This window comes from Thermobia domestica, chromosome 13 (genome assembly GCF_964235325.1).
Source record: "Thermobia domestica chromosome 13, izTheDome1.hap1.1, whole genome shotgun sequence".
NCBI classification, from domain to species: domain Eukaryota; kingdom Metazoa; phylum Arthropoda; class Insecta; order Zygentoma; family Lepismatidae; genus Thermobia; species Thermobia domestica.
This window is the reverse complement of record NC_137466.1, coordinates 205,250,977-205,323,065: the sequence shown is the minus strand read 5'-3', so window position 1 is coordinate 205,323,065 and position 72,089 is coordinate 205,250,977. Positions and strand designations below refer to the sequence as shown.

The 72,089-nt window shown below is 36.5% G+C and overlaps 2 protein-coding genes across 4 annotated transcripts in view; both read right to left on the bottom strand.

The window, feature by feature from the left end:
• LOC145668966 (venom serine carboxypeptidase-like) overlaps positions 1–11,263 on the bottom strand; it is a 19,341-nt gene extending 8,078 nt beyond the window's left edge. The window contains exons 1-5 of one of the 3 annotated variants that reach the window (XM_081737260.1): positions 10,924–11,263; positions 6,504–6,690; positions 4,175–4,318; positions 1,189–1,263; positions 153–227 (exon numbers count right to left, since the gene is read on the bottom strand). In XM_081737260.1, the coding sequence (XP_081593386.1) occupies positions 153–227; positions 1,189–1,263; positions 4,175–4,318; positions 6,504–6,690; positions 10,924–11,241 (799 nt within the window). In that variant the 5' untranslated portion in view covers positions 11,242–11,263. The remainder of the gene's footprint in view (positions 1–152; positions 228–1,188; positions 1,264–4,174; positions 4,319–6,503; positions 6,691–10,923) is intronic. The other 2 variants (XM_081737262.1, XM_081737261.1) reach the window with 2 other exon arrangements.
• A 17,097-nt stretch (positions 11,264–28,360) lies between these two features.
• Positions 28,361–45,034, bottom strand: LOC145667464 (venom serine carboxypeptidase-like). The gene is made up of 6 exons (XM_081734941.1): positions 44,665–45,034; positions 42,422–42,605; positions 40,677–40,820; positions 32,354–32,428; positions 31,131–31,297; positions 28,361–29,341 (listed from the first exon to the last, which is right to left on the bottom strand). Exons 1-6 carry the CDS (start codon positions 44,980–44,982, stop codon positions 28,805–28,807), a joined length of 1,425 nt encoding a protein of 474 aa, XP_081591067.1. The 5' UTR covers positions 44,983–45,034; the 3' UTR covers positions 28,361–28,804.
• Positions 45,035–72,089: the final 27,055 nt, after the last annotated feature.

Sequence of the window (72,089 nt, the reverse complement as noted above, 5' to 3'; positions counted from 1 at the left end):
AAGAAGATGGAAAACAAATGAAAGTGACTGAATGTAAAAATAAATTTTCGTGCTCTCCCATCGGGAATCGAACCCGAGATCACATGCAACAAATGTATGCGTGCTTATATTAGGGTTAGTAGCAAACAAAACATTGTATTGTAATTACTTACCTTTAAGGTTTATCTTCAAATCGGCTGTTGGGTTATTCTGGTGAATTGTGTAACTAATTGCTGGAACATATTTTCCTGAAACAAAATAAATAAATAAATAAGACAGAAATATTATATATGATGACCTGAAGAAAATGGCATGCATGAATGTAAATTATCATGCGTAGTTTTTGAGAAAATTAAAAAATAATGGTGTTAAATGATATGTAATTTGTGGTCAAAAATAATAATCTTAATAAAAAGGAACGTATTAAGGTGAACCTCACACTAAAATATACAACCCATCAACTATTTCATTATGATACTGGCAAGACGACACTAGACATTTTAGTTAATGACATATATTAACCTAAAAATGTCGTTAACTGTTAAACTTTTTGAAAATAACTTTCGCTTAATGTTTTCAGAGCTGTAAATATAATATACTTATGTATACTGGTGTACTTGTATCTTCTTTATAAGAGAGGGAATTTACAAAAGTCAATTGGGGGATATTATGGCTTCTCTAACTTCTTTAATGTCCAAGTCTCTGAACCATTAAGTCCAATGCTCCATATAAAGCACTTGACCAATTTCTTCCTTAATCTAATATTAAGGCTGCTAGTTAAAAGTGATTTTTTCTTGTTTTGTCCTTCTTTAGCTATGGCACTGAGTGTTCCGCGTTTTTGGTTTATTGCAACGTGTCAAGCTTCAATATCAATAAAAAAATATATATAGAAAGCAGTCAACTTATTCCAGGGCGTCAAAAAATATATTTGTTTTCAAATGTTTAAATATAGTATAACTTTGTGAGCGTTTTTTGAAATAATAAATTTTGACCAGAAGCATCATTGCTTAATTTAATATGGACTCTTCCCCCTTCCCCGATAATACCCTTTAGGCTTAAGAAGATGGAAAACAAATGAAAGTGACTGAATGTAAAAATAAATTTTCGTGCTCTCCCATCGGGAATCGAACCCGAGATCACATGCAACAAATGTATGCGTGCTTATATTAGGGTTAGTAGCAAACAAAACATTGTATTGTAATTACTTACCTTTAAGGTTTATCTTCAAATCGGCTGTTGGGTTATTCTGGTGAATTGTGTAACTAATTGCTGGAACATATTTTCCTGAAACAAAATAAATAAATAAATAAGACAGAAATATTATATATGATGACCTGAAGAAAATGGCATGCATGAATGTAAATTATCATGCGTAGTTTTTGAGAAAATTAAAAAATAATGGTGTTAAATGATATGTAATTTGTGGTCAAAAATAATAATCTTAATAAAAAGGAACGTATTAAGGTGAACCTCACACTAAAATATACAACCCATCAACTATTTCATTATGATACTGGCAAGACGACACTAGACATTTTAGTTAATGACATATATTAACCTAAAAATGTCGTTAACTGTTAAACTTTTTGAAAATAACTTTCGCTTAATGTTTTCAGAGCTGTAAATATAATATACTTATGTATACTGGTGTACTTGTATCTTCTTTATAAGAGAGGGAATTTACAAAAGTCAATTGGGGGATATTATGGCTTCTCTAACTTCTTTAATGTCCAAGTCTCTGAACCATTAAGTCCAATGCTCCATATAAAGCACTTGACCAATTTCTTCCTTAATCTAATATTAAGGCTGCTAGTTAAAAGTGATTTTTTCTTGTTTTGTCCTTCTTTAGCTATGGCAATTCTTGACTTGATCTCTTGTCAAAATACTTCCCAGATACTTGAAGTTATCAACCTCTTTACAGGCAGTTAACAGGATCATGCAAAAAGTATACTTTTACCTACTTCTAGAAGTTTCAATTTCGTCCGATAGATGTCAACTGCTGAAGGCTGTTGTGCTGCTATCTAACGTTGCAATATGTAACCTCTAGCATTTTAGATTTATGGACATTTTTTCAGTGGTAGAAAATGGGAGATGGATTGTTACTATTAAAGTCGCTGTTACACGTGAAGATAATAACGGATTGATCCCCATTAACGAACTCTGCCTAAATATCTATTAGGAGAAAAAGAAGAAAATAAGAATTGAAAAAGTATCCTTCGTTTAGGAGTTATCTCGTGGACTAACGGACGTACGAGGATTACAATGTCTACTAAAGTGAATACTAATAAGAGGAAGCGTCAAGTGTGGAAACTTTGAAAGTGTTATACAATTTAGAAGAAAATCGCGATTATCTTCAAAGCTTGAAATGTGATAAGTATGTATAGATAAAAGTCGAAACAGGTCACTAAGCCCATTCAGTCCCAAAAGTTCCTAGTGTGTTGCCATGAGTGAACCAAGAAATATTCGTTTGGACGACCATCAAGAAAGAAAATACTTATATTCGTATGGAGATATGAGTTTGACTGATATTATCTTTAAAAACTCTGATGGAGATATGAGTTTAACTGATATTATCTTTAAAAACTCTGATGGAGATATGAGTTTAACTGATATTATCTTTAAAAACTCTGATGGAGATATGAGTTTAACTGATATTATCTTTAAAAATTCTGATGGAGATATGAGTTTAACTGATATTATCTTTAAAAACTCTGATGGAGATATGAGTTTAACTGATATTATCTTTTAAAACTCTGATGGAGATGTGAGTTTAACTGATATTATCTTTAAAAACTGTGATTAAAATATGAGTTTAACTGATATTATCTTCTAAAACTCTGATGGAGATGTGAGTTTAACTGATATTATCTTTAAAAACTCTGAAAAACAATTCTTATATATTTCTTGATTTGTTATTAAGGCATTCAACTCTCACGTATCTAAGATTGAGTAAAGTAGGAACTTCGTCTTGAAAAGTTAAGAGATTGACCGTTTCGCAGGTGTAGAAATTTGTTATAAACTTGAGAGTTCATATATTTAAATATACCTAACAACGAAATCTTCGTAATGAAATGAATTGGAACGTTTCAGTTTACTGTTCCACGGTTAATCCCTTTAGGCTAAGGAAGATGATGATTAAAGCAAGTGAATGATGATGGAAAGATTGGTAGAATGAGAAAGTGGGAGGAAACGAGAGTATCTTGAGAAAACCCACGGACACCATGTTGTCCACCATAAACTTTCCTGGCAGGAGATCGAACCAGGGATCCCAAGCACCGGAGGTAAACGCTCTACCACTGAGCCACCGTTCCCTCCAACGAAATATTTCTTTGCAAGTTTGTGACTTGAAATCGTTTGAATCAATTCTATTTAAGTTATTGCCTTCTTACTTGTCAATAACCTGTCAAACACAAATTGATAATATACTAATTAATCATTCTATAAAATAGTATACTGCAGGGCGCAAAATTTTCGGTCGCCAGGTCGCCATTGGCGACTAGTGTTCAGCAAGAATGGTTTACATGTATATGAATTATCCAATTCAAAATTGATTGTCCTGAATCTAATTATTTGGTTTTGATATTTTATGCCCTGATGGAAACTCTTTCTTTGTCAAACCAATGGCCATATGGAGGGGTGTACCTCTCATAATTTGTACGTGAGAGATACTGGCGTCCATCATTTCACCATTTTTGGATTGGCGAGTGCGTCTGACTTTGAAATTTTGCGCCTTGGTATACTGAGAGCTATTCCATTACAATAAATGAAAGAAGTTTGAAGAATACAAATTGAATGCTGAGGAAAGTGGAATTGTTTGGAGAAAGGAAATGATGGGTAATTTAACTTTGTATAAGGAAATAAGAAATGTTTCTAAACCGGCTTTCAAGTTGGAAAGCATCCCTTGATTCGTCGCTGAACCGAACGTAGTTCAGGCGGTGGCTGACAGATGGTGTTGGAGCGGCTCAGGCGCACAAACAAGTTTTGTTACGCCAAGTAGTTCGGTTTCGTAAGCATCTCTTGATAGAAATATTAACACTTAACTACTAAAGACTTCAGGAAGGACTAGAACATTGAGAGGAGATAAGGAAATATTTTAAACAAAACGATATCAACTAGATAACAACTAAAAAAAAACTTTAGATCACTGAATCCGCAGCAGCTGACATCGCTATAAGATAAATATATAAGTACTCACCTCCATACGATTCTCCAGTAACAAAGAAATCGTTATCCTGCAATTCTGGGAACAATGTGAAGAACTGGATGAGAGCAGCGTACAGATCTCTTCCAACTTCCACTTCGTTTGTTGCATATCCGCCACGGTCTGTGAAACTGTAGCCTATAACAAATAATATATACTTGTTCTTTAAGAAAAACATTTTATCAGTAATGGATATAAACTGACAAACATTAGTCACCGATACAAATGAATTATCATCAATCATAATTATTGTAGTTGTAATTAGTTTTGTATGCAATTGTCAACATTTTTCAGACGTAAAATTAACTGACGGATGTGGTGGAAAAACTTGATAACCCTGATTGCAATCTTGTATGCAGTAGATCCAGTTTCCTCATGATAACTTAATCATTCCAATAATTGTTATCGATTTTAGCATGAAAAGTTCTTGAGTAAACATCAATTAAAAGGTATATCCGATTATGTGGCTATATGAAGCGATTTAGTGCACCAATTTCTAAGTTCTGTTGCAATTATCCAACAACTTGGTACTTCTATGTTATCAGTTTTTCCACCACGGCAGACAGGGAGGCGTCAACTGTAGTCTGGGAGCCTTTCTTTTACGCAGAAGCGACCACTTTAACACGAGGACTGAATAGAAATAAGTGGCAACACTGTTTTATCCCCGCGCAGAGATTTTTTATCGAGCTCCTGTTGGCAATACATGTAGAGACTGAATGATGAAGCTACACAATTCGGGTGGCGGCGCTAGTGTAGGTGCTGCAGCGATAGTAGTGGAGTGTGCTCAATGTAGGTTGTCAAATCACACCACTCTAAAGAGCGTGTTTTTCAAGTTAGAACAACGTGCATGGATAGAGATCGAAGTGGCCAGTGGAAAAAATGCCAGGGAATATCACACTAGACTGCGTGAAGCATGCGGTAATGACGTATTGCCGTATCGGACTGTGGCACATTGGGTTGCAGCGTTTCGTGCAGGATATGATAGTGTACAACAGGATTCGGGTGAAGGTCGACATGGGGTCGAAAACCGAGCCATTGAATTGATTCAATCTTTGCTGCATGTGGACAGGAGTTGGACTGCCAAGGAATTGGCTAACTAGGTAGGAATATCCCACACTATAATGTTGAATGTATTGTACAATGTTCTTGGTTACCGAAAAATTGCATCCCGGTGGGTACCTCACCACCTTACAAACGATCAAAAAGGCACAGATACGCCGTCGTCGGTGATCATTTCGCACATTACAGACGGGAAGTTCGCGTATTTCTGGGCAGAATCATCGCATTTGACGAAACATGAGCGCACTCTCATGAGACAGAATTTAAGCGCCAATAAAATGAATGGCGCCAGTCATAATCTCTCCGACTCAAGAAGCTGTCAGGAACGGGGACTGTGAAGCTGATGCTGATAGTTGCATACGATGTACGTGCTGTCATATTACGGCATGCAGTTCCTCCAAACCAGACAGTAAATGCAGTGTACTACCGCAGATTTTTTGAATATCTTCGTCTTGCACTGCGCAGAAACCGACCCAAGTTCATAAGGAATCCACCCATTGTTTTGCATGACAACGCCCGTTGTCACAACACAGGTGCTGTGAGGAACCTGTTTGCATGATGGAGTTGGGAGGTTCTAGAGCACCCACCCTATTCACCGGACATGCGTACCACTGCAAGGGATGCGTTTCCGCACCAGAAATTCGATACTTCAAGCTTTAGGGCGCTCTTTTGCAGATATCAACAATGAGTGCACCGCTCCTGGTATCCTGCGACTTCCCCACATCTAGCAATGAGTACAACATGCTGCAGGGAATTACGTTGAAGGCCTGTAGAAGTCTCATGATTGTGCAATAAATGATTAACGAAAGATTTATATATTATCACTTCTCTCGTGGTTGACAAAATTTATATGAATTACAGATAAAATTTATAACACAAAAATCTTCTGAAATGAACAAACAGTTTGGTCCGTAACAGCGTTAAAACCAAAATTGGTTGATTTATAATACTTCTGCTTTGAATATGCCCTCCATCAAAGAACTTTATTTTTAACTTTTATCCAGCGAAAATTGATGGTAATGTATTAAGTAATCTTTAGAGTTTTCTCACAGATGGATGGATACATTTTTGTCTTCCAGTCCGATGGACAAGGTAAATATATATAAAGGAGTCTAGGTAAACAACACCCGCTGAAAAGGAACCATTAAATTCGTTTATCATAGAAGCAAACTGCCAACTATACTTGTTATTTAAAATAGGTAAAATAAAAATTATTTTAAAATACTAATAACTCTATATTGCATTTTCGTTACTTATCAATTACCTGTTCCTACAGGGTTGTCAATATAGATGACATTATGTTGAAGATTCCATGAGTAATTGTTTGGAACAAGAGTCAAATCTTCCGTTACTTTGAAAGGACCATTTTCATAAAATAATCCAAACAGAGACGAGGAACCTGGACCTCCTTGAAGCCACAGAAGAACTGGGGCATCTTCCGGATTTACCTCCTGAAACAGAATGGTTAAAAGATTAAATGTTTGAAAATATTTAAAAATCGATTACGAAAATTTAGTGATCAATTATTATCAATTTTTCCTCTTGCTACCAAAACTACAAGCAACTTAAAAAAACAACCTGTCCGTGAAGAAAATGAAATGAAATGAAATTACTCAGTTTAACGTCCTACGATTGTTCCTCTTAGGTTAAGATAGACGGATGATTAAAGCAGGTGAAAGATAATGGAAGAATTGATGGAATTAGAAAGTGGGAGGAAACGGGAGTACCCCGAGAAAACCCAAGATACGATGTTGTCCACCACAAACTTACTTGGTCGGAGATACAGAGGTTGTTCAGCCTACGTTTGGCCGATTTCCTTCCTACCCTCTCCCGGGCAGAATGGACTCACCCGACCTGGCTCGTGGCGTTCTGCAGTGTTGTGCAGTGGCTTCGTGGGAACGGAGTTGTTTTTTTTCGCGCGGACGACAATAACGCACAAAACAGGACCATTGTTGTGAGTGTTGTGTTAAATTTGTTTCCAAGTGTGTGGGTTTCCGCTCTGAGACCAAAATGCCGCCCAAACTAAGCCGGTTTTGGGAAGGCTAGTTACGGCTCTTTATAACGTCCACTTTAGTGTTTCTGTCATTAGAAAACAGTGCAAGAAGAATGGTTGCAACATCAGTTTAAGTGTAATAAAAAAAATGTTAATAAAGAGTACAAGGGCAACCATGCTCCACCATTTGGATCACCAACGAAGTTGCCTAGGGAGCGGGAATGCACCAAGGCCACTTCCACTATGCAGAGGAAACTTCGCAAAATGGCAATGCAAGAAAATCCGCCAACACAAAGATGTGTGGCTAATCTTCTTGACGTGTCCTTGGGAACTGTAGACCGGACTTTACACCATTAACTCAAGCTGGAAAAAGTCATGAAAGCTCGCGGCCATCTTCTCACGGATGCCCACCAAAAGGAACGAAAATGTAACGCCCGGAAGCTGTACAAACGACATCTGGCAAAACAAAGGTGGATGTACGTCGTAACGCTCGATGAAGCATGGATTTACTTTAGAAGGTGGGTTCGAGTCTGTAAAGAATCCTTCCCAAAAGGGTTCATCGTCGTTACTGACTACTGTTACCGAGGTAAACTGAAGATTCGTAGGGTGGCGTAGAACTGCAAAATAAATTCGCAGTATTTTCAGGAGCAGATCATGCGGCCGATCTACGAGCATGAGATTCCAACAATGTACAGTAATGACGCCAATCTGGTGCGCATTCACATGGACAAGGCCTCATCACATACCGCACGATCGTCCCTCGCATTCTACAGGGAGATGGAGGAGGCAAGTTGTATACAGGTGATGCCTTTCAATGATGTACCTGTTAAATCTCCAGATGCAAGTCCTATGGACTATTGTGGATTTGGATTGCTGAAGCGGGCTTTGAGAAAACGGCGTGTGACAACTGTGGAAGGACTTTGGAAATCTTTGTAAAGGGAATGGGACAAGATTCTTCTCCCAGTTCTTCAGAGAAGCCTATTACAGTGGAAAGTACACTGTCGGGCTAATGTTAGGAACCAATGGAAACACATCGAGCACTTACAGACCTGGTGCCATGGATTCTTCTAAATTTTTAAGTAAGTCGAAATTGGCCAAATGTAGACTGAACAACCTCTGTAGAACCAAGAACCCCAAGCACCACAGGTAAGCGCTCTACCACTGAGTCCCTGAGTCACCCATCGATGAAATTTACAATTGATAAGGTTAACACTTTCAGTGCCGATTCATAGTATCTAGAGCCTTCTATTTCAAGTGTGCCCTCGGTAAATATATGAAACATACTTCGGCCTCACCCTCGTAGCCCTCTTACGAAGGAAACCATCCCTTTGTTTTGGGAAAAGCCTGTCCGCATCCAACTATTAAAAGATCTCGACCACAGCAACTTGTCCCGCTTCTTTCGAGGGAGATACAGGAAAACACACATCGACAGCAGTGCCAGCGGAGGCAAATTTGAAATAAAAAATGAAATCTTTAAGTTTTACGTCCCACGGTTATGCCGGTTAGGCTAAAGGAGACGGTGATGATGAGTAATGAATGAAATGGTGGAATGAAGAAAGTGGGAGGAAACGGGAGAACTCCGAGAAAACCCACGCACACGGTGTTTGTCCACCACAAAGTTCACTTGGCGGGGGCTGGGATCGAACCCGGGAACCCAAGCACCAGAGGTGAACGCTCTACCACTGAGCCACCGCGGCCCCAAAATTTGAAATAGAAATGCTCTAGTCACGTTTTCGCGTTGCTCATAACTCACGTTCTGGCATCATTGTTCTGTAATCACTTATATACAGAAGTGTATTTACCCACGGGCCAGCATGGGTCATGACCCAGGTCGACAAATTTCGGGGAGGGGAGAGCAAAATTTTCTGGGGTCACTTTTTTAAAAGCATTTTTGTTCAGGAAATTTCAGAAATTTATTATGCATGCGCATCCGACTATGACATGGGAATGTTAGGCTAGAAGAAGTAATACAGTTTTTTGTTATAAATTATTTATCTTTTTCTATTGTTGACACGTAATCTATCTTGGATCGTAATTTCAAAATCTATCCATTGCAGATTAACTTCAGGATTATCTGCAGATTTCAAAGCCTGTTATCCAGTGATGCCAACTTGTGGGAAAAGTCCCATTTTCTGGAATTTTTTGACAATTATTTCTCGAAAAGGGATAAAGGGAATTTTCACAGTTATTTATTCCCTTTATTTCTGGGATTTTCTATAAATTTACCTCTATGGGCAAGAAGTAGATTAACAAGTTCTCAATAAATGTGAAATAAGTGCTCTTTTTTTTTACTGTAAAAAGGGTACTAGTAGCCAAGTGATTTATACAGTTACTTTGAAACCAAAAACAAGTGACAAGAAACTGATTAACAACTCTGTGAAAAGAATTCAAAACGAAAATCAGTAAATTTGCAAAACTTTTCCTCAAACAATTATTGGATAACGATGCTTGTCTTGTCTAGTTTCTTTATGTTCTACCCAAGATTGCGACACAAAAGCATGATGAAAATACTAAGTTGTGACAAAGAAATGTACTTGTTATAGTCAACGTTTTCAACTGTTTTCTTCAATTACTTATTCATAAACTATTTGACTAACGCAGAAGGTCTGATTTCACTCATATATTAAAGATAGTGAGTGACATATGGTAATTTCACTTTTCATATTTTCTAAATGTTGAAAAGTTTGTTGAGTGTGGGATATTCAAGACCAACATGGGAATTTGTGCCTCTCAAGATGGGCTTTTAGAACATTTTAGGTTGGCATCACTGCTGTCACCCAGTCATCAGCGCTAGTTATTTAGGACTGTTTCGTTGTTGTGACAAACTTGTATTATTATTCAAAAATCTTATTAGATTAGTTTTTTGATTAACCAGTGTCTTAAATTTCTATACTGGTATTCATTGATTTCAGGGAGGAGAGTGGCATTTTTTTTTTAAAATAATGGCCCACGACAGCAAAAATGTTAAACACGGCCCTGCTTGTTTGTATTGATTTGAAGAGGAAACCTTTTTATCTCTCAGTGTAGTGGCTAATAACTGTGATTTAGGTAAATAGCTTACTTTATAATTATTATTACAGGAGTTGATTCACTTATACGAGTATTAAGAGGGCTTATCACTGCGAAATTAAAATACCGCTAATTTTACAGTAAGACAAAAGATAATCGAAATGTGGAACAAGCGCGCCCTAGACAATTTTATTTTGCATGTGGTATTATTATAACGAATAACCAGGTAGCTTTCCGTTTGTAACCATTTTTAGGAACGCGAAAATAAATGCCTATTTTCTAAATGGATGGAAATCGAAAGCAGGTAATTGATTCGTGATAACGGTATCTCATGTAAAATAATATTGTCTAGGGAGGTCTTGTTCCACTTGTCGATTATCTTTTATCTACTTGAAGATACCACCGTAAAATTAGCGGTATTTTAATTTCGACGTGATGGGACCTCTTAAGCCGAATTTCAGTGTTCCACTTACTTAGGAAATGCAGTGTTTCCATCACTGGTTGTGTTCGATCTGCAGGCCGTTTCTATTGACTATTACCCGGCATCAGAGCTTAAACTACATCGGAGCTTTATTAAAATCAGATAGTTTTTATTAAAATTATTGAGAAACTGGCGGACAGAAAGAGAAGAGAAAGACAGATATGAGTAGGTTCGTAAAAGGTTACTGAACAGTAAACTCACCTGTGCTGGGAAGTACCAGAAAAATAAGTTTGCATTATAATCAGGATTGACAGTAAAATATCCTGAATAACTAGGAACGCCTTCAATGCCCAGATCACCGACCACAGACAAATTGCGAGCCTCTTCAAGATTTCCGGCTTCGATCAGTGGCGTCAGAATCAGAGCTTCCCCTACATCTCCTTGGACAGGCAGAGGTCCAACTTCAGGCACCGTCAACAACCTTTGCCTATTTAAATGTTTCTTTGGATTTCCTAGACACTGATTGATGCTCGCAAGCAGAAACAAAGTGATAAATAATTTATGCAGAGACGGTTTCATGGTCTTTCCTGTATCAGTTGTACTTTTAATAAGGAGGTATTATGTTAAGTGTTGTAACTATATATATACAAATATTATCTGTGAATATTATCTGCTCACCTTCACATAGAGTTATTTTGTCAATTCATGTTGTCCAAGTACTTCTAATTATCTAACATTATTGTCTTATTTAGAAAATAAACTCAGATGATAAAGTCTGGGCAGAGACATGTTATGTAATTACATCGGACTATCAAGGGAATTCCTATTAAAGATATGAGTCAATTCCCGTTGCGAAAAAAATAATCTTCTATTGATCGAAAAAAATCTGTTACAATTAAACACTGCATGTACTTAACGTTTAACTGGTTAACATTTGACATAAGATGAACGTGTAACAGGTTTGTTCCATGTGTTGTACCTAATTCTTGTTCTAAATAGCACTAATTAACTATAACTGATTTGTTCCCTATTTTTTAGCCTAATTCTTGTTCTAAATAGCAATTAATGAACTTTCTAACACATTCTTCTAAGTGTTTTCCATAATTCTTGTTCTAAACAGCAATTAAAGGACTTTTCAACAAGTTTTTTTTTCAAGTGATATCCTTTATTCTTGTTCTAAATAGCACTCTAACAGGTTTGTTTCGTGTTTTTCTCCTGAATCATGTTCTAAATTGCAATTGATGAATTTTACAGGTTTGTTCCATACTTTAAAACCTTAATTCTTGTTCTAAATAGCAATTAGTGAATTTTTAACAAATCTCTTTCGTGTGTTTTCGGAATTCTTGCTCTAAATAGCAATTAATGAACTTTCTAACAAGGTTCTTCAAACTGTTTTCCCCTTATTCCTTATTCTTGTTCTAAATAGCAATAAGCGAACTTTAGCAGGTTTGTTCCATGTGTTTTCCCATAGTTCTTGTTCTAAATAGCAATAAATGAAATTTAACAGGTTTGTTCCATATGTTTTCCCATCATACTCGTTCTAAATAGCAATTAATGATTTTTAACAGGTTTATTCCGCACATTTTTTCTCTAATTCTTGTTCTAAATGGCAATTTGTAATTTTAAAACAGGTTTATTTCATGTGTTTTAACCTAATTCTTGTTCTAACGCATAAGTAGCAATAAGTGATTTTTTGTGTAAAATTGATCAATTTTTAAGACAATAATTTTAATTATCATTAACTCTTGAATCAAATGTCTGTGGAGAAAAAATATATGGATGCTTACTAAGCAACTCAAGGTCTATATCTATACCAGGTTTGACCAAGATGAAATTAGTTCTGTAGATCATGTACATGTATAGATCGTGTACATATATAGGATATATCTACGATCCTTAAGATTGATTATTAAGTAGTTTTGTTTTCCAAAACTTCCTTTATACATTTACATTAGTTGTCTGTTTCTCGCTTCTCCCTATCTCGTGTGAAGATATCACGATGAATGATGTATAATAATAATAATAATAATAATAATAATAATAATAATAATAATAATAATAATAATAATAAGAAGAAGAAGAAGAAGAAGAAGAAGAAGAAGAAGGAGAAGAAGAAGAAGGAGGAGGAGAAGAAGAAGTTTTGAACATGTGATATATCAGACTGAGATTCTGTGAAAACGAAAACCATTATTTATTTGAAATCACGGACAGTGATTTTTCATTATTAAATCAATGCTAACATTATATTTTAATTTCCATTTCTTTCACTGCAATTTATAGTTCATTTACACGATCTAACATAAAAGAATTTCTATTTTGTGTTTACTCTTTCCTTTTATGACTTTCTTAATGAATAAAGATGCAGATTGTTCCATTGTTCACATTCCTAATAGTCACCTTATCTGACGTCAACCTACACACCTTGCATTTCATCAGCCTGCGGTCGATTTATTGAATTGGAAATTTGATGACCGACACCTACTTTAGAACAAAACTGGAAGAAGAGGGCATGTAGAAAGGAGAGTAGAGGAAGTTAACCAATGAGGAGGAAGTAGCGAAGAACGCTCTGATTTTCTTAATTTCTGGGTTCCAAACACTACCCATATTTCTTAGAACAACATACATTTGCGTATTCTTGATCAACGACAAGAATAATTTTGTTATAAGAACCGTGCCAAGCTCCTGTTCGAGCTGTCTGGTCGTCCAGAGCCCAGACTACATGTTCTGAAGGAAGACAACAATACATCAAGATAATCACCGGTAGAGGATTGCCGAATGTTCCAGGCAAGTGTTGTGTAGAATTTTACCTATCCTAAATTCATTCCTTTTCTTTCTCACGATCTGTTTCAAATTAAAAAATATTCAGCTTCATTTGCCAAGCAACCCAAGTCACGAACTCATTATTTTTGCTGTAAAGATTTTAGTTTCCGAATCCTGGAGTGGCTTGTCAGTCGTAAATCCTCAACTTCTTACTTTCATTTTTGTTACGTTAACCTACAAGAACTGAGGAGTACCTACTGCACACTATTACCGACTTTTTTTTTCTATGGCGTTCAACGAGGAAACCCAAAGTCTTAGTAGATATTTACCTCTTCCGAGTTTAGTATAGAAATATGGATGAAGGTATTGTCTTTTCTTGACACGCTGAATCGATTCCAAAAATCCGTTTGTCGCTAAAATTACTGCTTTTGTGCTTATGTCGTTCAATGCCGAAACGATTGATTCCTACCACTTTCGTTTCGAATGGGAGGCTAAATCGATTCCGGAAAAACAGTTTCCCACTATCTCTTACTGTTTTTGTCTCTGATAGCTGTCGACAGACGGACTGACATTGCTGTTCTAGAAGAAAAAATAAAATGAAATCTTTGAGTTTTACGTCCCACGGTTATGCCGGTTAGGTTAAAGAAGACGGTGATTATGAGAAATGAATGAAATGGTGGAATGAAGAAAGTGGGAGGAAACGGGAGAACCCCGAGGAAACCCACGCACACGGTATTTGTCCACCACAAAGTTCACTTGGTGAGGGCTGGGATCGAACCCGTGACCCCAAGCACCAGAGGTGAACGCTGTTCTAGAAGACTTTCGATACTTATGCATAGCATAACTTTTCAAGTCTAAAAATATTGACAGAACCCACACACTCAAGCTCAGTAATCTCGGCACGTCTGTCTAAGTATTGCCAAACTGAGGATTCTGGATTGTCACACAGAGATCTACTGTAAATTATGTCAAGTTGTCAAATAAACAAATATTTTAATGTGGGTTGTGGTTGCATTTATTTTCAAAAGAAAATAGTGTAATATGCGACAATGAAATAGCTGTCAACTAACAGAGCAGTTATTGTATTAAATCCATATAAACACTTTATATTGACATAAAAACAATACGTTTGTAAATTACGACAAATACAGTACATCCGGATTCCACGAAAGTTTATGTCACAAATAGCTGAGTAGTTATTTGTGTTTTATGAAGAGATGGCATTATAACGAGTGTATACATAGCATGCCGCTGTGACTAAGCTTTGAACTGTTTCTTGCATAATATACAATATGCTCGTATTATATGCTCATTCTCCTTATTCCTCAAGTTGTTAAGAGGCCTCATCACTGCGAAATTAAAATACCGCTAATTTTACAGTGATATCTTCAAATAGATACAAAATAATCGAAGAGTGGAACAAGATCTCCCTAGACAGTATTATTTTGCGTGAGATACAGTTATCACTACTCATTTATCTGCTTTCGATTTCCAGCCATTTAGAAAATCGGCATTTATTTTCGCGTTTCTAAATAACAGCAAACGAAAGCTACTAGGTGACTCGTGAAAACGGTACCTCATGCAAAATAGCATCGTCTAGGGAGATCTTGATCCACTTTTCGATTATCTTTTATCTATTTGAAGATATCACGTAATTACTGTAAAATTAGCGGTATTTTAATTTCGCAGTGATAGAGACTCTTAAGTGACAAAAGATAGAAATATCCTAGATAGCTATTTATACAGACTTCTTGAGCAATCGCTAAAATTGCTAAAAATGAAGATAGTAGCCAAGAACATTGAAAAGAAAAGTAAAGAAGGAAGTGACCTCTGCATCTCATCTCTCAAAACAACTCCATTATACATACCATGATCCACACTTTGTGCCTAGTACGAAAGAATGAGCATACAAATGTCCATAATGTTTATTGTTCAGGTGGAAGTGTCTGCCCCATCAACTATGAACATGTTTTATAATGCTAAGTTTTTCTTCTTGAGGAAATGGGGTTAACCCTAATTTAAAACCAGGAAATTTTATAAATAAGAAATAAAATATTCTGTGGCAGAAAGACCATTTTATATGAAGTTTAAGGGAAGAAAATTACGATTATTTTTTTTTTTAATTCTTACTAAATGTTTAACGATAATCAATGAAAATTAATTCCTAAATATTAATGATCTTAATTGATTACATTTTAATCGTTAATTATTAAGGGATTAATTACAAGCCTGTTTACAGGAACAATTATACAGGAAAGAAAACTATCCCAGAAGCAGGACCGATCCAGGATTTTGTGATAGGGGTGCACCAATAACTACTAAAATAACCACTAACATTGAAATTTTTCAAAGTGATATGTGACAATATTTTTTACCCCTGGCAAAGCTGATACATAGAACAGAGGGGGCTATTTTAAAAAGGGTCGCAATTGGCATGCAGGGAAAAAAAATGTTCTTCTCTCCTGGCTTCCGTTTCCTTCCCTACTTGAGAAATGTTATATTATTTTGCTTGGTGAATCCTTTTCCTTTCACCTTCAGAAAATCGACTACTGCTTTTGCGAAGTTCTCCTATCTTTCAAGCCCCAAACGGAAACTTTACGGCAGAAAGTTTCAGAAAATGTTGCTATTTTTCACTGCTAGCTTCTCATTTTAAATAGTGCTCATTTAGAACAAAGGGGGATGCACGTGCATCGGTGTACTCCCTCTAAATCCGGCCCTGAACAGAAGTATTGTTATTTTTTTTTTTTTACCAAGTAGTATTTTATGTTCTCAAGATAATAACACTAAGAAATTAGAATATTATTCTTCCATTTTTAATCAGTTTGGAAAGTAATGGAGAGATGGAACTGATAAGCAACTAAGGCTCGAAGATACAAGTCATATGTTGCTACAGAGATTTGAATGCCAATACTTATTATAAGCAGGCGTCGTCAGTTTTTCCACCACCATGAATACACAGACCCTTAGTTAACGATGGTCATGGGGTACTCAGCCCCCCCTTCCCCGGAAACTTCCAGTTGCTTGTAATAATGTATGTATGAAATAAGCGTAAAGTGAACTCCGTTTGAGTGCCCTGGGTATGGACCAATGTATACAATCAATACATACTAAACTCTCGGCGTCAACATAGAGCTGTATCATTGTATACGACTCGGTTTCGATTCATGGTGTTGGCAGATATTTAAGAGGTTTCCTTTCTTATACTATTACATTCAGTTAACGATGTTAGCGTTGTAAGCGTCAGTTGATTCGGTTGAAACCAAGGATCTTATAAAATAGAGGATCTGCCCTTACAAGAAAATCTTGAAGCTATACGTCACAGTTTCACCACCCCTGCTCTGCCCACTCCGTCCAATAAAATCGCAATGTTTTGAGCCAACAATCATGGCGGAAACGAAAGTAGCCAATCAGATGATGGCAGAAACGAGAGTAGCCAATCAGACGTGCCGATGTGCCGATGCTCGGTTGTTTTTTGGCTTCATTGATTTAATACGATGAAGATACATATGGACAGATCCTCTATTTTATAACATGCTTGGTTGAAACAGACCAGAAAAGTTAGGATTACGTACGTAAGAGGGAAACGTGGAATGCTCTCTTTGAAGAAACGTTTTGCTGCAATCACTACAACTATCATTAACTCCTAGATTCGTTTCTCTCTCTAAAAGACCGGACGGTGGTCTAGACCAATCTGTAATTACCCTTGTAATTAACACAATAGGGCTTGGTCGTTATACAGGGCTCCTCACTATGACTCCACTGGTCACAATTCACACAAATATAAGTCATCGCCTTACAGGATGTAGTGATGTGCCAGAATTTCTTACGGTTAAAGCAGCGAAGAGGACTGGGAATATAGCAGCGCATTTTAAATCGACAAATTCAGTTTTCTCGAATTTCGTCTACTATTTTCAAACAAACTATCCCTTCTCAAAACAATAAATAAGAACGAAAACGCATTCGTTTTAGTCGTAATCAAACTTTAAGTCGTAATCAAGTGCGACCCTCAATTTTAATTTCCAGACAATATTACTTTTTTTTTCGAAGCGAACGATTATTGATTCAAAACAATGAGTACAAACAAACGAATGAAAACTTATTTCAGTTTGGAACTGAAATTTGAAAGTGGAGGGACCAGTGTGTTTGGTGGGAATCAAAATTAATATTCTGAATATCTCTGTTTTTTCAAACAAACATTTTTCTGTAAAACAATCAATAACAAAGGATTCACTTTGGTTTTAATTCAAATTTGGAATCGAGGGCAGTGTGTAGTTGCCCCAGCTTTAGTTTCTAAATAAGCTTTTATGTTTTTCGAAACAAGCTATTGTTTCTTTAAAATAGATAGTTAATAACTAATGAATCGAAATTCTAATATGGGGCCCAGTGGGAAGTGGTCCCCGATTTTGATTTCTAAATATCTCCTTATGAGTTTTAAAAGTAAAATCTTTTTACTATAAGCAAAAACAAATATTTTATTATTTTTTAATAGAAATTCCAAAGTGAAGGCTCTAACATTACATAGACCGTGAAATTGCTAATTAATTCAGTATTAATAACGAATCAACAGTACCCAAATTCATTGACCATTGCAACCTAACCGCTTAATGATTTATGCATGTTCCAGCTTACGCTTCAATTCGTTTTGAAAAAAAAAAATCTTAGTGCACCGCGGCGTTATCTGCTCTCCCCGTATTCCGTTCATGACATTCCAAAAAGTTACTTGAGTTAGTAATCAAAACAATGTATCAATTAATAACTCAAGTGCTACCACTCTTGTACATCAGTCCTACAAAAGCCCGACATTCTTTCTGAAAACCCTTTATATTGTTAACCTAGGTTTCATTTTATTAAAATTAATGTTGGATGTAACTAGATAACGTTATTAGAGCCTTTTAAACAAAAAACATTGACCTTGTTCATATCTGAAACTAAGAACATAATTTAACGCACCTATAATGTGCAAACAAGAAGTTTTCATATTTGGGGATGTTTCACCACTGTTTGTTCGTTGGCCAAACAGAACCGTGATAAAATGAAAAGCAAGTCATTGAGCTATTAAGTGCATACTTATAATAAACTGAATTTAGTGCAGACCCTATATAATGTGTTGTATAGCATGTTTGTGTGATACAGGGTGTCCAATATACAATGGAACCCGGAGTTAAAGATAGTAGAACTTTTGAACCTGAAGCGATACACAAATAATGGTTATACTAAAATAAAGCTTTGTTCATGCATATACCTAGTACAGGGTGTCCAATATACAATGCAACCCGGAAAAAAATCTTTCAGTTTTACGTCCCACGCTTATGCCGGTTAGGCTAAAGGAGACGGTGATTATGAGAAATGAATGAAACGGTGGAATGAAGAAAGTGGGAGGAAAGGGGAGAATCCCGAGAAAACCCACAAGCACGGTGTTTGTTCACTACAAAGTCCACACGGCGCGAGCTGGGATCGAACCAGGGACCGCAAGCACCGGAGGTTAACGCTCTACCACTGGGCCACCGCAATGCAACCCGGAGTTTGGGATAGTAGAACTTTTGAACCTGAAGCGATACACAAATAATGGTTATACCAAAATGAAGCCTTGTTGATTCATATATTTTTAAGGTAGGAAGCAACGATCGAAATACACTAGGAATCACACAGTGTTGCCAAATGTAACCGAAGGTATAGTTTTTTGGGGGGGAGGAACGTGTAAGTTGATTCATAACTCATACGTTTGGATGTTCTGTCGTTATTTTTCAGTTTGTTTAGTTGGAGTAGCTTATAAACTTTGGAGCAGAAAAAAAAATCATTTCCACCGATAACTAATTGGATGAGGGCTATGTAAGGGGGAACTAGGAAAATCGTAGTTTTCATAAATTAACACTCTGAATTGTCAACATTGCTGATGTTTCAGTGCATCACAAGGTGTCTTAAGGGTCTGTCTACATTATGCAATTCCTGAAAACAACGAAAAAGAAACTTTGAAATTACCATGATAAAACTTTTATTTACATGCACCCGGCAACACTGCTAGTCATTTCCATGGGGCTATTTAAAGCAAGAGGTACACAAGAACATATTCTGGAACTATACAAGATTTGGGAACGAAAATTCGCAGTGCCATTGAGAACATCAACACTTCTACTCTTCGTAAAATTGCTGCCAACATGGTGAAACTTGTAAACTAGTGTTTGAATCAAAACAGGGGGCATTTCCAGCATCGCTGTAGAGTTGACACCTCGTTTCATGATAGTAGCAGTGTTGCCGGGTGCATGTAAGTAAACGTTTTATCATGATAATTTCTAAATTTCTTTTTCATTGTTTTCAGGAATTGCATATTGTAAACAGATCCTTAACACACCTCTTGGTGCACTGAAACATCATCTATGTTGTCAATTCAGAGTGTTAATTTATGAACACTATGATTTCCCTAGTTCCCCCTTACAGAGGCCTCATCCGATTAGTTATCGGTGCCAATGAACAATTCTTTTCTCTGCTCCATAGTTTCTAAGCTACTCCAATTAAACAAACTAAAATTAGCGACAGAACATCCATACGTATGAGTTATGAATCAATTTACACGTTTTGCAAAAAAAAAAAAAAAAAAAAAAATGATTTACACCTTCCATTACATCTGGCAACACTGTATGGTTCCTAATGTACTTCAATCGTTGCTTCCTAGTTTAAAAATATATGCATGAAAAAGGCTTCATTTGGTATAACCATTATTCGTGTATTACTTCAGGTTCAAAAGTTCTACTATCCCAAACTCCGGATTGCATTGTATATTGGACACCATGTATTATTGTAGGTGTGAGAGTTTGGCTTTTGAATGTTGTATGTAGGTTTTTGGTTTAAGAGCACGTATCTTTAAGGCCGTGTATATTTCCTGAGAGTGCAAATAACGAATTCTGCTTTAGCGTTCATTTTTCCAGTAATAAACTCAGACTCTTGTTACAATAAAGAATATAGTGAATGTACGAATTTTCAAAATGACTTAAATCATTCTATGTATCGCTGCAGGGGCGGATCCAAGGGGGATCGGGGGGATCGCCCCCCTTCCCAGAAGAGGAAACTTTCTTATTTTATGTATAAATAAAATTCACCCCAGAATTTGGAGCTCTTAAAAGTAGCTCTAAGTAACAGTATTATAACCCACCGCCCCCCCTTTCAGAAGTCCGTCCTGGATCCGCCCTTGTATCGCTGAAAAGATCTTTATCACTTTGTATCACCTAGGAAGTAAACTGAAGGTTATATATGTAGTAATACGGTTTCCATAATTGAGTTTGAAACCTTACACGTGCTCTCAAGATATTTTGGCGAACTCTTGATTAACCAAACAATTTCCTTGAAATCATTTGTTTTGATATCACACTAAAATGAAATATTTTTTTTAACATGCTGTCCGACGATTGTGTTATTGTTTACAAACAGATTATATAATGTTTTACAATAACATAACAAAATAATTTTTAACACTGATTTACAAAACCAGACAAGTGTTTATGGCATACACAACAACAGAAATGAGAACAATAAAATTGAAAAAAAAAATTAAGAGAAAACTTGTTCTCTAAAATTATGCTTTCTGATAATTAAAATCTGAAGACTATTTCTTCACAATATATAGATGCTACTTAATATTTCCGCACTCGGTGTTGTATCAGTCATGAGTGTCTAAGGTCTGTACCTAATGACGTTTCTTACAGGGTATTTCTGAAGTGAATCTATGCTCGCTAGCTCCTACTCACACGCGTCCTATAAGCGGAAAGCGCACTCTCTCACCTTTAAACTATGATCAACGTATGCAGTGACAAAGGGCGCCCATGTTGTGTTTTTCAAGGGGGGGCAAGTATAAGCAATGTTTCAAATATAGTTCCAAATTTTGCTGTAACTAATGTGAAAATTCTATTAGGTTTACGATATTCCCAAGTACAATTTCCTCAGGGGGGGGACGAGAGCCCCACCTTGCCCCCTGATGGGCGCTCTTGGCAGTGACACTTATAAAAGTTGAAAGGAAAGAAATATAACATATTAATAGTATTGGATACTCGAGTAGTGTAAATAGCAATTCTCTAAAATAGGATATTATTACTGTACCAAAGATCTTAAAGGAGAAATGAAGGCAAAGATAGAGCGAGGGAAGATATCTTTTAGGAGAAATATACTCAAAATTCATCAAATATTTTGAAAAACTAAAATGTTTAATTTAACATCCCTCAATTATGCCCCACACTTGTCTTATTCTAGTAGGAGATCGGAATGTGATCGTAGGAGAAGGCACAGAAGTTAAAACTGTAGGAAAATAATAATTAGGAAAGCGTAACGAAAATGGAAATGTTAGATGGTTCAGGCAAGTTAGTTCTTCCAGTGAACGCCAGGTGGTAGTGTTTAGGCCACCACACATTATTTTCATTTTTAATTTTGTTTAATCAGTTCCTTGAATAAAAATCTTTCCCTTTTTTTAAAAAAAAATATGAACAAATGATTGATTAGTACAAAGTTATTTCGATAGTAATTTTATGAGGCAATAATATGTTTGGTTTGACACGAGCTCCAAATTTTTTATTAGATAATTGTAATAAATTATTTTGCTTTTTTTAGTACTTTATTACTATTTCTTTCTTCCAGTCCAAATATTAATCTCATCAGTCTTTTAGTGCTTTTTGAAAGCAAGTTCATGTTTTATTTTTATTTTTTTTATCTTTTAGCCTTTCCGCTATCCCAGTAGTTTAGTTAGATACCCCAACTAAAAGTAAGATATTACTTACTTATATAATGGGTCTCCATACGAAACTTGTGTGAACAAATGTGCAATAATTAATTAGAAAATATATTGATTCTTTGTTTTTATACAATAGGTAAGAATCTTCCTTGGTTATAGCTCGGTTACGTTAGTGAAAACCGCATCAAAATATCACATAGTACAAAAAATAAGTACTGAGCCTTTTCCCGCACGAGATAGCGTTAGTATCTCAAATCGCAGGGTATATGAGTTGTAGCGGGTCCGTCCTAACGTCATTTAACAATTGACAGTTGAAGCTAGTAGATATGCAGAAAACATTGGATACTTTGTAATCAGGTAAAGTACTACACCATGAAGATGAGTGAGCTTTCGGCAAAATTACGCTACCTTTTACCGTTTAATACCATTAAAGACGCAAATGTTGCCGAGACCCGTTAAGAAATTTGTACTCCTCGTGGGGAATATATGTTTTCAACAGTAAGAGCCAAATGGTGCTTCATTAGCTTTCGTTCTTGAAGTTTCGAACTCCACATTGCTAGTCACAATTGGCAACCAAACGCACAAAAAAAAAAAAAAAAAAAAAAAAAAAATAAGGATGATATTCTGGCTAAAGTTAAACAAGACCGACATGTAACCAGTCATGACATCAATCACTTTCACATCCATCACCAATGTTAAACCATTTGGAGAAAGGTGGTTATAAAAATGTTCTCAATTCTCTTGGTTATATGCAACCCAACTTACTTTTTGGTTATCTGGTTGCAGCAAGTTTAGGATAAGTTTTTTTTATCAGACGCATTTTTTCATTTTTAAAAAAATAACTAATTAACTATTGATCTCTTTCAAATATTTTCGTAGGGAATAGCTTATTTAAAAGTTAATATTGCATTGTTTTATTACGGACGGTTCTTGATATAATTTGTATATAACTAACACGTTCTTACAGATCAAACTCAAAACCTTTCTTTACATTCGTTAATTAATCTCGAGGCCGGACTCACCTTCTCTTAGAAATCTCAAATTTGATGTGAGAGAGAGCAAAACCCAATCCAGCATGGAGAATGGGGAAAAATAAGTATTGCATTGTAGTCCGAAGTCTTGTAATTAAAGAAACGATGGGACATTGTACAGGTTCTGAATCAAACAGTCCGACTCTGTCCCACTTTTCTTATTAACCAAATAATTACGTTCAGAAACGTATGGCAAGAAATCCCCCCCCCCCCTTCACTTTAGAAAATTGAAACAATGACTAGGTCATTCGTTTGTACTACGTTTGTACCGTTTGTACCGAAAATATTTTCGTTTGTAACATTTTCCTTATACGGTTACTTGAGAGATCAACTGGGGGGAGGCTATCTTGGCGCTAAGATAGCCCCCCTGTATCACAGCACGAAAAATTGAAATACACCGTTCGAAAGAAAATCGTTTGTACCGTTTGTACCGAAAAAAGTTTTGTTTGTACCCTGATAGTTTTCGAGAAACAGGGGATGACATTTGGGGCGGGGGGCTATCTTGGCGCCAAGATAGTCCCCCCCGTATCACAGCACAAAAAATTGAAATACACCATTCGAAAGCAAATCGTTTGTACCGTTTGTACCTATTTTTTTTTTTATTTGGATATGCACAACCAGAATTCTAAATACACATCAATTCACATGAATAAACACATAATACTTATTAATGGGCATGGAAAAAGTACAAATTAGGGGGTCTATCTTGCGTGCAAGATAGGCCCCAAATGTCATCCCCTGTTTCTCGAAAACTATCAGGGTACAAACAAACCTTTTTCGGTACAAACGGTACAAACGATTTGCTTTCGAACGGTATATTTCAATTTTTGGTGCTTTGATACGGGGGGCTATCTTGGCGCCAAGATAGCCCCCCCAGTTGACCTCTCAAGTAACCCTATAAGTAAAATGGTACAAACGAAAATATTTTCGGTACAAACGTAGTACAAACAAATGACCTAGTCACTGTTTCAATTTTCTAAAGTGGGGGGGGGCTATCTTGCCATACGTGTTCAGAATCAGATATGTCATTAAAAAATTAGGAAAAGGCGCGTTTTGGGTGGAAACGTGTGATAAGAAACAAACTGAGAGAAACTACTGAAATTAGAAAAGATTGGAACGCTTCACCTTTCAGTAGAGTCTCACCTACTCATAAGTGTAAAAATCGGACTAATATCATGTCAGAATGTCTTGAATGCAACCAACCAGGAGGTTAAATCTGAGTTACCACACCAATATACAGTTAATTTATCTTGAATTAAAAGTTAGAAGTCAAGCAAACTATTTTGCAATATAGGCCTGATTTTTTACCTTCCGTTTACCAACTCTTCCGGAATTAGTGAAACATTGATATTGTCGATTGATAGTGAGTTCTTACATTCGCAGTTCTCTTCGTTTCTTTCATTGTAAGCAATTTGGGCACCACGTCGTATAATATTTTTGCGTGAATTATAACCAGGAGAGAGTCATGGTTCGGAGTCTTGTATAGGAACAAATTCCTATGGCGTTAATTGTAAGGATTATAACTATGCTTGGTTTAGAAACTATCTATTTTTCAAATAGAAGCTATTCTGGGAGTTATATTTAAAAATATTTCTTATTCAAAACGTCTTACCATGGTGAGCATTCTGACCTTGCTCTCTGTTTGGCTCCTATTCATAGATGCATCTTTCAGCAAAGTCAACAGACATTTGCACCCAAATATTGTTAACTGAATTTAAGAATGTATACAAGGAAACCCCAGTCGTTGCCTCGTCCAGCTCACGACCATAAAAGTCCGCGTGTTATTCATAGCTCTGATCTAAAGCAAACATTACTGGTACCTCATCGCCACTTGCCATACATTTCCGGAATGAAACTAATCTAGCTAGCACATTCCTGATTGCCTTAGCAACACTACAGTCTAAGAGGAAGTCGATATCTCTATTAGTTGGAAAACCGTCACCAATTTCACTGAAATCAGATAAATTTATGGTAGGAAAAACTGATTTATAGTGAGTGGGCGATTATTGGCTTTTGAAGCAAGATTAGACGTAAATTGATCTTTCCAATATGGCTCTTCTTCAATTAAATATCACAGCTTCACCAGTTATCTTGAGGAATTAAAACCGCTGATTTCCGAGCAGTCACTAGTCCTTATGTTCACGCAGAAAACGGTTTGCCACTTACCAGTTTTCAAAAGAATCTTTTTTATATTTCCAAGCTTTGTCGGTAGCTAGAGAGTTATAAGAGTGAGGGATAGCAACACTAATTCCATTGTAATTAATCTGTAAATTGAATAAGACATTTTAAATATAAAACTTAACTCATTGATTACAATTGCTTTGAAATTATATAATTGGAAATGAACTATTATCTTTGTTCCTCAGGCACAAACTTTCCTTCATATTATTAAGTAACTCTTAATTCCTCTCATTTTGGATCTTTTACCTTCTGCGATTCTGAGTAATTGAAGATTATTCTAATACGCAGTTTTATAGCATGAAAGTGATCGCAAACTATTTTGAAGTGGGATAATTTAGCTAAATTGGAAAGCCTGTATATAAGAAACCCTGTATCATAAGCCTGTATAAAGCCTTTATAAAGCCTGTATGAAAATCCTGTATAAAGCCTTATAAAGCCTGTATAAAGCTTGTATGAAAAGCCTGTATAAAGCCTGTATGAAAAGCCTGTATGAAAATCCTGTATGAAGCCTGTATAAAGCCTGTATGAAAAGCCTGTATAAAGCCTGTATGAAAAGCGTGTATAAAGCCTGTATGAAAAGCCTGTATAAAACCTGTATGAAAATCCTGTATGAAGCCTGTATAAAGCCTGTATGAAAAGCCTGTATAAAGCCTGTATGAAAAGCCTGTATAAAGCCTGTATAAAGCCTGTATAACCTCTAGAAGCTGAAAGGAATTAGAGCCTTTCTATTTCAAGTGCACCTGCTGTCACTGCTGTTGATGTATGTTTTCGCATACCTCCCTCGAAAGAGGAAGAACAAGTTGCTGTGACCGATATCTTTCAATAGTTAGATGCGGACAGGGTTACCACATTGAAATATTCCGATTTATTCCAGGGATTCGCTGTGTACTGTCTTGTTAGCCTTTATAGGTATCTTACGATCTTCACTTGCCAAGACCAAACGACTGAATGTCAAATTGGCATCGCAGCTGAAGTCGTTTACTTCTTTCCACAAAGCAATGGGAAGATTTTCTCCATGAGATGGCGGAAGGGGTGGGACCGAAGTATGTTTCACTATTTTCCGAGGGCACACTTGAAATAGAAAGGCTGTGATTCAGCAGATAGAGAAAGTGGATTTATAGATAAGTGTTAGAATATCCAATTTGGAGGAACAGAGGAACCTTTAGGGATGCTGTTTCTCAACAGTTATTATTATTATTATTTTTTTTTTTGCATTGTATTGGATTTAAGCTTAGTGTCCCATTCAGCAGAGAGGATCTAGCCTCACCTCGATTTTCGAATGATCCTAGTCACATTCAGGTATCTCAAATTTCAGTTCAAAGAATAAAAGCTTTCGACTATAAAAGCTCTTTTTTTCGTCTTGAGCAACTGACTGAAGCGACTGACAACACAAGAAGGAAGGAAGTGTCAAGATGAGAATTCCACTAATAGAGCACCAGCCTAGTAGGGAAAAGTCTATAATTGGATGGTGTGCTATGCCTCAAATCATTTCGTGCTGAGCTGAATGATTCTAGACGGTATATTCTACCAAAAGAAAGACACATTTCAGATTTTAGAATACATCTGTTATACAGAAATTTTTACTCGTATTATGTCACTCATATACAATGTGTACTTACACATAAGACCGTGGTTATGTGAGATCGATAACTGACCGAGATATACGATATCTTGTAAAAGCTAACAAGTAAGGTTTGTGAAAGATGGCAATGCTGCACAGCGGGTTGGAATAAAAACCACCCGGTTAAAATATGAAAACAGCGTTCAATTTTCATGGAGTTATGTACTCGAGGGTTTTTGAGGACGCTGATAACTATGATGACATCAAGAGTAGAAAAGCCGCCGCTGTGCAGCGTTGCCATCTTTTAAAAACCTTAGTTCTCAGCTTTTACAAGATACCGAATATATCTGTCAGTACGTGAGTTATCAATCTCACATAACCAGGGCGCTACTCCTCATGCTCTTCTGCCTTGCATTATAGATCTTAAAGCTTACATCATTAGTGACCTTTTCCGAGTTATTGTATCTCTTCCAAACTCAATTTCTCCCTTGTGTTCATGGCAACACGGTTCAGCGGATTCTTCTAGACTTAGAATCAACGCAAACAGTTCTTGTCAATATCTGATTTAAGGTGTGCAAAACGTTAGTACCTCACTCCCTGTGTGCGCCAACACATATTACACGTTGTTTCTCGAGAAGTTTGCAACACTGATCTGCGTTTACAATCTCTTTTGTCTTTATTTTCATTGTTGCTTCAAATGATGATATCCAATTTAGGTTATACTATATACAAAAACAAAACTTTCTCTTGGGTTGGCAACGCTGTTCATCCAATGATGTTTGTCCATGCACGAGCGATGTCGTTCTTCCTCTAGTTCCTTCGCGCAAAGTTTCCTTTCTCTGTCTCTTTTAGTTCCACCGTTATCACGGGTTAGAAATTATAAATTATATTATAATATGAAAACGTCATTTCAAGACTTTGTCGACAAATCGGCACGGGTTAAGGTTCTCATAGAGAGCTGCTATTTCACTAATGCGTGTTTACGGTCACATAGAAGACATTTTGGGGGTGTGCGTATCGCAACACGAAATTACCCAAAATAAGGGATACCCTAATATATATAAAGTGACTATTTAGGGTTGGAGCTAGGAATGGAGGATTGCGATCGGCTGATAGATATTCTGGCTTCTGATTGGATGTTGTCCAATCAAGAGCTAGCATTTCCCTCAGCCAATCAGAGCCAACATTTTCCTTAGCTAATCAGCAGTCAGCATTTTCCTTAGCCAATCAGAAGCCAGCATCACAATTCCTGAAAATAAATGCAATGTCTGCATTCGAAATGTCGGATGTCAATAATCTTCACCTGGCAGATAACTCGAGAACACTTACTAAAACCACGTCGCCAGGAAAATTTCAATTCTTTCCTCACATTTTTTAAAAATTATACCTCTAACAAGTTACCTCCAATTTCTTTAGCGCCATGGTAAGAAAATAAGAGAAAACATGTTGATAATAATCAGATGTTTAATTGGATAGTAATGTACCACTCAATTCAGATACTTCAAAAATATAGTGTTACATAAATGCACCACCTCGTCTCAACCCCTCGCACAATTCTTACATAAAAACAGCCAGTACTAAAGACCCTAAATAGGACCAACAACAAATGAAAAAAAGAAACAGTAACAAAAACTTCTGAATATAATTCATAACTTCCAAATTAAAATTAACTAAAATGGAAATAATTTTCTACATGAATCACACTATCATTATTAGAAGTACTACTAGTAAAAGTAATAATAATAGAAATAGCGTTGTTTTATTTAAGTTCAAATTTATGTTATAAAACTTGTTCAGTGCCAGTGTGGCCACTTCATACTAATATTTAGATTTTTCTTTTGATTTAGTTTATAGGTTAGGAAGATAATTAGCTTTAGTTACCAATTAGAAGTGCATTTATTTTCTCTTGTTTGCTAGTGGTTGGTTAGCAACAAATTTAGTGATAAGGTCCAATGCCCAGACAGGCTGATCGGCCGGAACCATATGACCAGCATTACGCACCATAACCTCGGTGAAATTTCCTGCTGATTTCACATATCCAGCTAAATCATTCCCCACAAACCAAATATTACGCTCAGCGTTTTTGTACTCCTCAGCGGCGCTGAAGTTCATGCTTTGATAGAAGTTTAGAGTGAGAGGGTAGGCAAGAATGATGTCCAGCTGTCCACTATAATACATGACACGGTAATTATCTACCAGAACTTCTACCCAAGGCCTTACTGACTGCATGAAGTCGTCGATTAAGTTGTCGTAAACGGTTCCATCACCATCAGAGTAAGTTCGATTGCCAACGTGTATCGCTCTGCGTACTGTCGCTTGTTGAACGTACTCATCGAAATAATTACTCGCTGGATCTTCGTAAACATATAGGTAATTGTAATAGTTTGTAAAACCTGCTGCAGATATACCTGCGAAGAAGGCTGCGTTATAGGCCTGAAATACAAAGAAGAATAGTTAAATAGTCAAGTAGAAAAATAGTCAGGTGTTAACATTCCAAAAGTTTAGGTTGACGTAAGTAGGAATGTGTTTGCAAAAAGTAGTCAACTTTGCGATGAACCTTTAAAACAAGGGCAAAATAACTAGTTATATAGCCAAGCTGTACAGTGGTTAACTTGCAAGGATTTCTCAATAGTAAATTAACATAAATAGAAAGCAGAGTTATGTTGTACTTGCCGAAAGTTCTCAAATCTAGGCTAACTTAAGTAGGGCTAACTAGTTAGTTATAGAAGTAATCAACTTGCGAAAATACTTTAAAACTAGGCTAAAGACAAGTTTAGATATTCAACTTGCACGGATTCTTCAGAAATAAGTTAATATAAATAGCAAAGGAAATTACGTAAATGTTCAAATTGCAAAAAAAAAAAAAAAAAAAAAAAAAGTCCTGTAAACTAGGTTAACTTAAATAGATAACAAAGAAAGAAATTGATGATTAAACCTAAGTTAAAGTAATTAGATACATAGCCCAGATATAAATAAGAGTGATCAAGGTGAAAAATATCCTGAAACCTAGGCTAACTTATGCAGATGACTACTTGCAGAAGTTTCTCAACCTGCGAAGTTTCTTTTAAATTAAGTTGAATTAACTAAATATATATCCAAGTTGGCAAACTTGTAAGAATTCCTCAGAAGTTCATTAACTTAAACCAATAGCCGGCTGCGTTAGTTGTCAACCTTCAATCATTCCTTAAAAGCAAGTTAACATGAGCAGTATTCCAAGTTACACAATCCTTATATACCAGTACAAATATAAAAATGAAAGTCACTATGTTTGTAACTTATACTGCAATTGATACTACTTGTCCTTTCTGACAGTTCGCTGCGCGCACGTGGTGTTCAATGCTGTGTTGCCAGTTTTCGCGTCGGGCATTGAAACATGAAATTATTCACTTGCAAGTAAATCCTAGTTTTATAAAATTAAATGACACAAAAGAGAACTAAAACAAACTATACTCTCAATAACCAGCAGGTCCACTACTCAATTTGACATTTCACTAAGAAAGAATATGCATTTGTTTATATTCAAATTGGCAACGTGCGGAAAGAATGGAATGGTTAACATTGCAGAGCGAGAGAAATGAGCGACTATAATAGGCTGAACGTGCTGTTGCTATAGAAACAGTTCTTCTTTCCTTGCCTATTTTGAACACTTACAGAAGGAAAAACAGAAGAAAACAGCTGTCAGAAAGCACAAGTTGAATCAAATGGATTCTTTTTGTAATAACTCTTGAATCACCCTACCGATTTCTATCAAATTTTCAACATAGATGAGGTTCGGACCTGGGAATGATGTTATCATTTCACTTTGACTTACAACGTATATATATAACAACAATTCTTGAACCAGGAGCCCGATCTCGAACCCCACGTAGATGAGGTTTGGGTCTGGGATGTTTTTTATTATCTCACTTTGATGGTACAACTTAGGGGAGGAGATGAGATGATATTTAAAAATGATCTGGAATGGCCGATATTTGTATCGAATCATAGTTTTCGAGGTTGCTGAGATGAACAGTGAAACTTCCTATGCCGTTTAATTTCTAAATTCAGCCCCAATTACTGCTTCATGTCCAAAATTAAACGTACTCTTCCCGTGTGGAAATGGGTATTCTGCTAGTTTCTTACGTTAACTTAATTAATGTCACAAAAGATATAAATATTTCCCAGGTTTTTAAACTCTTAACATAAATATATATGTCATAAATAATATTTAAAGTGTGCCTACGTTAAATGCCTCCTCCCATTGTTCGTTCTCAGTGTATCTTCTTGTAATATCTTCTAACATTTTGATTTCATCTCTTGTGTTGGCATCTACCAATCCAATCTGATATAAATAGTCGCTATAATGAAGGACGGTGATTGGATCGCTATTCCCATTTCCAATGGCCAAACCTATAAGTATAGAAATGATAGACAATTATTCGTTACAATCAACACTCAAATTAAAAGATGCACTTCTAACTCTGCTCATAGATCCACAATGAAGAATATGATTAAATAAAAGCGTATTTATATTGATATATTATAACAAAAAGAAGCTCTCCTTACTGATATAGTGGCAAGATCATGTGCCATTAGTGCACAGCACTCGGGTTTGGTTCCCGGTGGGAAAGTATGGAATGCATTACGATGTTTCAGATTGCATCTTAAATTGTAGGTGTACGTATCATTTAGTGTTGGTACTGAAATGGGCACTAAAATTCAATAAACAAATAAACAACACAAGAGTTAGTTTTATTTTAGTTTAAATAAATACTTCTTTTACCTGCAAGATTCTTTCTGAAACTCTAGGAACTATTTCTCAAAAATTGTTATATATTTTAAGCTAATTAGATCAGCTGCAAAGTTCACGTATTATGACTTAAATCAATTAATGAAAGAAGTTTAATTTTCTGGTTCAATATTATTTATACTATTCCTGGGGATTATTGGCATTTATGGCCTTATGTCCGTCACGTATGAGGGATGGTATCTCTCGTCAAATACGCTATCCGGGAAAGGGGGAAAGAAGAAACCGCCCTACCTGTTTGTTAGGTACCATTCCATCTTTCGCCTGGTATGAATGAGGAAAACTCAGCAGAAATCTCACTAAAGATGCCTGGACTGAAAAAAAAAACTGTTACACATTTTTCAATGAGTGTCTCCACCGGGAATCGAACGCGGGAACCACTTCTTTGTCCATTTCTCGCCCATAGACAATTATTTTGACGTCAATGGAATAGATATGAAAAATCCCGTAAATCTTGGCAACTATTACGAAAATTCCCTATATCCCATTTCGAGAAATCATAGTCAAAACATCCCACAATATGGGATTTTTCCGACGGGTTAGCATTACCGATAATAACTAAAGCTATACTATCGTTTCCCAAACTGTATCATAAAGAAGTGTTTATTGCAAAATATGCAACGTACTAGTTATCTATAATATACAATATAACAACTTACCTTTAAGATTAATCTTCAAATCTGCAGTTGGATTATTCTCGTGTATTGTGTAACTTATAGCTGGTACATATTTTCCTGAAATAAATTAAAAATATAGATTGTAAAATGTTCAATGTAGTTACAACAAACAACTGTCAAATGTTAATATTATGTGATTGTAAAATTACCGCAGTGATCGACACAGTTTGCTAGTAAAATTAATACCTGTTGAAATGCGGGAATAATGGTCTCAAGAACAAGGGAAGCTACATTTGCCGCTTTTTCACTTTATGAAGATCATTGAAAAATTAAAACTAATTAGTCATAGACAAACATTACCAGCGTAAGGTTATTTAATTTATTACTAAAGACGTTACCGACTGATTTAAGTTTAAGAAGCATTTTAGGATTGTACACGGTTCGGTTTAGAGTCGGGAAACCCATTTTTTAAAGCACAATCGTCAGAGGATTACCGGTCCACAATAAACTGTTACGATATTCCAGGGGAGGATCCAGGACCGACTTCTGGGGGGAAGGGAGGTTGTCATAATGTTACTTTTAAGGGCTCCAAACTCTGGGATGGATTTTATTTATATGTGTAAAACAAGAAAGTTTCTTCTTCTGGGGGGCAGATAGCTCCGCTGGATCCGCCCCTTTGGTATTCTCTCAAAATAATCAACTAGGGTGAAGGTAGACTACTTACTTCTTCTTACTAGCTTTCATTTAAAAAAAAAATAAATTTAATATATAAGAGAACATCTGTTTGTAAACCTCATCATCACTACGCAAAACTACATTAATTATCAATCTTGGTATGATGACCGCCTATTGCCTGCAACGTGCAACGTGTAATAGAAAAAATATTTTTTGGAACTGTTGTTAAAAATTTGAGGGAAAGGCATTCGAGTAGATCGATCAGTAGGATTGTTTATTTGGATTTTACCTTCTAGTTCACCACTGAGGCTATATGAATCATAGACCCACAACCTATCGGAGAATACGAACCCCATGTTTCTCCCGTTGCCCTCCTTCCGTAGCGGTTTCCCTGAACAAAAGCAAATTTTGCAATTTAGTTTACGACAGTCCCCATGCCAGTTATAATTACTTGTTGCATCATTCTGCGTTGGACATGCGTTCAATCCGCAAATTTTGCGAAGACCATTACAAAACGAGAATCTAGGAATCGAATCCAGGTCCCTTACACCGAAGCGCAGACGCTAACCACATAACCATGAAATCACGAGGAAGTAGATCGAGGAAATGACATCTTTGAGTTTAACGTTTCATGATCTTTAGGCTAAGGGAGACGAGTCAATTATGATGGAAGAGATGGTGGAGTGAGAAAGTGGGAGAAAACGGGAGTACTCCGAGAAAACCCCGAGCACGATGTTGTCCACCACAAACTTACTTTTCGAGGGATTGAAACAGGGACCCCACGCACCAGAGGTAAGCACTCTAACACTGCCTTTCCATGATTAGATCAAGAAGATGGAAGTATAATATTGTGATGATCTCCACATCATAACAGGAAGCACAGTGCTACTGATTACAAACAATGAAGCAGACGAGAAGTCAATACGGGAGAAACCGAAGGAAGCCGAAAGGAGACGGACCTCACGAAAAGACCCGAAGAGGACAAATAAAAGAGGGACCACAGAAGGACCTGGTATCAGTCGACCAGCTGATTAACTAACCGTCACCTGCTCTGAGGTCGCATTGGACTAGGAGTACACCTTTCCTAAACCCTATGTCGCATGGGTCTAGGGATCCCAACTATAACTGAAAACCTTGCGAGGCAGCCGTGAGCTGAGGGGGTTATCCACAATCTCATCATAAATCTTGCCAATGTCCTGGATGCTGCCATGAGCGGAAGGGGCACCTGGCAAAACATCGATATTCCTTCATCTGGTCATTAAGGAAATACACTACTTATTCTTTGTAAATCAAAGACATTTGTAATTAGAACTTTGCAATAAAATGATGAAGGGGAAAAGACTCGCCCGGACCGTAATTTAGTCTCTACCTAGAAAATCATTTCAATATACAGACAAATAGAAAGGAGGTGGATTGTAAGAGTTCTGATTGGATTGATGTTCTTGAGATGGGATTCATCGATGGATTATCTTCTAGTGAATGTTTTTATTTCTTAAACTCTAGATTCAGTTAGTCCACAAGATATTTTCTTTTTCCATGTGACAAAGATAATTATTACGAGGAGGTTCAGAAATTAAGGTTACAAGTCCAATATGTCTGGAGTTTCGTCTGTTATAGAGCAATGACGAGTGTACAGTAATTGTAATATATGGAGTTGGCATCTCTGCAAAGTTTTAGCCACCCGTCGCCTGCGGCACTAGTTGTAGGTAAACACAAATGACGACTCGCTTGGAAAACTGGTCTTGCGAAGAACTCCGCTCAGTTATTCGATTTCTGAGGGCGAAACATGTAACTGCGGCTGAAACTCACCAGCAAGGAATCTGGTAGAAGTTTACGGAGAGACTGTAATCTCTCATCAGCATGTCGCAGAGTTCTGTCTAAAGTTTGCAGCTGGTAGAGAAAACGTCACAGACTAGGTGTGCAGTGGCCAATCCAGTACGGGATCAACACGTTTGAACACAGCTCGCGTGGCAAAACTGATTCAGGACCACAGGCGGATCACGTTACGGCATTTGGTCGCACTTTCACGCCTTCTCGCACTTGAAAGAGCACCTAGGAGTCCGTCACTTTGCCTCACGCAAAGGAGGTGAAACACTTGGTGACAAGGTGACAGGGACAGGATTTTTTTTTTTTTTTACCAGGAGGGAATTTTCAAACTCATAACACAATACGATAAATTCCTCAACCGATATGGAGACTATGTTAAAAAAAATAACCCAATGTATGTACTATCTGGTATTGGCTGTATTGGTTGTATGAAATAATATATACACGTTTCACTGCAGGCTTTGTAACCTTACTTTTTGATCAGTCCTCGTGTTTCTATTTTCTTAAATTTTCTTCTATTTTTTAAATTTTCTTCCTTGTAATTATAGTACATGTCTCAGTATCTTAAGTTTAATATTAACATTTTAGTACAAATTATTTTTTAAACAACCCATTGCTCCCAGTTTACATGAAATGATTTAATTTGTGATTCATAAACCAACAAATCGTTATTTATTTGAAATGATGCACTAAAACATTATACAGTATTTAGAATTCTGTGGGTACATGCAAGAACCTGATACGTTACAATTAAAGTATTTTGAAATAAAGAGCTGCAAAGTTTTCGGGCTATAATACCTACATTAACTGCTTTGATCATTACATTTTCGTTTCAATATTTAGTAAATGATCATGACAGAATGTCCAGAAATCGCTGTCTGGTTATATGCGAAAATATTACGTACACAATTGTTTGAAAGAAAAATGGCACTTTCGACAGACAGTTCTTAGCGTGCATGAACCTGATATGTTACATGATGATGACACTAGTTTCGATTGTCACCAGTTTCTTCCTCTGCTAGCGTTTCTATTTCGCTTTCTACATCTAGACCTCTTTCGGTATGTTGACCTGCAGAAAGCTGTAACTTTTTTGGCGGTAAAGCAACACTCTGAATATGCGTGACATTCAAATCGTTCTCAACAGGTTTCTTTTGCACTCAAGTAGAACATTTATCCTAACCGCTCATAAATAACATTCTAAACAAACCATAAACGGCACGAGTGTAATGTCTATAGACGGGCTGCTGCCATCGGTAAACTTATACAAAAAATTAGTATATTTTGCTAATATATCAATAACAATGGTAATACAATAATATAGAAAATGTTAAAAAGTCATTTTAAACTAAATCCAACATATTAAATATGGAGCTATAAAGATTATACAATGTGTTCACTAAGTTTGTACATGGCTTTCTGTACAAGAAGGTAAAAAATGCAACAAGGTTTTTCTTCTACCAGCTCAATCGAAAGACTATCCTCAACTAGAAGTACTTGTTGATTTATCTCTCTTATGTAATAAGGAAACATGTGACTTACTTTAATGCTGTTCAGCTTCCTTTTAAGCAGTGTGAAGATTTGGTTGCGCTGACTTTACTTCCGTTGTAGCCTCGCACTTCTGGTGGACCGTCTCATATAGCCTCGCTGCTGAAAGGGACGTTAAACTCAAAATCAACTCAACTCAGCAGTTCTGGTGGAATATAAGTAAGAAACTTTCGCAAATCCTTTACTTTCGCAGCAGACAAGTTTCTTCATCCGAAATACAGAGCAAGCAATTCCTAGAGATGTGGGTGCTGGCCACTCCCGGCGATGATGACTTTTTGCCATTTAGTTATATCGGAGAGTAAGCGATATGGACAATTCCAGATTCCACCTTCGTAATTCTAATTTTGCAAGTTTTCTGTATGTAAACTAGTTCACCCTAAACACACTCTTTGTGGAAGACTAATGATGAAATAGGAGGAGCAAGGGGAAAGAACATATTTCTCGTCATTTCTGTTACTTGGAAAGATCTGACTCTTTTTGAAGTCCTAATGAAGTCGGCCCATATGTGGAATGTATACTGCTGTTGTAAACCTTTATTTCTTTTCAATCCCTGTTACAAAATAGGAAAGTTCGACCAGGTAACATAAAATTGTGTTGTGCATCATTAAAAGTCCACTACAATGTCCTTTGCATCAAGAGAGGGAACAGTAGAATGCAGCATAAACATATCATGTTCTTGTACGCTACAAGCGTTAATTCTAATTCCTGATACGATGTGCAGCTCAGCTTTTGGTGGACTTGTAAACTTCCAACAACTCTGATTTTTTTTTTACAAGAAGTCGAATTACCTCTGGAGCCTTCATGAATGGCGATAACTCACTTTTCACAAAAATGTCACATATCAGGTTCTTGCATGCACCCACAGAATTGTTCTTATTTGTATATTTCTTACAATGCATAGTAGCTAGTGTATTAACGCAATATTATTTTATTTTCTATAATTAACAGCATCCAAGTTGACTGCAGTTCACTGGCGCCCAAAGAAGTGAAAGTGTGCATTCGTGGTGTATAAAATAGCACGAGCACACAATATCCACTGCTGCGTTGCCACATTTTGATATTTAACATTACACACACACACACATATATATATATATATATATATATATATATATATATATATTTGAAGTTAGGCTCTTTTTGTTGCATGAAAAGTAAATATCAAGAAGTATGCTACACAACTATTGCATTAAAACATTTCAAACAAAAAAATTGAAACTAAACATTTTGATACAAAATTTTCAAACTTAAAAATTTCGAACAAAAATTTTGAAACGAAAAATTTCCAAACAAAAATTTCGAAACAAAACTTTAAAACAAAAACTTTTCAAACAAAATTTCAAACTAAAACATTTAAAACAAAAAAAAATTGAGACCAAACATTTTGAAACAAAAGTTTCAAACTTAAAAATTTCAAACAAAAATTTGGAAACTAAAAATTTTCAAACAAAAATTTAGAAAAAAATTTCAAACAAAATTTTGAAACGAAAGATTTTTCAAACAAAATTTTCAAACTAAAAATTTCGAAGAAAAAATTTTGAAACTAAAAATGTTTCAGTTCCTTAGAATTAATGTAAACCAATTGTTTACCTTAGAAAGAAATAAGTAAAACCAGCTGTGGTCTAGAAACGTATTATTCCGTAACCCAAACTTAAGGAGTACCGCAACAAATTTCGAAAAGGAGCATTAAAGGAAATGAATCCCTGTACACTATCATACATTCATAAACCTTATGAAGGCCAATAACACCTTCCACATCGTACAACGTATTGCTTACGTTTATATTTTGGTATTTCTTTTACCCATAGGCGGGAATAATAAAGACCAATGAGATGTATATTACGTAATTTCATTTTGACAATTCTCAAATTTAAGCAGTGATCCTACAAAGCTTAAGACGAAAACGTATCAATGTACTAATAGCATGGATCCCTATATAAGATAATAAAATCCCATCATAGTTCAATAAATGACCATGTGACCATACTAATATTTGACGATGATTTACCCAAAGAATGGGATACGCTGAATTACCCAATTTTCTACAACGACACATATTCGTATTCTAAGAACAATTACCAATTATTGATTTGAAAATTCCCAAAATTTAATGGTGAAGGAATGTACCCCTCCCAAAATTTAAGATTGGTGCACAAATATACCTGTGTCTTACGAAAAGTAATAAACCCTGTTCTCATATAAGATAATAAATCCGTATCCAAGAACGTAAAATAGGTCAATAACCTTCGAAATTTGAATATTTGGCAATTTTTATACTAATAAGAGAGAACGAAATAGATACCAAAATTTACAATGGGTCCTAGAGAACGTTTACCGAATTTTGTTATTTCGTAATTCCCAAAATTAAGAAATGGTTCTATGTACCCCAACAAAATTTAAAAAGGAAGCATCAAATAATACATGTACTATAAAGGAAATGAACTCCTGTACACACTCATATAACGTGTTAAATCCTTATCAAAGGGGTGTCAATCATTTTTGACAAATTTTTACCCATGAAAGGGGACGAGATTTATGAGGGTATTTATTTGGGCTCTGTAGACTTCCTATTATAACAAATTTCTAAAATTTAAGGAGTGAGCCAATGTATCTCTTCTAAAATTTTCAATGTACACTCATGTCCAAAATAATTGTCGCATATCTATAACTGTCTTCTTGTAAGAATATAATTTGATAATGATGTTGCAGGTCACTTTTAATACTGATACTATGTGTATAATCGGAAAATGTATATTTGTGGTAAATTTCATAGAGAAAGAATTATAAATACGAAAATTAGAATGAGTAAAACAAAATCTTGCTAAATGGAGAAGAAAGTTTTATTTTCGTGTTATTGTTCTTATTGACTGCTCTTTTGACATGAAATTTGCCACATACATGTCTTTGCCAATTATACACATACTAACATTTAAGAAATACCGGGCGAATCCGTTATCAAATTATATTCCTAGAACAACATATTTAAAGATATGCGACAATAATTGTGGACATGAGTGTACCTATATCTTAAGAAAGAGAATAGACCTCTGCACACGTCTTATATAAGCACATAAGGTAATAAGACTTCATAAAAGGGAATACATTTTGTCAATAAACCAACACGTGGTCGTACTCATTTTTGGCAATTTTTTTAACCGTAATAGGAAACGAGATAAACAATCGAAATTTGTAGTGATACATGTTAGGGTCCTATACTATAATACCAAATTTTCAAATTGGACAATTTCCAAAATTTAAGGTGTGGGCCAATGTACGCCTCCCAAATTTTGAAAGGGTTGCACCAATGTACCTATATTTTAAGAAAGAGAATAAACCCCTGTACATGCCCTATAATCATATAATGTAATAAGACTTTATCAAAGGAATAAATTGGGTCAATAAGCCCCGAAATTTGAATATTTTTCAATTTTTTACCAGTGAAAGGAACGAGAGGTATCACCCAAATTTATAGTGGTACATGTTGGTGTTCTATACTACTATACCAAATTTTTCAATTTGACAACTTGCAAAATTTAAGGGGTGGTCCAATGTACCCCTCTCAAATTTTAAGAAGGTTAATCCAATGTATCCGTGTTTTATGAAAGGGAATGGGCCCCTGTACACACCCATATAACCGTATAAGGTAATAGAATTTCATCAAAGGGAATAAATTAGGCCAAAATATTTAACCCGTGGTACAACGTACTGTTTACTTTTATATTTTGGCAATTTTTTACCCCTAAAAGGGAACGATATGGATCACTCAAATTTATAGTGATATATATTAAGGTCGTATACTATATCAAATTTTTAAAATTGGCAATTTCCAAAATTTAAGTGGTGGACGAAGGTACTTTTCCCATATTTTTAGAGGAGTGCACCAATGTACCCATGTCTTATGAAAGAGAATGCACCCCTATACAGGCCCATAGAACTATATAAAGTAATAAGATCTCATCAAAAGGGCATAATTTGGGTCAAAAACCTCCGATATTTTAATTTTTGGCAATTTTTTTACTCATAAAAGGGAACGGGATAAGCCCCGAATACTTATAGAGGTACATACCCTGGTCCTAGGCTACCATACCAAATTTTTAGATTTGGCAATTTCCAAAATTTAAGCTTGTAGTCCTATGTACCACTGCTAAAATTTAGGGGTGGGCCAAGGTACCCCTGCCAAAATCTGGACGGGATGGTCCTAAGTTCCCTTAGGTTATTGACTCTGGGCCAGAGACCATGGGTTCTGAGGCAGGGACCCAGGGGTCAAAAGTGAGACCAAATGACGCAATTACTAATGTTGCAATAAAATTATTCTTACCTGCATAGGATTCTCCAGTGACGAAGAAGTCATTATCCTGCAATTCTGGGAACATTGTGAAGAACTGGATAAGAGCAGCGTACAGATCTCTGCCAACTTCCGCTTGGCTTGTCACGTAGCCACCATCGTCTGTGAAACTATAACCTGAACATACATAAACAGAAAATGTCAATTTACATTTTTGGTAACTATGCAACATACATAAATATACAAAATGTATTTGCTGGGAATATCGATTAAAATGAAATATGTTTGATAGAAACTTGGGATAGAAGGTTAATGTAACCAAATACTACTCAAGAACTAAACATATCTGACGTTCAAACTGTACAGAGATTTCCGTTTTAATAAATTTTGCAATCCTGTGGACACTAACCATAAAATGTAACTATAACAACGTGATACGTAATCAAATAAAGTTAGTTGAATTCGTTCATCTAGTCGCTGCCTTAACATAGATTTCGGAGGAAATGTTATTCTGGCAACACTGTAATTTCTATGGATGGCAACACTGAAAATTCTTCAGGTTCATATTTTCTGTTGTAGAATAACATTATCTATGATTGTGGTAAGTTGCATTTCATTATCTCCTTTCACTTTGGAAAACAAACAAAAGAAAAATGGTAAGTTAGTTTCAATTCCACGTCTCATCTCTATAAGCGCGTCTTGCTGTTAAAATGGATGCGAAACTAATTAACCAACCAAAAAACGTACTATGTTCTCCACTTATGACCAAATATGTGTTACAGTTTTATTGAAAAACATCCGCTAAATAGTAAATATGAGGATGGATAGTTTCCTGGGAGAACTGGGCAGTGTATGGCAATTTATTAGTTTATTACAGGATATCTCAACCTGGGGGTCGGAAGATAAGCGGAAGAGATAAATATAATTAGAATCTAATTCCGGAAATATTTTTAAATATTATTTTGAATTTTGCTCTGATAGGCATATTTTTATTTTCATACATACTGTTAAGAACAACAAATATCTAGGTGTACTAAACATTTTCAACAAGTGCAGAGTTGTTTAGAAATCAATTTAAATGAAAGAGGTACGATATGAAACTAATGAGATTTACATATTGAAATACCAGAAAAATACAAATGCAACAAAACCTGCATATTGAAAATCAATTCAAATTGAAAGCCAATAAGATACCTGAGCACGGTGTGATTTCACTAGTGCGGCAATGTCCGGTTCAATCTTCGTCACACATATTATCAAGTCATTTAAAATACTCAATAACCTTTTTAACAACTGTCCAAATTTTAAAATTAAAATTAGAAATCACTTTTTTTTTATCATATGACCCAAAATTAAGGGAGTTATGAAGTTTTAAAATTTTCAAACGGCCTCCATTTTGAAACAATATGACGGATCGGATTTGTAATATGAATGAACTGACCACATTTGGTTTTAATCCGTCCGCTTTTAGGGAAGTTACTGTATCCACTATATATAAGAAACTGATTCTACTATTATAGAAATAGATAGATATCGTGAGATCTCCGCAATAGGTATATTAAAAGTCTTACACCCGCTTATTACAAACCAGAAATTATAAGGGGCTCGCTGGCAATAGGGTGTGATAAAATGGAGGTCGTGATAGGCATTACGTTGAGAACCACTGGCTTATTAATATGGTAATTTGTTAGTTTCTGGCAACCTGCAATTCTCGTAATGGTGATTAGATCAATGTTAAGAGAGGCAAATATAGAGTATTTCTATTGTCATGAACTCACCTGTTCCTACGGGATTGTCAATGTATATTACGTTGTGTTCGATATTCCAAGAATACTCATTTTCTACAAGAGTCATATCTTCAGTGACCTTGAAAGGACCACTTTCCCAAAACAACCCAAAGAGTGAAGAAGATCCTGGCCCTCCTTGTAGCCAAAGAAGAACTGGCGCATCTTCAGGATTTGTCTGCAACAACAAAACGAATATTAATATTAGTCCCATGTGGGGCACGGTGGCTCAGTAATAGAGCGATTACCTCTTGTGTGTGGGGTCCCTATTTCGATACCGACAAAAGTAAATTTGTGGTGGACAAGGTCGTGTGTGTGGGTTTTCTCGGGGTACTCCCGTTTCTCCTACATTTTCATTCCACTGTTTTTTATCATCATTCATCTGCCTTAATAACCCATCTCTCTTAGTCTAAAAGGCATAATCGTGGAAGGTGAAACTGAAAGATTCCATTGCATTTCATTTCATTTCATTAATATTAATCCCATCAGAAACCGAAACCCTAATCTTCCGTATTGACGATAAAACGCTGACTATTTATTTACAAGAAGTTATGGTCATGTATTGTGCAGCAAAACTGCTTCCACTTCAAAATTTCATTCGTCGATAACTAAAATATAGGATTTATTAGGAATTAGGAATGTCAATCATTATAAACTTAATCAGAAGAGCACGTGCTTTTTTGTGGGATAAAGTAAACTTGAATGGAAAAGATCTTACTATAAGGTTGCTGAGAATGACTTATGTTGGCTTCATTTTTTTTCTTTTTTTTTCTTTTTTTTTTTTTGGCCGAAACTTAAACTTCGGCTGTGTCCAGTCTCAACCAAGTTATGGAGGTTTATCTAAGAATACGATTAATGGACATCTTTCTAAGTTTAGTCCAAATTGATGGAGCTGTACAATTTCACCTCAGTTTCTGATTTTTCACTTGGTCAAATTTGGTCCAAAAATGAAATAGAAATTAAAGATTTTTCTTTAGTTTAACATTCCACGATCCTGCTCTTATGCTAGGGGAAACGGATGATTAAGCATGTAAATGATGATACGAGAATCGGTGGAATAAGAATGTGGGAGTACCACGAGAAAACCCATGAACATGATGTTGTCCACCACAAACTTACTTGGCTGGAGATCAAAGCACAGACCCCACACAATAGAAGTAAGCGCTCTACCACTGAGCCACCGTGTCCCCCCCCCTGGTATTTTCCAGTCTTAATTAGAAATATCATAAGTAATCTTATTGTCCGGCAGTGAACGTCATTCCACATTTATTCCAAATCGATCAGCCCATCTTTGGAAAGTAAACGTTCATGCGTCAAAAGTTCGAAGACTAAAATTTCACAGTCAACAATTCATAGATAACTAGATAATGAACAAGAAATTGAGAAACAAGACGTTTACAGATAAGAAGCTCAAACACAAAACATAACAGACGAAATATTTGTGAGCAAGAAAAAAAAATTCAATCATAAAAATTTCAAAGATAAGAAGTTAATAATTCGAAAGTTGACAGATAAGTTATGTAATAATTTAATTTAAAGGCTTGGTGGGCGCGGTGTCTCAGTGGCAGAGAGTTCACTTCCGGTGCTTGGGTCCCTGGTTCGATCCCAGCTAGCGCCGTGTGGACTTTATGGTGGACAAACACCATGCTCGTGGGTTTTCCCGGGGTTCTCCTGTTTCGTCCCACTCTCTTCATTCCACCATTTCATTCATTTCTCATCATCACCGTCTCCTTTAGCCTAACCGGCATAAGCATGGGACGTAAAACTGAAAGATTTAATTTCATTTTAATTTAAAGCCAAGACATTTAAGGACAATAAATTCACAGACACGTAGTTCATAGACAAGACACTTACGGTGAAGAAATTCAAAGCAAAACTTTCACAGACAAAAGGTTCATAAACAAAGAATTTAGAGGTAAGAATTTCACAGACCTAGTCAAGAAGTTCAGAGACAAAGGAGTACGCCACAGGTAAAAATTTCGCATACAAGAAATTTACAGACAATAAATTCACAGACACACGTAGTTCATAGAGAAGATATTTACGGTCAACAAGTTCAAAGCAAAATTTCAGACATAACCAAGTAGTTTTGAGACATAGAAATAAGCCACAGGCAAAAATTTCACATACAAAAAGTTTACGAACTAAAAAATTCACAGACAAGGAACGGATCGAAGACAGACGGACCCACCATAACAGCTCGCAACAGAAGATATAAGAAGTAAATTCTCACTCACTTGGGCAGGGAAATACCAGAAGAACATGTTGCCGTTGTATTCAGGATTAACAGTGAAAAAACCTGAATAACTGGGAATTCCTTCGATGCCAAGATCTCCTACCAGAGACAGATTACGGGCTTCTTCAATGTTTCCTGCTTCAATTAGTGGCGTCAGAATGAGAGGGTCACCAACGTCTTCTTGTACAGACACTTGTCTTACTTTACGATGTATACTGAATATTTTTCTTTGTTCCGGATATTTGTTCGAGTTTCCAAAGCATTGTGTAAAGCCCAAAAGAAGGAATAGAGCAAAAAGTAACTTGTAACGAATCGACATTGTAAAGGACCCTCTTTGTCAGTTAAACTCTAGATAAGCAACTAGCGTTTGATTCTATGTTCCGGCTATTTATGAACTTCTACTGTGAGTATTATCTATTTAATTATAATGCTACTTGTGACAATTCAGTTTTTGTGTCCAGAATTGCGTAATAGCAAAAGATATGATTTCAAGATTACAAACAATATAATGTAGACGATAGCTAAATGTTCGAAGCAAGTCCTATCAAAGATAAGAAATTCTCTCTATTATTATTATTATTATTATTATTATTATTATTATTATTATTATTATTATTATTATTATTATTATTATTATTATAAGGGCTGCAGAATGTTTTGATTTTCTCTTAGTTTGGATTACGTTTAGACGAGACATGAAACTATTTTTAGATCGATACAAGATCAGAAATTTTTAGAGCTCCTAGGCAACATTAGTTCACTCAAGTTCTAGAACTCAAACACTGTTTTAGTATTATATGATATATGACAAAAAAAGAAAAGCAACTTAAATTGATAAAGTGGTTTTCACGAACGTGAAGATTTGATTTGATTTTGGAAATAATGAAATGAAATTATTTTTTTAAAAATTTAACCTCTCTTGATTATGCCCTCAAGAGGCCTAATCACTGCGAAATTAAAATACCGCTAATTTTACAGTGATTATGTGATATCTTCAAATACATAAAATATCATTGGAAAGTGGAACAAGACCTCCCTAGACAATATTATTTTACGTGAGATACCGTAATACGAGTAATAACTACGAGTAATTACGAGTAATAACTACAGAAAACGCGAACAACCGATTCAGAAAACACATACTGTAGCTATATGCTACAGGAGCAGCTCGATTCACACGGATTGCATAAAACACTGGGAACACAGTCACTTCAGTGGCATTTTTACTGACGCCAAGAAATTCGAGTGAAAGATGTAATGATTTCCCCCCTTTTTACATTCTATAAAAGAATTCAAGTAGTGCCGGTACTTGTGCAAGGCTCTTGCGCAAGAGTCTTGGTCTTTGTCTTGGTCTTGCAGGTATGGTCTTGGTCTTGGTCTTGGTCTTGCACCCCTTGATCTTGGTCTTGGTCTTGCATCGGGATACCTGGTCTTGGGCTTGGGCTTGCATGCAAGAATCTTGCAAAAACTTCAAGACCAATACTCTTGCGCTCATCACTAAAGATCTCACGCTCCACGATGATCACTCCATTGCATGAGCTATATTATGCAGGTTAAAGTTTTGAAAAACGCGTTACACATTTGCTAAAAGACCAGTGTTGCTCCCCAAGAAGAATAGGCATAAGCAGAGAGCCAGGCCCATCCTCGAACAGGGTTCTTCCTTGGAATTCCGTTAGACCATCGGTAAGATGTTTTTCTTTAATTCTCAAAAATAAGGGGTCATGACTGCCTCTATCAGAATATCCTAGTTACGACAACGGCAAGTTGGTTCCGTAATTATCGTTAGCGTGCGTCGTAATTAAAATGTGTTCAATTCTAGCTTATCTGTTCGATGTTCCGTCTCATCGCCAGTGTTAAGTGTCCCGTAACTGGAAGGACATGGTGTATGCAGCAAAACTTTCATGAGCGACAGTTTTTAGCTACTATCCTTCACGTAATTCAATTACGAGTAGTGATGTCAACCGGCTCGGCTCGGGCTCGATTCGGCTTGGCTCAGGTGAGCCATCGGCTCTGTTCGGCGCACCTCAGGTGAGCCATCGGCTCGAGCCGGCTCACTTGCGATGAGCCATCCGGTCAGTTCGTCTCGGCTCAGGTGAGCCATCGGCTCGAGCCGGCTTGGTTGCGATGAGCCACATGCTCAGTTCGGCTCGGCTCAAGTGAGCCATCGGCTCGAGCCGGCTTGGTTGCGATGACCCATCGGCTCGGTTCGGCTCAACTCAGGTGAGCCATTGGCCCGAGCCGGGTCGGTTGGGTTGAGCCATTGGCTCAGCTTGGTTCGGCCCAAATGAGTCGAGGCTTGAGTCAGCTCGGTTTGGTGAGCTGTTGGCTCGGCTCGGCTCGGTAGTGACTGAGCCGTGAACAGAGCCGCTCGAGCCGTTGACAACACTAACTACGAGTTGTGATACTGCTCTTCAGTTGTAATCTGTTTTCTCCCTCTCTCTTGTTTTCCTTCCACTACACATTTATCATGTACCTTACATTTTTTCTCTGAGTCAATGAGCTAATTAACAACTCATTCTAAATTTATATTCCGTTATTGTTCATTGTTTCTTTTTTTTTATCCCTAATGGGGCGTTTACACTTGGTCGATTTAGTCGCACGGCTAAATCGACTCGCTGCATTTGCGACTAAATCGAAGCAACTAGGCCGAATCAGATAGATGGATGTGTTCAATTGTTTCAACCGAAATTGAATGCTGCTTGTCGACTCGCTCTCCTCTGGTCGATTCGAAATCGACTGGCAATTTTAAACATGTCCAAGCAAAAAGTAATTGGTACAATTTACGGTGTTATAGCAGAAGAAAATAGAATCGACCACAGAAAATAGAACGTCTTTCAATTCAGTTGCTAGTCGATTAGTCGCTTTCGATCAACAAGCGATTAAGTTGAAGTCCTGTTTACACGTCGATTAAGTTGAAAGTGACGTCAATTCAACTGAATCGAACGCAAATCGACTAAGTGTAAACGCCCCATAACATATCTTCATACGCGTTCAATTCGACCCTCCAAAAATTCTTTATTCGTCCTCACATCCACTTTTCAGAAATATCTAGCTTTGTATTTCATGTCCATGTTTTCTCTCTGTGTGGTACAATCTCTCATAGTTTAGTGGTAGCCGGTGTTGTATAGTCGAACAGTCTATCCCAGTAGCTCTCAACCTAATTTCTATCAGGACCCCTATTTTATCACATCCTCTTGCCACCGACATTCCTTATAATTTCTGATTTGTAATAAGTCTGTGTGGGATTTTTAATATACATATTGTGGAGATCTCACGATTTCTATCTACTTCTATAATAGTAGAATCCATTTCTTGTATATAGTGGATACAGTAACTTCTACAAAAGCGAATGGATTAAAACCAAATTAGGTCAGTTCATTCATCTTCCGCTTATCTTCGCGACCCTCGGGTTGAGGAACGATGGTCTATCCAATACACACACTAACGATCGTGCGTGAAGCGAAATCTATTAAGGTTTGAGTCCCTCTGAAAGCCAGGTAGTCAGGCGCACCCCCAGAAATTATTGTTGGGAGGGTTCCAAAGTTTGTGGGGGTCAAATAATACGAGACATTGTGTTTTATGTAGTATTGAACGGGTTGTATTCTACAACCCCCCAAAAAAAAATAATAAGTATTTTTTAAGTACTGATACCTATGCTCTCACGAAAATGATAAAATTAGATTTTTATCAGAAAAGAAATAGTACGGATGATGAGTAAGGTCAAATCTTTAGTCTATATCAAGTATTTCTGTCCTAAAGAAGTATAGTTTAATTAAGAAAATGTATTTAGTGTATGTCGAGTTAGCAGGATTTTGGGGTAATCCGGACCCGGCCGACCTCCCGTGAGTACGCCTCTGCATATACTTGACATTTCTGTGTCCGTGTCTTTGTCGTATATGATCTAGTTGAAACGTTTAATACGATTACTTAAAGACAATAGGGACTATAAAAAAGTGGAAGAGTGCTCATCTCTAGTGTGAGGGGTCCCTGGTTTGATATAAGTAATGTGAATTTGTGGTAGCCAATATCGTGTATATGGAGTTCTCGTGTTTCCATTCTCAAGCTTATTTTGTCAATTATTCGATAATCGATCACGTACACTAGTCCTACGTCTTCTTTACCCTATAGACACAATTGTGGACAATGGAGGATCTAGAAAGTGAAACCAGGGGGCAACCAGAACACAAACTATGATAGATATACCATAAGTTTACTACAGTGAAACCTTCCTTAACGGACACCTCTCAATAACGAACACCTCTATAATACGGACAATTTTTTTGTCCCGGAAAAAATATATGTTCTCTTAAGGAAGAAAATCCTCCCTTTTACGGACACTCTCAGATACGGACAGTCCTTTTTTACCCCCAAATATTTCAACAACCACTTCATAACGGATAGGAATTATTCTCGGTTCTGCTATATATGGCAGTAGGCAGAAAAGTCTTTTCCCCACAAATGTGACAGTCCTTTTTTACCTCCAAATATTTCAACAACCTCTTCATAACGGATAGGAATTATTCTCGGTTCTGCTATATATGGCAGTAGGCAGAAAAGTCTTTTCCCCATAAATGTATCTATCATCAAACAGAACAACTTCAAGCTGAACTCGAAATGCTTCTTTTTTTTCTGCCCGCAATAAACTGCTTTCTGGTGAAAATCCTAGAAAATCTTCAATAAGCACTAACACTCATGCAGGGTTAATCGTATGGTCAAGAATTCTACACGGATCTTCCCTTCCGTAACAAATTTAGTGCTTTTTCCTCCGGGCCTTGCATCTTTTCCGACAATAGATAACAAAAGAAATATTGTTTATTTTGCAATAACATTTTTCAACGAGCAATGTTTTCTCTCTCAGTTTTTTGAAAAAGCAAAATTTTTCTTTTGTAGAAAATTGGTGTGTCAAACAGTTGAACAATTAAAGAAATTTGCCATTAATCGCGGTGAAACAGAAGTTCTCCAATTGATCCAACAGTTGCAATCAAATTTCGAACAGAAACTAGTGTCCGTAGGATGTACACGGCAGACAACTACTGCAGACATTTTCCCAAGAAATTTGGTGAGTTTCTTCTGCACATTTTCAGTATTTAATAAGAATATTGCATAGGCATTATCATTTGCAGCATATGAACATATTAACACATTCCCCAATAATAATATTATTTAACAAAAATGATTTTCTCCTTCATCCCTCCCGGTAATTCAAATATGTAGCCCTACTAAATAGAGTATTTTCATATTGAATTTTACGTATTTACGCTCATACACAATGTATTTACTGTATATTACTGCATACAATGACCGTTGAGAGAAATTAAATTTTTGTAACCTCTCTGTAACGGACACCTCTCAGTAACGGACAAAAATTCCCGTCCCATTGGTGTCCGTTATTCAGAGGTTTCACTGTATAAAGTTTCAAAATAAATAAATAATACCTTAAATTATTTTTGAAACTCAAAACTTGGGGGCTTAGGCTTCCTCGGCTCAGAGCTAGATCCGCCACTGATTGTGGGATGTTAAAGATTTCAGTTTTTCAAAATATTTGACGAACCTTAAGGTTAATTCACACATGTGCCGTGCACATGCCATTCCTCTACCATGCTCTGCCCGTGCAAAGGCCGCGATCATTCACAGAACCGTGCCGTGCCGCTACTGCCAAGGACCATTTCCCTGGGTTCTGGTTCAACTTCGTGTCGCTTCGTATGCTCGAAAAAAGCCGAAGCATCTCACCCGACAAGCCACGACCAGACTGGTTTCTCTTCAAGGCGGCCTGTCGGGGCACGGCATGTCATGTATGAATTTATAAAAAGATAATCCAATGACTTTTAAATGTCAAAGTCTGAAAAGAAACTTTGTGGACCACGGCACACTATGTGTGAATTAACCTTTAGGTATCTTTCTTCTTAAATGTCTCTTTCCTCATTCCTCCCCTTGCTTTTATTTCCCCTTATAATATCGTATTTCAGACTTTTGCTAATAATACTACCTAGGTACCAAAAGCATGTATTTCAATCACGCTCGGCCTTAGCAATAGGAACTAAATACACGGTTCTAATTGGTTGAAGTTATCCGTTTCTCGCCAGGTAGCATATATATAGCATAAACCAAACGCCAACTTGTGTCGGTCCTCATAGCCGAGCATGATAACGCACCGGCTAGTAGTGAAAGTCGCTTTTGGCGTAGGTTCAAACCCAGTCTATTTTTTAAAAAAAATTAAATAACACTTTTACCATTAAAATAAGATAGAAATACTCATTTGTCCCTGTACGTAATATATGATGAATAAAAAGTGATTTAAATAAGTTACGAAACAGCTGAGTGAGCGTCAGCGAATGAAGGGGTTAGAAGCGCGGCAGGGCTCGTCTTGTTCCACATAGACCCCCATAATAATACCACGTGACATTACGTCACATTCGGATGATGCAATTTTGATGTAAATCTAGCCTGACTCGCTTCCTTGTGACAAAACAATTGGCTAGGGTAGCGCGTGAAAAAATAATAGTACCAAAAAGTTTACCTGTTCCAGTTTCTTTCTTTCAATTTTCATAGATGTCGCTGTTAATTTTGTTTGAGTCACTGATCTTGTTGTTGCAATTAGCGTTGCTCTCTTCCCGTCAGTATCCATCTTTATCCCAAATTCTTTTAAAGCAGAAGAGAAATGTTCTTTGAGTAGTATTGGTACAATATGGAAGGACAATTGCAATTTAAAAACACTGGCATGCATAAGAGTCTTTGGTAGAACAGTGCTGAAATGGTAAAGTGATTAACACTTACCAGAATCTTCAATATTGATTGTATTGGCAATTCTGAATATTTTAATGTTTCGTGCGTGTTAATACTGTAATTGATAGAGCTACAAATTTATTTAAATGTACATTGATAATACCGCTCGAGCTTTCTGAATCAGAGAATTGGGAAAGCTAGAGCAAGGGCGTCATTTCAGATTCCGCTTGGGGGGGGCAGCAGGGGAGCAAGAACACCACTGACGTAAGACTTTCACGTTTTGTATTAGTATATTAGTAGACACTCTATTAAAGTATATGTATTCCTCAAACTCTTGTCCCTCCTGCGCTCCCTAAAACGACGCCCCTGCCCTAGAGAGGCCACAAACTGAGGTGATAAACGTAAAATTAGGACATAGTAGCGGGAAAATATATGTTTAAAAGATTATTTTGATACATTTTTTTTTATTTTCATATTTTTTCTCAAACTGTTATTCTTATTTCTATGAGGAATGATCAAAAAGTAAGGTTACAAAGCCTGCAGTGAAACATGTATATATTATTTCATACAACCAATACAGCCAACAGATAGTACATACATTAGGTTATTTTTCGACATAATCTCCATATCGGTTGACCAAAGTAAATCACTTAATAAATAGGAGGATTGATCAGAAAGTAAGGTTACAAAGCCTGCAGTGAAACATGTATATATTATTTCATACAACCAATACAGCCAACAGATAGTACATACATTAGGTTATTTTTCGACATAATCTCCATATCGGTTGACCAAAGTAAATCACTTAATAAATAGGAGGATTGATCAGAAAGTAAGGTTACAAAGCCTGCAGTGAAACATGTATATATTATTTCATACAACCAATACAGCCAACAGATAGTACATACATTAGGTTATTTTTCGACATAATCTCCATATCGGTTGACCAAAGTAAATCACTTAATAAATAGGAGGATTGATCAGAAAGTAAGGTTACAAAGCCTGCAGTGAAACATGTATATATTATTTCATACAACCAATACAGCCAACAGATAGTACATACATTAGGTTATTTTTCGACATAATCTCCATATCGGTTGACCAAAGTAAATCACTTAATAAATAGGAGGATTGATCAGAAAGTAAGGTTACAAAGCCTGCAGTGAAACATGTATATATTATTTCATACAACCTATACAGCCAACAGATAATACATGCATTAGGTTATTTTTCGACATAATATCCATATCGATTGAGTCACTTATCGCACCGTGGGATGAGTTTGAAGATTCCCTCTGATAAAAAAAAAAACTGTCTTTGCGTGTTTAGTCACGTTGTCACGAAGTGTTTCACCTGCTCGTCTGACGGCCTCCTAGGTGCTCCTTTGATTGCGGGAACAAGTGAAAATCGCTTGGAGCGAGGTTCGGGCTGTAGAGAGGATGGTCTAATTTGTTGATGCCGTGCTGGGTCGGCCATTACGCTCCTTGCCAGTGGTTTTCTCTACCAGCCGTAAACTTTTGTCACCATTCTGCTACATGCTGACGAGACATTACAGGGTCTCCTTAAACATCTACTAGCTGTCCTTGAATTTCAGTCACGGTTACACGTTTCTCCCACAAAAATCGAATTATTGAACGGACATCTTCGCGAGACCAGTGACGACGCCAGCTATAAGTTCCTAGGGGGGGCAAAGGAGGGGCAGATACATTTTCCGAGGGGCGGCTATTTTCCACATCAAAAATGAAATTTATTATGTTTGACTTACTTCACATTGTGTATTTCGTTGTTGTTTTTATATTAGGCCTATATAATGAACTTATTTCAAGTAAAATTTGTAACTAACAAATAAGTAACGTCTGCACATGAAATATTTCTCAATGCAACTTTTGAAACCTAAATTATATATATATATATAAAATTTACGAGGGGCTGCTGAAAATCTCGTAATCCAACCCAGAAGGAGTGTAGGTACTAGATAGAAAGATGAAACTAGTTTTGAAAAACGTGTTTTCAACAAATTTTCATATTAATAATGAAGTTCTTATTGCTTTCTCAGGCCTCTGAAGTGATTATGTGTGCCCAAACAACGAATTTCATGAACATCCAGATCACAACTATTATAACATTTTTGTTCCACCAAGGATAGTCACCAAAGTAAATTAATGAGAATATCAGTGAAACACTACGGGACTCTCCTCCATTATATACAGTGGTGAAGAAGTGATGGCTTAGTTCAAACGTTGCGGTTTCTCAACAAATTATGCTTTGCATCCAGTGACTGTTCCCGAAATCATGGCATTATTCTTGAAAATTGCCAGCCAGTGGTGGATATAGCCTGGGGCCTGGGTTCCTAGGCCACCCCAGTTTTTGAGTGAAAAAAAGAATTTACGCTATATTATTTATACACTTTTTAAAGTGTATAGTAAACTCACGATATACTTATTATAGTCTGAGGTCTGGCTGCAATCCCCTTCCCCAGTTTTTACCGTCTCAGTAAAACTTGTGTCAGAGATTGTGAGCATTTCTTTGGAACGCGTCGGTAGTATAATTCAGAATGGCTTGGGTATGCACAGTTTCTCGACACAATGTGTTCCCAAAAAAATCAGTCAGAAGAATAAAAGAGTGACGGCATTAAGAGAAGTCTTCTTCCAGTTCGAATGTAATGCTGATCATTTCGCTCACGAATAGTAAACATGGACGAAATATGGTTGTACCACTATGATCCTGAAACGAAACAACAGTCAATGGAGTAGTAGCACTCATTTCTCCCTCGCCCCAAGAAGTTCAAGACACAGTAGTAGGTTGAAAAACTGTTTGCAACATTCTTCTGGGACAAGTATGGAGTCGTACTCATAGACTACCTCCGCAACGGTCAGATATTTAATTGAGAGTCTTTACATTACTCAAAAAAAAAAAACTGAAAGAAAAATTCAAAGCTCAACACCGCGGAAAATGAAAAGAAAGGAATTGTGTTCCTTTAAGAGAATACACCTGTCCATCGAACCCCTGCGAACACAATTAGCATTGCATAATCTAGGATTTCAATGTCTAGATCATCATCCTTATTCCTCAGATTTAGCTCCGTCTAACTATTGCCTGTATTTATTTCCCAAACTTAGTTCTGATTGAACTTTAGATCTGATAAGGGTAGTGTTACGAACAGTGATGCGAGGAAGTCTCCAGATTTTTTTAACTTCTGCAAAACTGGAGCACTGTGCAAGGTAGTATATTGACTCTCGGGGGAAGTGTAGAAGAAGTAAAACTTCACCATCCATGTGCACTCCTGGGTTGGGCTACGAATTTTTCAGCAGCTCCACGTACATTTCTAGTCAATATGTTGGACGTCATGTCAGTACTTTGAAACAAAATAATTAAGAGAGCACTAGTGCATACCAATTACACTGAGAAAAATCCATTATCCGGACAGCGGTATATTGTACAAATACAAGGATTCGTTATGTTTACTAAGGAAATCTGTACGGAGCGTACTTTATCCATATACTACATAGGTACTGCCTTTTACCCGCTTAGATATTACATCATGTCTCTGCAGGATGTCTGATATCTAACAATCTTCTGTATTTTACATACGTATACGTATGTTAAATACTTCAGCTATACGTTATATACGTCCATCTGTGTGTAAGATCCAGACCGCCTATAGACACTCTTTCTTTCGCCATGGCTGACGTCATTGAACTACCGTCTTTTGCTTGCGAAACGAGGTTGTTTACAAACGGAACAGAAGAGAGGAAGGAAACCTGGGAAGCCTGGGTAAGTACAATAGTTAACTAATACTTTAGTTAAATATTCCCATTAATTATATATTCTTTTAGTGTAACTTGCTTTAATATAGTACTAAGTAAGTAATGTAGTTTATGACTACAATTCTTACTATTGTAACTCGTAAATGATTGAGGAGAATGGAATGGGTGAATCTGAATTTTGAAAAAACTTTGAATATTAATGTTTTGAAACATATTATGTTTCAAGGTAGCAAAATGAATGTTATGTGTTTATTCATTCCATTTTATATGTGACGATTTATTACTTGGTGCAGATTTACTACAGGACTGCTTAACATAATTGCTAATAAACCGTTTTCAGCGCGGAAATTTCCTTGTGTAGTGAAGATTTAGGATTTAGATTTCTGGGCTTTCGGCATCAATGGCCTTGTTACCCCATATGAGGGATGACTTTCCTCGGCGAGTACACTATCCGGGGAAAGGAAGGGAAGAAAGGATTGGGGAAGGAAGAAAACGGCCTGGGACCTATATGTTAGGTACCACTCCGGCATTTGCCTGCTGTGAATGAGGAAAACCCAAGGAAACCTCATTCAGGATGGCTGGACTTAAAATCTTTTGATACTTTTTCGACCGAGTTCTCCCCCGGGATCGAACCCGGAACCGTTCGCACCGAAGGCGAGAGCGCTAGCGACTACCCTACGCGGGGCCACTTGTGTAGTCTAGAAAACTCATTTTTACTAGGATATTTGCAAAATTTTTTTTTTTTTTTTTTGCTTTTAGTTTAACGCCCCATGATTGTACATCAATGTAAGAGAGAAGCTGACAATGAGATACATGATAATGGTGGAATCAAGAAAATGTAAGGAAACTGGAAAGTCTTAAGAATAACCACACCTACAGTGTTCACCAAAAGGCTATTTGTCGGGAGCAGGAATCGAACCAGGGACCTAACGCGTCAGAGGTAAGCGCTCTACTACAAAGCTTTCTTTTGTTTAAAGAACTTGTTTACATTGAAATATATATATTTTACGAAGATACTAACATATTTTACAGCCTCACTGAAATTAAAAAAAAAAAAAAAAGTAGTCAGGGAGAGTTTACTTGTCAGATTTTTATTTTTTAATTTAATTTATTTTTATTTTTATTTATTTTTGCTTTGTTATGTTCCCTAGTTAATTAATGTTTGGGTTACTGAAAATTAAAACCTTTTTAGTATTATTGTTATGTCATCACTTTGGAACCAAAAAAGTTAGATTTTTTTTCTTGTGTTTTCATATAGGAAGTTGGTAAGTTTGTGCCTTAGCATTGGTTTGGTTTCTAGAACGTAATTGAAGGTCATGTTGAGTTGAGTCTTGGCGGGTTTAGAGTTCGTGAAGTGTCAGGCACTGCTTGTGCCCCTGTCTTCTGTCTGTGATGTTTCCTGGCTTTGGGCTGTGAGGTATTTATGTTGAGGAGTACCAACGCAGGCCGCGTGATATACAGGTAGCTTCAACAGCTACGAGTGCCAGATGTTCATCTTTCGTTACGGCGTGACTAATGCAGTATAGTACTAGGTTCAAATTCTATGGGTGGTAAAAATGGTCGTGGTGTGGTAAGAAATACAACGTAATTGTTATTAGTTTATTAGTGTTTCTTCATAGTATAGTTTCACTATTTCTAGAAGGAATTAAGTATTAACGAAGTAATAAATAAGCAAAAGCACACTGATTGGCGTTAACTATTTCTCATACTCCATTGAGAATGTTTTGATCCTCAGTTGCGCAAACATCCAGTGTGCGTTTTTTTGTTTGCTTACACTGCCTTATAGATGAGCTCCCTCGTGGCTAAGTGGTTAGTGAACACGCCTTTGGCGTGGGACACCCGGGTTCGATTCCCGGCCGGGAGCCGCGGTGGCTCAGTGGTAGAAGGTTCACCTCTGGTGCTTGGGGTCCCGGGTTCGATCCCAGCCCCGCCAAGTGAACCTTGTGGTGGACAAACACCGTGTGCGTGGGTTTTCTCGCGGTTCTCCCGTTTCCTCCCACTTTCTTCATTCCACTATTTAATTCATTACTCATCACCGTCTCCATTAGCCTAACCATCATAACCGTAGGACATAAAACTCAAAGATTTCATTTCATTTTTTCGATTCCCGGCCGGAGCTTATGTGGTTCGGATTCCACGTTAATCTGTAGGTCCACGTCTCATACAGCCTTGCTGCTGAAAGGAACGTTAAAATCAAATCAGCACTGTTTTACAGATGCAATTGTTCGATTCCGAGTTCGAATGAAGCTTTTTACGGGCAGGGGGCGACTTTTATATATACAATCCAAGGATTTTAGTTATTAGTCAGTGATGCAATATATAGACCTATATATATTACAAAATTGAAAGTGACTATGTTTGTGACTCTTAATCTCTTAAGAGCTGCGGTGGCTCAGTGGTAGAGCGTTCACCTCCGGTACTTGGGGTCCCGGGTTCGATCCCAGCCCCCGTCAAATGAACTTTGTGATGGACAAACACCTTGTGCGTGGGTTTCCTCGGGGTTCTCCCGTTTCCTTCCACTTTCTTCATTCCACCTTTCATTCATTGCTTATCATCAGCGTCTCCTTTAGCCTAACCGGCATAACTGTGGGACGTAAAACTCAAAGGTTTCATTTCATTTTTTCTTAATCTCTTTGGAATCTTGTACTTAGGTTCACAGCGGAAGCGACGAAATAACTCGACTCATCCATTGTAGCTCTCTTCGCAACCAGTTTCCAAAATGTTGGCAATAAGTTTGCGAAACGGGATATGACGACTCCAATTTTGGGTGAAAAGTCGCTATAAAAAATAATAGAGAAATTCATTGTCTATAAGCATTGTTTTAAAGTTGTAGATGTAAACTAAACAATATGTTCTACTCACTGGCGCAAATCCGTGGGGGGGGGGATGACGGATACATGTCCCCTCCAATCTTGGAACTGAGGGGGACTTCTCCCCAATAATCCGATTTGAAATGTGTTTTTTGGGAGAAATTTGATTATTTTTGTCCGATTGCTACAAAGGAACGTGAGATAAAATAGATGTCCCCCAGATAAGCCTCAAATCTGCAGCCTCCCAACGCTGAAAACAACTCTGATCCTCCACAACATTGTTTTTCAACTTCATAAGTATTTTGGACATCGTCAAAAAAAAGTATGGTAACGGTCTTACCCCCCCCCCCTCCCAATGTTGAAGACAGATTTGCGCCGCTGGTTCTACTCACATCTTTGTAAATAGGGCGCAACCAATCCTTTAATTCAGGGATCATTTTTTTGTAAAAGAAAAAGTGCAGAATAATTAAAAGACCCCAAAGGACAAATATAACAAACATCTTCTTCGCCTTTATTCACGCAATCTATAGCTAATCTTGTTGCTATCGGTAATGATGTATTACGTGTGTTTCTCAACGGAAACTCTGCGAACTAAAGGACATCAAGTTTGTAGTTGTTCTTCGTTAGAGGGCAAGGGTAACATAACAATGCAGGATTGTGGGGCAGTGAGTATGCTGTATTTCCAAACTCTTCATCAGTTGCGCTGATTAAAACAAACAAACAGAAAAAAAGAACGTAAAAACTGTTTTGAACTAATAATGCTTCTCTACAGATGAACATTTTGTTTGGAGCAGAAAGTCGCTAAATGTGTAAGTAGGTAAATCGTCATTTAAAAATCACCCAAAAAAGTCTCCAATCGGAAAAAAATATTTTTTGTCGCTATCGTAGGGCGACCATACGTCCCGTTTTGACCGGGACAGTCCCGTTTTAGTGGCGTGTCCCGGCCGTCCCGTCAGTAGATGGAAAAAGTAGTATTCGTCCCGTTCTATGTAAATGAAAGAAGTAAATAACAAACCCAGTATCTTTACTCCTTTTAAAAGTATTAATAATTAATAATAACAAAGAGGCAAAAATTGAACTGAAATTCCCTATATTAAACATACTCTATAGTTCGCAGTACTGCTCGAAAGGCAGCAGAGGTTTTAGCAGTTGGTTGTGTGTTGAACAAATTTCAACGTGTCTTTCCTTTTTCATAAGTACCCGTTCTGTAACAAAGAGAGAGAGGAGGAAATCTGATATCAAGGCACTGATAAGAACAAAGGTAGATCTAAAAGTCTAGGGTTGCAAGAACCTGTCCCGTTTTTAACTGAAAATTTTATGGTCAACCTACGCTATCGTTGAGGTCGAATTCCCCTTATTTAGCGACTTTACCCAAAATTGGCAACATTGACCCCCACCGAACAACCAGGGTTGAATTCAGGGGGTAGCCCGGGGGGAATCTCCCCCCCGAAGAAAATTCATTCCCCCCCGGAGAAACTCCCAAAATTTCAGTCACAAAATGTAGAAATTACTTCACCCAATTATTTGCTTTTCTGTCCGTGTACGTGCAGACGAAATCCGATCTCTCAATATACATATAAATGACGCAGACCCATTCTATATAAATGTTAACATGTAACATCTAAGATAGAATACCAAATAGTGAATAAAACTTGTATTTCTTAACGCTATGACTGAGTTTGGCAGAACATGAAATTGTTAACTGTTGAAGAAAGGTTTGTATTTTAGTAGGTACTATACTCTCGCCCTATATTATATATTAGTAGGTAGCACTAGCACAGGTTGAGATACGAAAGGAAAGATAGGGAAGATCTTTCGATCATTCCATATAATCTCTCATGTCAGCAGACTTCAGTTCTTGAAAATATACAGTTCCTACATTATTTGAAATAGGGCGCCTAAATCCCATTTCTCGCATCGGAAGTAACAGACGTAAATGTGTTTTACGATTGTTAAAGTAAACACATCTTTCTTTAATTAAAAATAATTCAGTTAAAGGGTGAGATTCAGTGGGCGTCATTTAGAGGGATCAGGGAGGAACAGTTATCCCTCCTTGATTAGAGACTTATATAGAATTTATCAATATGATAATAGTATATAAGTGAAAGATTGCTATTGAAGGTGGCCAAGATCCTGCTCAGTGCCGTTCCATGGGGGAGGGGCAAGCGGGGCGACGGCCCCGGGCGCCGAAGTAAGGGGTGAAAAATTCGGGAGGGAAAAAGAAAAAAGAAGGAAAGAAAAACAGAGGAATGAAATACATGTGGACATATATAAAATGAAAGGAAAAAAGTAATGAAAAGTGCTCAAAATCAAGGAAAAGCAGGGTTTACTTTTTAAAATTTTCCCACCTTTGGCGGCTGGTCTGTCGACCTCACTCATATATACGGGGATGCCGTCGTATACTCTCGCGCCAAGCGCTGATTTTCCACGACACGGCACTAATCCTACTGAAGATTTCGTCAACTAAACTATTGATGTATATGCAGTGAAGAAACCAAGGCTAATATGTTTGATTTAGAATCAGAAGTGTGAGAAAGAATGATAACTTTTTATTAAGATATTCCTAAGTATGTTTGTTTTAGGAGAAAAAATATTTCAGTTAATTTAAATCTTTTTAAAAATTTTTACATTAGTAACAAACAGTAATTACTGAATATAGGAAATAATAAAAATAGTTACTGTAAATAGCAGTTAAAGTTTAGTCTAAACTATTTTTGCCAGTCTTTATTTAATGTTTTAGATGAAATCAAACGATTGTTTTCTTAAAATTATAATCTCATTGAATATTTATCAGCAATTAGTCTCAATATTAGGTAAGATGTGTATGTGAATGGAATTGTTAAATATGCTGCTTTCTTGAAAAAAATACAGAAAAATAACCCTCCCCCGAGCAGTTGACATTCCCCCCCGGGTGTAAATGTCTGAATTCAACACTGCGAACAACACCCCGTTATCTTTAGCCTAGCCAGCATAATAGTGGGACGTAAAACTTAAAGATTTCATTTCGAACAACACTCCCAGAAACCTATTGTTATACCATTCCCAAAACACCCTTTTGTACAGTTCTCCCTATTCGAAAAAAAAATTGTAAATAGCAGTGTTCATATATAAATATGGAACTCAATTTCCCTGAATTTTCCAGGTTTTCCAGGTATTAATTTTTCAATTTCCAGGTCTAGTGGAAGAAACTAATAGTACGAGAACACATAAATTTTAAGAATACTATATTTATAGTAAGACTATTCATGGCTTTGGATTATTGTTCTGGATATATGGGGAACATGGATATATGGGGAAAAGTAAAATTTTAAGCTTTGGTCAGTGTATCTTTTGTTAAAACTATATTTATATATTTGAGAATGGCCACCCTTCTCCCCAATGAACGATTGCAATTAAATATTGAGTCACAAGAAAATAAATAATTAAAATAAATAAAATTTAAGTTGAAAAATATGAAGTTGAGAAACCTACTAAGGGAATTATATAATACTTTTGTTCCATACTTGAATACATTCAAAATATACAAAAATATTGGCTTGGGGAAGAAAAAAGGGCCCGCGAGATTTTAACTGATTCTTATAGTACTCGACAACAGAAATAAATTACTGAAAGAATTTTCAAAATCGGCGCAGGTAAACATGCAGAAAATCGCATTTTCATGTACCGGTTCAAAATGGGGAAGAAAAGACGACCGCGAGATTTTAATTGATTCTTGTAGTACTCGTCGAGAGAAATCGATTAGTGAAGGAATTTTCAAAATCGGCGCAGGCAAACATAGAGAAAATCTCATTTTCATTTTCCGGTTCAAAGTGGGGAAGAAAAAAGGGCCGCAAGATTTTAACTGATTCTTGTAATACTCGACGAGAGAAATCGATTAGTGAAGGAATTTTCAAAATCGGCGCAGGCAAACATGGAGAAAATGGCATTTTCATGTACCCGTTCAAAATGGGGAAGGAAAAAGGTTCCGCGAGATTTTAACTGATTCTTGTAGTACTCGTCGAGAGAAATCGATTAGTGAAGGAATTTTCAAAATCGGCGCAGGCAAACATAGAGAAAATCTCATTTTCATTTTCCGGTTCAAAGTGGAGAAGAAAAAAGGGCCGCAAGATTTTAACTGATTCTTGTAATACTCGACGAGAGAAATCGACTAGTGAAGGAATTGTCAAAATCGGCGCAGGCAAGCATGAAGAAAATGGCATTTTCATGTATCAGTTCAAAATGGGGAAGAAAAAAGGGCCCGCGAGATTTTAACTGTTTCTTGTAGTACTCGACGAGAGAAATCGATTAGTGAAGGAATTTTCAAAATCGGCGCAGGCAAACATGGAGAAAATGGCATTTTCATGTACCGGTTCAAAATGGGGAAGGAAAAAGGTTCCGCGAGTTTGAACCGCTACGATGTATGTTCACGAATGTCCCCGTCTTCTCAAATTTAGTTAATTACTGTGACACTGAAACATGTGACACAGAGTCACATTGTGGATGACTGCAATCGGCAACCACTGCACATATACTCCTCCCGCCCCACAGTTTGATTATTTCGATCCATTCCTCACGTGCTAACGGCATGGTTCAACATCTGCAAGAAAGAGGTAAATGTAACGTTCAATTGGCAATAGCTTTTCACCAAATTAAGCTGCATGAAATCTGATTGCATATTTGACATACTGAGAAAATTCTAGTCCGTGGCCATATGTATCACATATCCCATCAATTCATAAAAATTTTGAACACAAAATTACGGTCGTCCGTGTGACGTACTCCCAAAAGGCCTAATGTGTATCACCCACCTCACATTCAATGAAACCACATCCGTGTAGAATTTAGAAAGGAACTTCTTATGATGTATACAGGATGTCTCAAACGTTCCCTGACATAGGATAACTCTGTTATTATCAGAGTTACAACAAAATGTAAGAGGAAAAACATCTCGAAATATGACGTTTTCAATCTAAAGTGAACACTTTTTAAAAAAAATCGGACGAGATGTTTGTGCTGTATACTCTTTATGCACCCAATTTTAAATGAAAATGCAACGTTGTCATTTACCTGGACCCACAACATAAGTGAATGAAGTTACTGTTTGAAACGGGGGCTGGCCATCGACATGTTAGCGTAAAAGACAGTAACTTCACTCACTTACGTTGTGGGTCCAGGTAAATGGCAATGTTGCATTTTCATTTCACATTGGACGCATAGCGAGTGTACAGCGCAAACGGGTCATCCGATTTAAAAATTCCTTCACTTTAGAATGAAAACATTATATTTGGAGACGCTTTCCAAAGTAGTATAATTTAGTTTGTTTAAATTTACAATTTAATACAAGTAGATTCGGATTTATATGCGTAGGATTTTGTATGCATCTAACTAATGAATTCTTTATTTTCATGCTTAACTTAGTGACTTGGCTTTGGACTGCAACTGATTATTGTAACCCATTATTGCTTGAGAAGAAACAAGATATCCGAATCTTCATTTGGAGAAATCAAACGTCTATTGGAAAGCTGGGGATTACAATCATTAATTTCTACATTTCAAGGTGCGTAAATTATATATTCTGTGTTTGTTGTTAAATTACTATTACTATTATTGGGTTTAGAATCAATCAAGCACTTCATGATATTTTATGGGGATCAAGATGGGTGCCGGATAGATAAGTATTTGAGCGTCAGGCTCTTATTTCTTTTCAATTTAATATTTAATCAATGATTATTTTTCTCCCTCATTATTCCACCAAATCGTATTCCAAGATCATATATCCATTTTTGATCGATATATCCATATTTTTGATCTCTTTCATATTTCTATATTTTCGATTTTTGATATTGTTTATATTTCGATATTGCTGTATTTTTCGATATTTCGAACAAGTTTCGATAGTTTGTCAATATCGATTATCTATATCTAAATTCGGATATCCCAAAGCCCTATCGAACCCCCTCCGAAATGAAGTTTTTGGCTATGGACCTGATTAGGGATGCGCACGAGACAAGACGAGACAGAATTTTTGTTACGAAATTCGAGACGAGATAGAGCTCTTCCAATAGAAACGGATCCAGTTTTCGAGACGAGACATAACTTTCGCGGCACCTTTTCGAGAGGAGACAATCTCAAATCTTTTCTCTTGCGCATCCCTACACTTGATCATGAGGTATCAAAAAAAAAAAAAAAAAAAAAGTTAATGAGAAATACCGGTAACATGTAAATACAATATAGGTAGCTAAAACATTTTTGTTTTCATTCTTCAGTAATGCATTATTATTAATCTCAGGGGGGCGCGGTGGCTCAGTGGTAGAGTGTTAACCTCCGGTGTTTGGGGTCCCTGGTTCGATCCCAACTCGCGCCGTGTGGACTTTGTAGTGGACAAACACCGTGCTCGTGGGTTTTCTCGGGGTTCTCCCGTTTCCTCCCACTTTCTTCATTCCACCATTTCACTCATTTCTCATTATCTCCGTCTCCTGTAGCCTAACCGGCATAATCGTGGGACGTTAAACTTGAAGATTTCATTTTTTATTAATCTCTGTATTTTATAGTGTATTCTCAAGCTTAAGGTGATGTATAATTAAATTTTGAATTCAGTTAACTTATTTTGTTTCTCAGATTGTTTTTAAAATGTATGTACAAACGTTTATTTTCATTCTTGAGAGTTTAAAGTGACGTATAGTTATTAAACATAGTATTTAATATTGTACTCTTAACGTGGAAGTGATATACAGTTAACTTTTGAATTCAGTTAACATTTTTCTCTCTGAAATTGCTTTAAAAAGTATGTAAAAACGTTTTTATTTTATTTCTTGAGTGCTAAAAGTGATGCAAAGTTATTAAGCTTACTACTTTATATTGTATTCTTAACCCTAAACTGATACACAGTGCGTTTTTGAATAAATTATGTCAAGTTATTTGAGTGACGAACACTGGTAGAAAATCCTGACTACTACTGGAACATTTTGATTTTAAGGTGACGACTACTGGTGCAAGGATTTTAAAATATTGTTTTTCCTCCAACGGCTACTCCTTTTTTAATTCTAACTACATGGTCATTATAGGAAGGATCAGTGAGTCTTTCCAACTATGGTACAGCTCCGACAGATTCACGATGCTCAGAGAAGAGACAAAATAGTATGTTTTCAACCTTAAAGTGAGAACCACTGGCGTTTTTACCCTGCTATGCAAAAGTAAGTGAGTACTCCAATGGAGTTCCAATGCGGTACTTAATTTCTGCGTTTTAGATATATGGAAATACATGTCTCTAAAATGTAAAGAACTGATTTTTTTTTTTTTTTTTTACTGAAAACTGCAACTCGGTAAGCCTTATGGATACCGAGGTATGGGAAAATAAACTATAGGTATGTGGGGCTTGCATACTTGAAGCTACAATTTGGAAATTGAATTAAAATATGACTAACGGCTATCAAGATGTTGTCAAATAAAGGGAGGACCAACACAGTTAAGGGGTTTTCGTGTTAGATGCTAAAATTTCCGAAATCGGTCATGGAAAGTTAATAAACACCAGTAGCAATTTCATCTTAAAGTAATTAGATATCTTCATGGGGTGTTAGAACATCATGGAGTCTACCAAAATTAAATTTTAAAAGCTTTTGAAAATATAATCTGACATTTGTAAACAGTATTTGAAATATGTATTTACCCAAAACTTCCAGCTAGTACATCTAACATCTGGAGAAACACTGTGAAATAAAAGCTTGAAATTTCGGAAACAATTATTGGTCGCAACAAAATTAAATAAGATGGTACTTCTATGGGTTAAATCAGTACCTCAGTACAATTTCGATCGAAAGATTAGTTCAGTCCTAGGTTTTCTTCAGGCAATTCCAAGGGTTCATCGAGCTGTGCAAAAGAATGAAAATTCGCTGTCAATATCTAAGATAGTAAATAAGATATAAGGAATTATATATTTTATGACGTGAAAATAGAGATCTTTATGGATTTGTACTTTTGGGTCTTTCCTAAAAGAAACAAATTCAGAAAACTACTGTATATACCTTAATATACAATTCAGTGGGCGGGGACACAGTAGCTTAGTGGTAGGGTATTTAACTAATCTTTTTTTTTTTTTTTTTTGCAGAAACTATTGGAGTATTCACTTAACCCATAGAAATACGATCATACTTAACTCCCTATTTAATTTTAAAATTAAATAAAAGGAAATATTTCAGTGTAGCGACCCACGATTATGCATTTTAGTCTCAGGGAGATTATGATTAAAGCAAGTGAATGTTGTTGACAGAATTGATGGAATGCAAAGGTGGGAGGAGAGTACCCCGAGAAAACCCACGAATACGATGTCCACTACAAACTGACTTGGCCGTGGATCGAACCAAGAACCCAATACACCAGAGGTAAGCACTCTACCACTAAGCCACTGTGCCCCCGCCCATTTAATTGTCTATTAAGGTATATACGGTTGTTTTCTGAAATTTCTTCTTCTTACAGCAAATACTCAAAAGTACAAATCCATGTGGGTCTCTATTTTTACGACGTCATAAAATACATAATTCCTTATATCTCGCTTGCTATATTAGATATTGACAAAAAATGTTCACTTTATTTCAGAGCCCGATGAACGCTTGGAATTGTCCAAAGAAAATTTAGAGCTGAATTAATCTTTCGATCGAAATTGTACTGACGAGTCTGAGGTTCTCACTTAACCCATATAAGTACCATCTTATTTAACTTTTGTTAGGATCAATAATTGTTTTCTGAAATTTCAAGATCTAATACGCTTTTATTGTATGGTGTCTCTCTAGCTGCTAGATGTACTAGCTGGAACTTTTAGGTAAATACATATTTCTAATACTCTTTACAAATGTCAAAATATATTTTACAAAACTTTTAAAATTTAATCTTGGTAGACCCCATGATGTTCTTAAACTCCATGGAAATACCTAATTATTTTAAGATGAAATTGCTACTGATGCTTATTAACTTTACATGACCGGTTTCGGAAATTTTACCACCTAACACGAAAACCCCATAACTATATGGATCCTCCCTTTATTTGACAATATCTTGATAGTCATATTTTAATTAATTTTCTAAATTGTACTGTCTAATATGCAAGCTCCACGTACCTATGGTGTCGCTTTTTATTTCACCATATTTCGGTAACTGTTAGGCGTACCGACTTGCGGTTTCGGTAAACACACACCTCTAACGTTCTTTAAAACGTTATTAAGACATATTTTAGAATATTTAGAAATGAGAGTTCTGGGAATATCATGGTACCCGAAAACCCCCATCAGGGCGTGTGTGTAGTGTATTTAATTGAAACTACTTTTGAGGTTGTTGTAAGCCCTCGTAATTACGTTTCCGAAACTGCACCATCTAGTACGCAAACTCCACAGTTCTGTAGTGTCGCTCTTTATTTTCCCATATCTCGATATCCATAAGGCTTACCGAGTTGAGGTTTTCGGTAAACAGTTGTCAGTTCCTTACATTTTAGAGACATATATTTTCATATATCTAAAAAATACAGACATTAGGTACCCCATGGTAGCCCGAACACCATTGAGGTACCCACTTACTTTTGAATGGTAATACATTTTGAGTTGTTGTTCAGCATCAATAAACACTTCATAGTTTTTCTACGTGCAACCCAAAAGTCCATACCTGACCTAACAGATTTTGTCCATTTAATCTCAAAAATGTTAAGATACTTTGTATTGTTAAGTACAACCAAATTAAGCACACTGAATATAACATTTTAAATATTTTCTGATTTTTGTTGCAGGTATTTCGTGCATCAAACCAGGATTCTGCTTGAAAGACAGTCAAAAGAAGCAGTGTAGGTTGTGGCTAAAAGTACGCCCTTTCTGAAGACAGACTCAGTTGTACTTACATTATTTTGTACGAATATATAACCCTAATAAAGATACTGTACTACAAATTATTTCTTTCTTCCATAAATTATAATAAAATATTATCTCTGTTTAAAGAAAACGATTGTTAATGTTAAGTCATTTTAATTCTTTTTCTCTGTAATAAGAACATTATCCCTAGCAATATTTTTTATCTTTGTGCTATTGCGATTGGATGAAGTAAAATTCTATACGAAGCACTATTATTTCAGACATGCATTAATAACTAATGTATTGTTCTGTATGTAAGACAATGTGTATACTGAACATGTCTAGCGAAGGTGTTGTTTTAATACAGAATCTATAACTCATCTTTTCAGTAGTCAACTTTATTGGGAATCCGAAGAACGAAGTTAAAAAAAAAAAAAAATGTTGGACTTACCAGCGTGTGTGTGTTCGAATTCTGGACTAATCCAAATTATCCAGAGAAATCATTATATATTTCTTTGTTGCTATTTCAGATGTATCCTTTATCCAAGTCGTATGAAACGGAGACTTCATACATCGCTATACTTTGTATGAACTATGTTCCGTATTTACTTAATCACTTTGTAACTTTCTCTAGTGTTGACAAGGCCGCAGGTGTCAATCGAATAGTTTAGTGTTTCACTCATGTCACCTTGTGACTAAGGTACGTCCTGTCGGTATATATATGGTACTGGGTTCAATTAGCGATAAAATACATTTTTAGCGTTAAACAAATGCAAAAATCTATACGAAATGAGATACCGTGATCTCTGACTTACGGATAACACCAAGCAACTAATGGTACTGAGTGTGATTGAGTTTACTAATTACTATTTGGCTAAAATCAGTGTTCCTTTATCTATAGTTCTTTTCGTGCTTTGAATTGCAAAGTTTGAAATAACCGTTTTAAATTATTGTGTATATATATCTTCCGAGTAATTCTGAGAATCATTGCTCTTTCTTTAAGCAATGTATGAGACTGTTAAATTGCTCTTTCCTTAAAATGTTGCACTAAGAAGGATGCATCCAGGAAAGTCCAAATTTGCAGAATGTCTATAGCAGGGAAGAATAAATATGTTTAGTCGATGGCTGCACAACGCCTCCGCTGTCACCACGTTGTCACACAGCGAATACAGCGAACGTTTAAGAGTATTCTGCACTTACTATTAGGTATCGGCCTGGGAACTTTGGCGCATCTACCCAGTCTCCTTCTTGGTGTTTCATTTTTAATGGCGAGTACTGAGTAGGAATAATATTGTAAGCGAATGCGTTTCCGGCTGACACCACACTTTTAATTATTGCGACATTTAAAAAAAAAAAAAAAAAAAAAAAAAAAAAAAAAAAAAAAAAAAAACCTGTTAATTAAAATGTACAGAGAAGTTATTTCTGGAAAATTCTATTCAGGCCTCTTGTGGTAACAACTGCACTTTAGTAGAAGATACTATTAAGGAAAAGAATGAGGTAAAATAATCTTTATATCGTACAAGCAATGGATGATAACAGCTTAATAAATGATTGTACGTAAATCTTGTTTGAGTTTGAATATAGGATTGTATAAGGCTGTGCATTTTGCATTATTATTGAGGTGCTGCAACTAACTAACTGCAAACCATATGATAAATTCTTACAGTAATATATCACATATTGATTTACTCTGTATGGAAACGAAAATAGTTTAATATATGGTTAACCTCCTTTGTGCCAGGGGCGGATCCAGAGGGGGGCGATCGGGGCGATCGCCCCCCCCCACAAGAGGAAACTTTCTTATTTTATATATAAATAAACCCATCCATAACAAGTTTGGAGCTCTTAAAAGTAGCAGTATTACCGCCGACCGCCCCCCCCCAGAAGTCCGTCCTGGATCCGCCCCTGCTTTGTGCCCATAATTTTAAAATTAACGCTTGTGTCACTTTTCAACACTTGACTTTGCAGTAGCTTTCCAACGAATTAGCAGGAAGCCCAAACTTATAGGACACCCTGCAGGTAAATACATTTCTTTGGACAGTTTCACTGCTCCAAACTAAGATTTGAAAAGTGTAGTATTGTTAATTTTATTATTATTGGCACAAAGGAGATCAACCATATTTTAAGCTATTTTTGTTTTCATACAGAGTAAAACAATATTTGACAACATTACAGTAAGAATGTATCATGCACTTTGCAGTATGTTGCAGCACTTTAATAATGGTGCTCTATACGTACACTCTAGATCCTGCATATGTCCGATCCATACATTACAAGAAGGCAATACGTATTCGATACAGGTAAAATCTGTATATTTCATATGGACAACCTATTAGCTATATACATCCAATCTATACATTACATATGGCCAACCTGTACGCGACATACGTATAATCTATATGCTGCATGCAGACAGTCTGTAAGCTACATATATGCACTCTGTATGGTGCATACGGATATTCTGTATGCTGTATCTGGACAAGCTGTGTGCGACATAAGGAAAATCTGTATAATACATACGTACAATACGTATACTGTATCTAGTCGTACGTATGGGGCACAAGTACAATATAGATGCTGTCTCGGGGTTGAACGCAAGAAACATACGTACAGAACGTATATTGCATACTTCTTGAAATCATGCTCCGTCCTGATAGTCAGTGTATGTCGTCATTATTAACCCACATGCTACATACGACCCTGACGTCACAAAGCTAGATATTACCTCCGTATATACTTGTTACTGCAGATAACGTCACACGAATGACGTCATTGCACTTGTGCAGACAGTACGTATAATACATACTTTTTCAGCTATACGTTTGCTGCAGGATGTTATATACGGTTGTACGTTAAGTCCAGAAACTACAGGAATTACGAATGTAACCTACGTTTTTAAGTATGCCACCTACATTTTTTTTTCTCAGTGTACTAACTAAAGATCAACACTCTGACAATAAGTTTTATTGGGAGCTAAAAAAAATAATCGATTTAATTCCATACATTTATTATTATTATCATTTGCAGGATAGAAAAACACAACTTTTTTTCCTTCAAAAACTTAAGCCCTCGTAGTCGCAAATTAAGCTGTTATAAGCCCATCCTCCGAATATTGAAAGCCGAGAACAATGTTTCAGGAAATATAAGTATAAAATCTTTAAATAAAACAAAATATGAAACTGAAAACTTCAAACCTGGATAAATACAATACAAACAACCTGGATAAATACAAACAAACAATAACTGGTTTTACCTTTCTTTTGTTTCTAATCGAAGTTGATCCAATGAGAAGAAAACAAGTCGACCAAATCTACTATTGTTCGCTAGGCACAGTAAATAAAATTCATAAGAAAGAACTGTAACTAAAATTTACCGGAAAAGGCGCTAAATTAGAAAACAGAAATATGCGTGCATACCCAGACGCTCAAAGAAGAAAGCTTGAGGATTAATCTGCCACATAGTAAATGCATGGAGAGTAAACTACAATTTGACAATGAGATTGGTTATGATACTGATAAAATACTATATGTAGAATGTTTTATGATTGTAGAAGTCTGGGGGGCAGTCTGGATGGCGTTCAGGGGGGCAGGAGTAGCCACCAGGAGGGCGCTCGCCCCCTTGCCCCCCTCTGGCGTCGTCACTGCGCGAGACTAGTTTTCCAAACAAGTCGCCATTTGTATTTACCCTACGACTAGCACCATAGGTGGCAAGTGGTTGAAACTCTGCACAGTTGCCAACTCTATGTATTAAAATTACACTCCTTATTCCTAAATAGCAGACGAAACTTCAGAAATATCGGCCTTGTAACCTTAGTTTTTGATCTTTCCTCGCACATACAGTACCATTTTCTATGGGTAGGATGAATTCATTGTATTTACATTGATTTCAATGGGAAAATAATTTCGTTTTACAAACAATGTTGCAGAAAAGATTAAATTCGTAACCCGAAGTCCATTCTATTCCAATATTTCCACTTAACGATTTTCTTTTGAGACGTTGGATTGCATCCATTGAAATTATCTTCTACTGCTTTCTCAGGAGGCTTTGAAGTCCGCCACAGAATTATCTGTCAGGATAAATGTAATTTGCTACTTATGAACTTGGAAATAAAATTAAGACAAAACTTATTAGAGATGAAATGTGCTATTCTACAAAGACATTAGTACGGATGATGCATGTTATTGAAAAGATAAAACGATTTGTTACCGATCGAGTTTTGCAAATTTTCCTCCTATATTATTTCCTTTATGCAACACTCTTTCGTATTCCCAATGCCCTGCTTCGGACAACCATACATTCAAATTACGTGTGAAACTTCAT

Bases quoted from the DNA above. Each gene is read 5' to 3' on its own strand.
- LOC145667464 (XM_081734941.1), bottom strand. From the start codon at position 44,982: ATGTCGATTCGTTACAAGTTACTTTTTGCTCTATTCCTTCTTTTGGGC. The intron at 31,298-32,353 runs GTAAGTTGTTAT...CTATACTTATAG, and splicing joins TTTGAAGATTAATCTTAAAG to GTTTGGCCATTGGAAATGGG. The intron at 29,342-31,130 runs GTAGGCACACTT...TTTGTATTTCAG, and splicing joins AATGGGAGGAGGCATTTAAC to GCCTATAACGCAGCCTTCTT.